We start from the raw sequence: 72,089 nt of genomic DNA, 5'->3' as shown, positions 1-72,089 counted from the left end.
TGTCCTCATTAACCTCCCTCAGGGGATACCTCTTTGTACACCAGCAAGGTTGAACAAAGCCTCAAGAACCATCCGTGTGCTACAGATTGACTGTACTCTTTGCTCCTGTCCTGATAACAGTTTTAAAGGTCGTTAGTTCCCAGAGAGGATAGAAGTTGATTAACAAACATACATAAAGCATGTGGGATCCTCAGAAGGATGTAGGTAGTAGTATCCTGACAGTAGATCAAATTTTGTAGTTTTCTCCATCTGAGGATCCATCCTTTGATATACAAATCTGTGAGTAGTTGTTTGGCAAGTACCTGAAGTTGTACTGATGATCTGATGCTTTTACTATGCGAGGTTCTTGTATGCAGATACAGACCTGGCTAACTCATATATGACCTGCATTACCAGTATCTTATCTGAGGAACCCTCTGGCAATTCACATGTGAATGAAGGTTAAAAAAAACATCTCTACACAATGGATTAATGGGTGGAGAGCTATGACAGAGGATATATTTATATATTGCATTTTTATTACTATTTACAAAGATGTGATGCTTATTTGCATTTTCATTTTACAATGAAAAGGGCTTACTTGGTTTGTGTGAGAAACCTACCAGCCCACTTAATGAACTTTTAATTGCTTCATACTTCATCCTCAGAGCTCCACCGTTTCCCTGTATGTATCACATTGTCCTTTATTGCGACATCTGAAACGTAGACAGCAAGTGAAATTTCCGAGAACCTAAATGACATAAGTCATACAGAAACCCCAGAAAATTTTAGCTCCCAAGGACTTCTGAAAATTGTATCTAGGAAGCTCTGTGGCACAAATACAAATCTTTCCCCATCTAATGTAATTTTGCTGTTGTAATTGCAAATTGTATCTATTTTTGAAAATGTAGCTGTTGCAGGCATATACAAAATCACAGAATCACAGAATCACAGAATGACAGGGGTTGGAAGGGACCTCTGGAGATCATCTAGTCCAACCCCCCTGTCAGAGCAGGGTCACCCAGAGCAGGTTGCACAGGAACGCATCCAGGTGGGTTTTGAATGTCTCCAGAGCTGGAGACTCCACCACCTCTCTGTGGAGCTCTGCCACCCTCAGAGTAAAGAATTACCTTCTCGTGTTCAGGTGGAACTTCCTATGCTCAAGTTTGTGCCCATTACCTCTTGTCCTGTCCCCGGGCACCACTGAAAAGAGCCTGGCCCCATCCGCCTGACACCCACCCTTTAAGTATTTATAAGTGTTGATAAGGTCCCCCCTCAGCCGTCTTTTTTCCAGACTGAAGAGACCCAAATCCCTCAGCCTTTCTTCGTAAGAGAGGTGTTCCAGTCCCCTAATCATCTTGGTAGCCCTTTGCTGCACCCTCTCCAGCAGTTCCCTGTCCTTCTTGAACCGGGGAGCCCAGAGCTGGACACAGCCCAGAACTGGACACGAGCTGGAGGAGGGTGTCTCTGCTTTCCCTCTTCGGCTGCTCTCAGGCGGGCGCAGGAAAACCCCAACACACAGAGCTGAGCTCTGGGTCTGGCCAAGGAGGAGAACGTCCCTTCCAAAGCTGCCACAGAATTACTGCCAGGAACACCTAAGCTGTTGTTCAGCACCAACCAGGATCTTGTCCATTAAGAAAATGGTGTTTTATTACATTATCACATTTTCCCTGCGATAAACACTAGACTACAATGCCCTCATTGATCACAAGCCGGAATTCTGAAAGCTGACCTTTTAATTTATTGAGAAGAAACAAGGAAAACTGTTTCCTGCTTCGCCCAATTACTTCTATAGGCAGTTGTATCAGTCAAGCAAGTAACAACTGCCACCTAGGAGTGTTATTTCCAGTGGTAATTCCAGGTGCTTCTGACAGTCAGGAACTGACGTAAAAGTATTTGAAGAAGATGGGGAGAAATTATGCTGATTGGGCCTTTTTTAATTCTGGGTAAGATACATCTTGTTCCAGACTGCATGTGGGGCTGGACCACAGCATAGAAAACTCTCAAAGAGGCTGAAAGTGTCAAAATAAGCCTAGTGATGGTGAAAAGTGAGAAGCCTTGCTGTTCTTTAAAGGTGTGCAATATGTTTTTCCCTGGATCACATGGGAAGTGACTCTTCCTCTAGAATCTCTTACCTCTGCAGAGGGACTTCTGGACTGTGTTTCACTACTTAGTTACACTTCAGGTTTGTTCGTATGTGGTCAGACAGCAGGGGAGTGCTTTCCTTACGTTTTCCAAAACATGCAAAAAGACTAGAGAAAATGCAGTTTGCAAATTGCTAAACCTGAAAAATAGCCACTCAGTTTGAAACCATTACCAAAAATGCATTTCTTAAACAAAAGATCTGTTTCATCCAAAGGCCTGCAGTGTAAGACTGTTACCGTGGGGATACAGTTTATACTGGTTAAGAAAAATAAAGAGAAACTCAAGGCACAGAAATAACCTAGCAGAGAGAGTGACAGATCTCTGCCAGGAGGGAGGACTCCAGAACATGAAACACACTGGCTAGTTAAATCCTTCCCTCTTGAATAACACTTTGTTCAGACAGATATGGCTGCTTCTGCTTCAGTCTAAAGTTGACAATTTCTGGAAAGGCAAAAACCACAGACTTCTCTACCGGACCAGAAAAAGGGATGTGGTCAGTATTTTACTACCAGTAATCTAAGCCTTATGGGAAACGGCACCTTTCCAGTTTACTGTAGACTTCTGCAAAACTCTCGTGCCAGCCTTCAGAGATTACTAAACATCAATTTACTTAGATCAATGGCCTCGGTAAGGGTCAATAAGAATAATGGTAATAATGCCATTGTAAAAGTATACTGATTTACTCAAGCTGAGAATACAGCATGTCAAAAAAAAACAGCGTTGTGCATGGTCAGCTGTAAGTCAGGTCGCTTCTTAATATGAGAATGGGAAAAAAATTGGGTCCATAAAGTAGAAGGAAAATTGAAGTGCGTTGTGGTAACCTTCTACCGTTTGTTACTATGAAAACTCTAGGTTAATCTTGCCACAATTTCAGATCAAATGTTTTCAGATAAGCACTTGGGTATGTAAGATCTTATTGAAGTCATATGTGAAACATTATCTGGATTAAGAAGGCATTCCTTTGTGAATAGCCCTGAGACTACTTTTGAGACTAGTCCTTTTGAGAAACCTCTCCCTCATTCTATGAGCTATTGATACTTTAGGAAAATGTGGGCTTATTTTTATTCTAGCTCTATTTATAGTTGTATTCATATATTTATGACATATATTTATATTTAATTTTTTATGTGTATTTTTATATACTTAAATATATATTTATACTTATCTTCTACCTATTCAGCATTCTTATGTTATACATTTATTGTATATTCCGAGCAGCTGAAACAACATTACTGCCTGGAAAATGCCACTAAATGTCACTAAATAATAACTAAGATTTTATTCCTGTTCCACTCTCAAAACATCTTGTGTCTGGAGTAAAGAACTATACAGATTCCTCATCTAGTGTCAGAAATGGTCTCCTTTTACAAAAGTGAAATCCTGTGCCTAAAAATAATCAAAGAGACTAATAAAAACTTTTCTGGAGGCAAGGTAATGGAAACTATATCACAGCCCTATGGGGAAATAAGGTATGTATATACAACAACTTTATCATAAATAAATAAATGTAGGCAGATTAACACTATTTTTCTATATTACAGTTTCATGCACTGAACAACTGTGCTTTTAAGCAGTTGAGAGTATGAACAGGCCTTTTACTGGAGCTTGGGGTTGATCTCGGTAACTCCAAGGGTTTGAAGGCAAAGTCAGAAAACAGCAGAAAAATGACAGCGTGTCCGACCTTGCCATTCAACCAGCTAAGCCTTCTCCTCAATAAGCTTAATTTTTCTAGAACTGCATGACATTTTATTTGTAGACTAGATCAACATCACCCACTCTCTGCTATCACATAAAAAATGCCTAACAGGATGCAATATTTTCATGCGCTGCTCCTGAAGTAATTTTTTGGGGGGGTTCTGAATAAATTAAAGCACTTAACATCCTGGACCAAAACATATCCACATTTACTGTCCCATAATAACGTAATTGCAGATTAAAACTGTACAGGTGACCAGTACATGTTTTGCATCATTTTTGCAACATAAAATCTTGTATCCTCGTACAAATTACCGTACTGTTTGTATCAGCTAATATTTGGAATGGAATTCCAGCTCCATGCTGCACAGAAACGTAAGAGCTTACATCACAAGCACATTACATTGTATGCGTGACATTAATGTAAGAGGAATGGTGTGTTCACCATTACTGTAAGGAAAAAGAACAACATATTTTTTGAGAAAGGCCAGAGAAGAAGATTTCTAAGGCATGCCAGGGTCAAATTAAAGAGGCCGGGAATCAGCAGTGTTGCTTATTTCTGCTCTATAGCAGTTTTCAGAGTTGATGCAGCAAGGCATCAACTATCAACTTGTTTTGAGCACTTGTGCAATGATAAAAGTTATAAATATATTTACAGCTATAGATTATACAAAAACTGATCTTCTGTTCTCCTCAAGTGACCCAGAGATCTTTAGCATTACTTATAGGCCACTAATGCACATCTTAATGCTGAAGTAGGAGGGAATAATATGCTGCTTCTGCAACATAATCCCTATTAAGAATCTCAGTGTGCTTTACAAACATTAACTAATTAATCCTCCCCATTGTTCAGCAAGCAGTTACTATTAATGTAATCACAAGTAAACTGAGACACAGCAAGATGAAGGCCAAAATTTTGCAACAGGCTAAGAGAAAGGAGAGAAATTTCCATCTGTCCCTTTAAAAGATGAGTCAAAGAGCTTGCAAAAACTCTTCTAACCATGTGACATAGAACACTCACATGTAAGAGGTGATGCTGCATGACACGTAATCCATCAAGCTAGCCTTGCCTGTTGGCAGAAGAAATATAAAAACGGTAACAAATTACTTACCACCCTCAAAATTTTGCATAATTTTGTGGGCATTTTGAAAGACTTTCCCAAACATGATAATCTCTTGACTGCATAATATTGAACCCCACAAAAAGAACTTTGGCCCTTCTACAAATAAAATGTACTCACTTCTTTGTGCTTTTAGTTAAATTGAATATATTTCCCCGCAACATAATAAGTAAATGGAGTTATTCAGCAAAGCATATGTATAATTTTTTATTGAAACAGGTGGCAATAGTGCAGAATTGAGCTGCAAAAATTATAGGATTTGGGGTTTGGTTAATTAGTCTTTTTTAAATCAGAAATGGTTTAATTTATCCATTTACTAGTACATTTTTCAGAACTTTATCCACTTAGTGCTTTTATTCTGGTAGTTTCCACTAGAAAAACTCACACAGGCCACGTTCAGAAATCTTGGAAAGTTCACTGCCATTCCTCTGCTGGTCTCCAGACGAAAACCAAGACATAACGCTGCTGTGAAACATGCTAGCCTCTGCCAGTACATCTATTATCAGCATAGGAACTAACATATTGAATCTCTTCATCACCAAAGTGAGAAAACATATTATTTGGAGTGAGATCACTGTGTCACAATTCCTTTCTGCATATGATTTCCTTGGTGTGTTTACAGGAGACCAGAGTGCAGATTCAGCAACAGTTCTAATCCAAATTCCTTTCTAATAATGAAAATTTTACAAAATGTACCACTTCCTACTGTATCACCTCTTTTAGCTTTTTATGATAGAAAAAAAAATATTAACCTTAGGATCCCGTATTACGGAGTAAATGGACTACAAAAGACATTAGTACTTTATTCCATATCTCCTTCTCTCAATACCCCAATTTCACAACAGAATTATGGTTGTGGAATTTGAGGGAGAAGGAGAAGTTAAGAGTTGGGTAAGGAAGAGACAATAGAGCACAGATCTTTTGCTTCTAACTTAAGCTATTTAGAAGGAAGGAAAGAGTTGGCTTTTATCTTAACACAGATCAGTCAGCTTGAAAGAGCAGCCCTGTGATCTCACAACAAAAAGAAATCAACATGTTTAAGCACTTAATTTTTCCTGAACCAGAGCTATTTCCCGTCATATCCCCGTGTTGATGTCTCTCTCAGTGTATGACCGCTTGTTCTCCCTCTGGAGCATTGCCAGATTCATCCTTGCCTTGATCCTGCCTACCACGACACATTATTCGTTCCTTAATAGTTTTAACTATTTCCTTCTTCCTACTATACCTCTACTCTCTGAAATGAACCATGAGGGAAAAATATTTTTTTCTTTTCAGAAAAACAAACAAACAAACAAAAAGCTAAATGAGTAAGAGGGTGTTTGTTTCTGTTTTGTTTTGTTTTTCTCAAAATTCCCTTAACAGAGCTGCAGAGTGTCTATGTAACCAAAAAAAGTAGCCATAGGTTCCCCATATTCATCCTTCTTTTCTTATTCTCTTTTCAAGTACCCAGCCTGGGCTGCTGCAGAATTAGCAACTTTCCAATTCCATTTTTCTACATGAAAATAAGGAACGTTAAGGGACTTCTCCATTGCCTGTCAAGTTAAGTGCAAACACCTACATTGTTATGCTTTTAAAGGCTTCCGTGACTGATGATGAACAGATGGCAAGATTTGGTTAAGTCTTAGGGAACCAGAATGTTGATTAATAATAGAGTAAATCTGGCACAGATCTAGCCTCCAATTTCTCTTTGCTTGTTTCCTCCGCTGATCTATTTTATTTTAAATCTATCTTCTGAACCTCTTTTTAGCTTGCCCTTTTCTGATTCTGAGCAATCCATTCTGTTGATCATTTCCCTGTCTTGTGTTTTACTTGCTGTAATATAGCAAGAAAACCGGAAGAAAAAAGAAAACAGAAAACAAAACACATTCTCTCCCACCCCTCCCCAAAGAAACCCCAAACCAACAAAACAAAACCCAAACCCCTCTGTTAATAGCTTTCAAACCAAATTGGACATGTACACATATACCTGCTTGCAAAGACCTTAGAAGATGAAACTCTGGTGATCTTCCTGTATCATGCAAATCTTGTATTAATGACACCAGCCGACAGCTACTGAAAGAACGCTCGGTTCCGTATGTGCTGCTTTCACATGTTGGGTATCCTCATTTACTTCCCTGCTCAACTCCTGCTGCCCCCCTCCTATTTAATCTACCTGTCTCTTTGGCATTGTCAAGTGTTGCATGAGACTGAGCACAAAAATGTGCTGTATGAAAATAATTAAAAAAAAAAAAAAAGTAGTTTAAGAATGCTAATATTTAAGAGCAACAAATAGGAACTGATTTCCATACTTTTGTTCCTTGCATACCACTTTAATATTTCTGGTCTTTCAAAATCACAGGATAGAAACTGTAATTGCTAATTTTTACTGGTTGTGTTCTTTTTGGAAGAGGAAGGGGGTGGAGGGAAGTAAGAGGGAGGACTCGAAACATGTGCCAACTTCCTTTTAATTTAAAACACCTAACAGAATGGCACCCATTTAAGTTATCTTTTAGATTTCATAGCCCTGTCCTCCTTTCCCCATGTGCAAAGAATTCCCACAGTGATATACCAGGAAACATAAAGTGAATTGATAGATAGATAAATAAATGTTAGAACGAAAAATATTTGCGGGTTCAATTTCTCACATACATTATTAAAAAGTAAATATGTATTAATTACAAAAAAAATTAATATTATGTATATGTATGGCCAAGTATGGTTATAAATCTGAGTGACATCAAATCTGAAATGCTTGCTTCCATCTGCTTCCCAGTAGTGGTGGTAGGTTAGCTACTCAAACACTGCAATTAACTGTACAAATCCACATCAAAATGGTTGGAGCCCGAAATAATTACCTGAACATGACTCACAGAAATTAGAACAAGTATTGTCTCTCTAACATTTAGTACAGCTGCCGGAAAATAAAGTAGTAAATTAAGGAAACATCAGAAGGAAAGGAATTAAAAAGAAAGATGTGGGAAGGGGAAAGGTACTTAATGGTGTTACGTACTTTCTTCTTCATAATTGCCCTCTCTCCTACTCTCAGTCCTCTCCAAAATACAGGTATGAAGCAAGTTTTATAAACAGACCTGAAAAAATAGTACTGTTCAACATACCTACTTTTCAAGAAGCCACTCCATGGTACTTTGAATTACCTAGCTCTTTAGAAAAAAAACCACATGTTTTCAGGAGAGGTTACAACTTCATAAAAATTTTTTTTAAAATAATAAAAACTGTGGTTTCATAACCGCTTTTTCATCACTATTCAGGTTTCACAATGCTCCTGGATATAAATTACAGAATGAAACGCATATTGAATGTACTATACATGTTCCCATCTTTCTAGATTTAGATGTAAAAGATTTAAAAGGCGGGCCTCCTGACTTTAAACCAGACATATATCATCAACCAGCTGAGATTGGTTTTGTTACCGACTTTGATTCAAATTATGATGCCAACCCAGAAGCCCAATATAGAGACTAGTTTCACTGATGCTTCCTGTCATGGAACAAAATTTTGCTACAGCTGGAATTTTTCCAATTTGTATTCAAGTTGTATTCCAACATGTATTCATATCTAATTCATAATACAGAGTGAACACAAACATCATTCTAAGAACTCACAAATTTTGCGTCCTTTTCCTATTTTTATGACTTTTGTCAGTGAAAGATGAAAAGCAGTGACAACTCAACCTGAAAAGTGTTGGCGGCATGAAGACTTTTTGAAAACTTTTGGTATGCTGGATCAGATTACTGGAAAAGTCTCACTGAAAAGGTCTGGATAATTTAAAGAATTTTTTGCTACTATTTCAACTTACTATAAAACAATGTCAGAGAGCTGTTAATCAAGATATTTCTACCAAAGCATTTAATGAGGGCTGTGATGTGTCTGTGCATAGGTGTCCTCCTCACCATGTAACCACGAACTTCACGGATAAATTTCTAAACTTGGGTAGACTTCCCGGAGACCTGTGTGCTTATCTCCACAGACTCAATCTGAGCTCTTGATTTTCCAGGTCTCTTTGCCAAACTGAACTTCTAAAATACCACAGAGGATTCTGTGCACGTATAATTCTCTCCTCTTTGATGTTACTTGCACTATTACACGTTTTTTTTTTCCCTCAGAATAAAATTATCATCATTATATTAAAAGCATATACGTTACAGACACTGTCTTTATCACATCTAAAAGTAACTCTACTTCAGGAATTATTGTATTCTATTTATTGCCATTATATCATGCTTGATTTGAGGGTAGAGGGGCTCCCAAGAAAAACAGGCTAATATGAGCAAAATGTATTAACTGGTGGCAACATATCTACGGAGTTATCAGATCCTCACTCCAGATTATTTTAATTTTTCTTGCTTTCTCCATTTGGTTACACACACAGACTCATTTTGATTCCCCATATTCTGTCTTTTTCCTCTTATTTATCTTATTTCAGTGTTAGCGTTTCCTTTTTCATTCCAGTTCATTCCAGATGGTTTCTTGTTCTCTACATTTGTACTCAGGTATTGGAACATGCCTACCCACAGCTCCATGGAATAATTTTGTTTTCTCACATCACATCAAACTGGCTGAACAAAATGGTGGGACCCTTAGTGAGGACTAGCTGCTTGGTTGTCATTTTTCTTTCCTTTACTTTGGGCTCTAAACCAAGATTTGGTGGTTCTGTAGCCAGCGTGTGCCAGTGGAGCTGTCTGAGTGAGGCACTTAAAGAGAAACCTGAGTGTGACTTGGAAAACCTAGTAATCCCCATTATATTTACTGTACAATAGTGTTTGTAAAGAGAAGTATTTGAGATAGCACAGGATAGCCATTTAAGATAAGAATTACTGTAAACTGAGAGAGAATGGTTATCCACCGGCTCAACAAAATATGTCAAACATTAAACAGAATTACTGAGAGGAAGACAGCTGGGTTTTTTTTCTTAATGAACAGACAATTTCATAAGGACCAGCAGAAATGATGGTCTTCCTTTAAAATAAAAAGTGTGAGGACCTGTCTCTGTCTCTGCTTGGTAAAGATACAATTTCAGAATTTATGTTGCAGATAGAGGTCCATGCAATAGCCCAAACCATCATCATTCATTGAGCCTGGGAAGACAAATTTTAGAAAAACAGCTCCATCAAGTCAAGATTTATAGCCTCTTTTCCACTTTATCCTTACAATGTTTTTTCTTGAATGATTTTTTTTTCTTTGTGGCTCTTTAGATGATAAACCCTGTTTACTGGACAGCATCTCATAAATTATTTCAGATAATTTCAATATAAACCTAGGCTGAATGCCAGTTTTCTTCTGCTATGGAAGGCCTTCCACTTTTATTCAAACTCCATTTCCTACTCTTGCAGAATATCCTATCACCCTTTCATAAGCAAATGCCTCAAAGGCATCCCAAAACCCAAAGTCTGCAACTGAATCCAATGCAAATTCTGCACCACATGTCGAACCCTATGCATGTCAAGATGAGTTTTGAGTTAGACATTGTCCCAGTTTCCACCACAGAGATCTACTGGAACACAAGCAGTTAAATAAAATGTAAAAATATTCATCATGACTATTAAATGGTTTTCTGATTATTATTTTTCTTCACGATTGTTGGCCTGGTTTTGAAATAGAGGTATAATTAAAAGCCATTTTATCAGAGATGTGAAGAAAAATAAATTCTTCCCAGCTGTAAGCAACGACTCTAACCAGTGAAACACACCTGACTACCAAGATACAATCTAGTAACATCCAAGAAGAGGACATACAGCCAGCCCCTTTTCTCCTCCCTTTCCCAGAAGCAGTTGTTCATTAGAATTATGTGCAAAACACTTGATTGACCTGAGGTTCCACCTTTCAACACAATTTCTAAACATGCAGTGTTCATTTCTGGAAAAAAATCAGAGCAGTTTAATTGCCCTTGATGTTCTTCTCTTGGCAGCCTGAATTCAATTCCATCTTTCTAATTTGAGACTTATGCAAAGGCATAGGATACTGAAGAGATCATCTTTGGCACAAGGAGTACTGAGAGACTTATTACATTACTAATGTTTATGCAGAGCAACTGAGTGGATAAACCTGTAATGCAATGCTTCCTAGAAGGTATAAAGAAGAATATGTTTTCACTCCTCTTCACATTGTCTTAGAAGTTCACAGACGATTCTAACAGTGTGTTTTTCTTAAGCGTACGTACCATAGAATGTACAATGTGGAGAACCATTTTCCAAATTTTAGCCATGCTCTACATTACAAATGCTGGGCTACGCTGTTAGCAGAAACTCTCGAAGGGATTCCAGCACACTTTCCCAGAAATGTTTCTGCCAGTCTGAGTATCAACGTTGTCACTCTTTGACGTGGCAGAGAATGTACTTTTCCAAGAAGCCAGATATTTTGGCCAATGGAGAACTGTGAAGCAAAGGGCTTGGATTTTATTTCATCAGTCCCTCTGCAGAAGCTTTTCACAGGCTGATATTGTCAGCTGTGCTAGCCAAGAGTGCTCTCGGCATACTCAGGTGGACTGTTGCCAGGCCTCCAAAGAGGAAAACAAGGTAGGATTTCTCTTCAGTTCTCACACATCTCCACAAAATTAGAAATTTCTATCTCAGAGACCGGGCTTGATACTACTCCAGTTGGATACAAGAAAACTATGTGGTTTAGCTGAACTGTCCATCCAGCTTTAACCGACAAAGTTATTTAAATTATTAGTACAGTTGAAAATATGCATTAAACTTCAAATAAATTCAAAACAAAGATGGAGATGCAAAAGAAAAACACTGGGTTTTTTGTGGGTATTGGCTGTGACGGAGCAACTTTGAGGTTCATGCCCCCAAGTACTGCATATATAGGATTGTCTTACATGTGCATGCCAGGAAAAAACTCTGGAAATGTTTCCATTTTGCACAAAGTAGTGTTTATGAGAATCCTTAGGGAATCCATGGGTGATTCTGTTCAAGAGAGAACTCTATACCAGAATTTTGACAGTGCAATAGTGAGCATTATAGTAGCTCACAGTGTTTCCTGTCATATAACAGAATCCTGAAATAGATTTTTCAGGTTCTTCCTGACGACACAGCATTCACAACAGCCACTAACCTGGCATGGAGCCACAGAAGCTAACCAGCTGTGTGGCAATGCCACAGTCCTTAATTTGTACAGAAGGACTAGGGACCAACTCCATTAAGTCTCAGCTGGAGGGAAGTAGCTGCCTTCCCTCCCACCCACAGGTGGTGGATCTTCTCTGTGATTCCCAACTTTGGGAAAAAATCAAGGTGGAGGTGGCAGCACAGTGGTTCTACATCCTCTAAAGCACTTTACTGAACGATTGAAAAAAACAACCCAGCTTCAAATCCCTCACCTGCTGATTTGAGGATATGAACCGACATTGCACACATACCAGATAAAAATGTACCATTTCACAGTAGGACACGCTCTGTAACAAGCCCTTGAATCAGGCCTTGCAGGCGTGTACCTGAGAATCCCCTTGAAATGCTGACAAGCACAAAGATCACCAGCAATGAAACTGAATGAGTTATTAGGCAGCTTTGACAGTTTTCAGGTCCTTTAGTGGCCAAAGAGCTGAGACAGCTGAGGATCTCCGTCATTCCTGGATGGTGGACTCAATGCTCAAGTTACCCTCCTGCAGTTTAGAGATGAAATTATTATCTGTATGAATTACAAAATATTAATAGTAAAGTCATAGCTTAGATGTGTAATGATCTTGTAATTATTTGGGGCAGACAGCAGTCTCAATGTTTTAAAAATTACCATATGATGTTAAACCAACATGTTAATCAATATGTTGTAGCTTTATGCAGTCATGTCAATTTACTTCAACCAGGATCTGGCCCAGACAATCTTACACTGGTAGTTTGGATTTCTCCAGCACACACTTCAGACTTGCTTTTAGATGTATAAATATATGTGTATAAAAGCAATATTTTGACAGAGAGTTGACTCGGATGTTTTCCAGGATTGTAATCTTCCAAGTCATCATTTATGAAAAGCGTATTTAGAGAACAGAAAACTTGTGTGAAATGTCTCAGAAAGTAGCTTTGGCTCCTTTCTGCCTGTGTACTTTTTCATTCAGTCATATGACCATTTGTTTAAAATATTGCTGATTATATTCAATTTCTTTTTTAAAAATTTAATCTTATGTTTTATTGAAGCAATAACTCCAGTCTGAAGTTAAACAGGGAGCCTAGATGAGCTCTGATAAAAATAATAAGATTGAACATCCTTCTCTGCCAAAAAAAAGGAGTTTCTGATCTTTTGCATTGAATGAATTTAGTCTCACAGAGCTGCAGTAAGAGAAGGCCACCCACCTTTTGTAAAATAATTCTGATTCAGATCTCTATGCCCAATTAGAGATTGGATGCTCTTTATTTTACACCAGGTATTGACCAAATTGGGTTAACTTTCCCTTCTGAATCTACTGACTTTAAAAAAAATTGTAGAGCAGTAACACTTCTTGACCACTTTTGCCCTATCAGCTGTGGAGTGCACAACAAGCAGTAGCTGGGCAGTATTATTTTCTACCCATCACAGTGCAAAAAGCTCTGATAAATTGCAACAATAAAGGCTTCAAGCATTACAATCAATACTTAATGGAATAATGTAAATCCAGCTTGTGTATGACTTGGGGATTGTGTTCTCTGGCAAAGAGCAAAAGATTGATGCACCGCAGCAGAAGTGCATCTTTTTTTCCACACAGTCAGAGCTATAAGAGAGACACAATAATGTGCTAAAGTTGCTTTGCTTGTACTGTGCAGTTATTACTATTTTTTTTTTCAGCCTGCTTTAAAAGGAGCCAGAGAGACATTGTGTCTCCCAGGGCTCTGTAAAAACCAAGTTAATGGTATTCTCAGTCTTTAGACACATTTACACATCCTCCATCTGCTTGGGAACGAAAAAAAAAAACAGATTTCAATAACAAAAATTGTACAGATCTGCCTTCAGGCAACAGAAAATGCATGTGATAAGGGAATAGCCATGAAGTGCAAAGGACTATTTAGGTCTTAGCGCTTATTGACTGGAGACTGTAAAGGAGATGTGAAGGATGTGTGAAAAATCCTAAATAAAAGAGCTAGAATAACATATAATGTGGATAGGAAAATGTGCTTGAAAGGAATGCAACTGTCACTAAAGAACATGGTAAGAGGAGGAGGTGGGATGGAGAAATGAATGACAAGAATGAAGATAAGCAGTATTCTGCATCCAGAGTTTGGTTCAGGAAACATACTGTACTCCGCAATTCAGTCTCTTGGGTACATTACATCAATTCAAACAACACTCAAAATGCACAAATTCTACTTTCCCCTCTCCTTCTCTTTGTCTCTATTGAATTGTATTCTTAATTCAGATAAGGTCAGGCCCACAATCAATGTGAACAGATAAAGAGAAGGAACATTCAAATTCAAGGGGCAGTGGAAATGTCAGAAATGGCAAATAGAAATCATATTTTTAATATTCACTCCACTCATTGAAAGAACATTACTAATTAGAAAACCAATTTGACAAATATTGCATCTGCAGAGCGTATAGTATTTGTTTTCAAAGTTAAACAATATAGCAGGAAGGAGAAACACTTTAACAAAGATTCAGTCATAGCCTGTACTTTTTTGGATGCACATAGATTTACTGGAAATATTATATTCAGTCATGTATGTTCCACTATCGGGCCCAAAGCCTCTTGGAAGTTTTGGGCAAAGTTGTTTCTTCTTTTTTCTTCTCCTTTTGCTGTTCAGATGATGAGAAATGTCATTTTCCCACCTGTTGGCATAGAAGACAAGGATGGAGATTCCTATTTACAGTCTAGTTTCGTACTTCTACAGGAGACAGAATAATATCTTTCTTCAACTTCTAAAGTATGTAGTGAAAATGGAGGGGGTTTTTCTGTTTTGTTTTGTTTTGTCCTCACTATTGCCACTGCCAACATTATAGCATTAAAGTTAGCAGCCACGTAATTCCTAGCTTAAAATTTATTCATGGACTTCTTACACTAATTTGTTTTTATGCCAGTGTTGACCATTAGCTGACCTTTAGCTTGGTGGGAGTTCCCTCCTAGGTGTTTACCCTCAAAGTGTTTTTAAGGATAGTGATCATGCCCCTTTTAGGCTAAACAAGTCAGAGTATTCTAGTTTCCTCTCTAAGAGGCACTATCTTTATTCTAGAAGTTGTTCTACTTACCCATTTCTGTACTAGTCATCTCTCTGGAACAGAAGAAGCTAAAACTGTCACTCCCATATTCCAGACAATATGGTCAGAAATTCTGCACTGGGATATTAAAAGAGAAAAAAAAAAAAGAAAAGTCAGAACAGCCTGCAAACTTCTGTTCATTGATGATTTATAGATCCAAATCTTAGCTGAGCATCAAAGACTAAATTAAATTTTGTAACTTAAACCCAAAAAGCCCTAAACTCTGAATTTGATTTTAGTCCAATTCTCAATAGTGGGGAAAAAAAGTAAATAAAATGTTAGGAATTATTTAAAAAGTGGTAAAGAAGTAACAAAACAAACAAAAAAAACCCCAGAAGATAATTAAACCACTGTATAAATCCATGGCACATCTGCCTCTTGAAAACCATGGGGTACTAAACTTTCCATCTCACGAAGTGAATAGAAGAACTGGAAAAGGTTCGAAGGCAGCAAAAAAGCTAATCAAAGCCTGCAGCACTGAAGAACAATTAAGTAGGCTTATACTTGTCAGCCTGAATAAGACATAAATGAGAGTGGCTGTGGTGAAGTTTTATGAAATCGTGGGTGGCAGAAAGACAGTGGAAATGGAACCACTGGTAAAGTAACAGCAGTAAAATTTCCTTCTCTCTGGAAGGCTGGAGCAAGATCACGTCCTGCAGATGATATACCATACATATACCACTCCATGCTATGCTAACATTTCTCCCCTTCCCCTGTACGTGTGACTACGTGTAAAATGAAATAGGATAGAGTAAAGAAATCCAGAGCCAGCAGAGACATATTTGTGCAAAAGCATTGTTTTACTACCAACACCATAAGAAGTGAAGGCATTAGCTGCAAGGTCAGCCCCTTCTTCCTGATCATACATACACGCCACTTCAGGGGCTTCACAGAGATGAAGTTAATTCTGCCCACAGACATCTGTCTAGTATGCTTCTAATGTCTGAAAACATCAGTGTAGTTAACACAGTCATAGAAAATAAATTTTGAAATAATCTCATAAATATCTGATGAGAAGTATCTCAGAAACTTCTATCTGAACTGACTGAGATCTCTTGTCAGATTTCTCCTTTCTTCCCAGAAAAGGTTGAAGAAAATATCATTTTCAAGTGTTAACTCTGCCATATTATTCAGCAATGAAGCTGACACATGGCCTCCCCCTGTCGCTGACCTAATTTAACAAAGAGTCGTCTCACGGGACAGCCTTTTAGTGACTCTGAGGACAGAGCATAAGAAAGAGATGAGGGATGAAATTCTGCCATATGCTATAACATATGTACGATAACATTCAGTGCTTGCACTGCAATGAATTTATGTCAACATCCGGCTCTCCAATTTAAACATACTATGATAAATCCCAAACCAAGTTTTACTCAAAGAACAGACACATTTAAACAAAATAAAAACAGGAGAGTTTTCCGATACTATTATTCTTCATAAAGCCTAACACCACAGCTAAGTATCTTATTTTAAATTTAAACTCTGACTGTTTTCTGTTACAAATGACATTAACAATGTTACAGCATCTGATGGAAGAAACTACACCAGCTAACATGCCCGGTATCTCTTTTGGACAGGATAAAGGGCCTAGATGATTATTATTTACCACTTCTACCCAAAAACTCCTTCTTGCCTGGAGATACATTGCTTTCTTTATGTTATAAATAGTAGGCAAATACTGTTCCTACCCAAAAGAATTTATAATCTTTGACAATTTCAAAGACTTTACATGTGCTTAAACTAAAGTTCAAGAGGTTCAACTGACTTTACTAAAACTGCAGATGTTCTCAGTGTTGAGTTTATAAAAAGATCTTTTTGGTAGAAGGGCCTAAGATCTCAGTCCTGCACAGATCTTCTGGGTTTGTAACTTTAGATGATTAATCACTCTACAAAACGATGCTACAAATGTGTACAGCATGAAGTGGGAATATATTTCAACCTATCTGGAAATGAAAAGGAATGACATCTTATATATGTTTTATGGAAATACTCTAAAAGGAAATTTCTGAAACTGCTCCTTGGAACTGAGTTTTTGTCAGGATTTTGAGAACTCCTAGAAGTTAACATTCTTGCTTTGTAACAAAACAAAATAAAAGAAAAAGCCCAGTATATCCAACTTTTAAAAAACATTCTCAATTTGATGTGTTTGATGATCAGGGTAGAAAAAAGGTAAACACAGCAGCCAAGAGTTCAATGGAAAACAGTTCCAGAAGGCTGGGTTTTATTTATATAACCATGACTATTAGTACCATATGAAGTCATACTGAAACCATAGTAGGCTAGCCATTTAGAATAGATTATATCTCTGTAAGCAGGTGTTGCTCAGAGAGGATTTAAAATAATGTAACTGTCGAGATTAGGGAACTGGATTGAGGCATGTGTACAATCGCAATATTGGAGAGGAAGGTGTGGGATGCAGAGTGATAAGACAAGCAAGAAGCTGATTGCTTCTTTATGCCCCTGTTACTGATTATTTTTCCTGCCATGTGCTTCATTTCTTTCCTCAAATACAGAACCAGCGCAGTTATACCAATATAAATGTGATTTCACCAATGCTACCTCAGGTAGCAACCTGCAGAAATAAGAGCAAAAACTGTCCTTCAACATCTAACTTACAGCAACTCACACTTATTTACCCAGCTATAACATATGCTTTCTTGCCACTGAATTTGTACCGCTGTGAGTCGTATTTCATAATATAAAATACATATTTCTCTATATTTCTATGTATTTGAGAAACTGCTGACAGTTCTATTTCTTTGTCACTACAAATGTGCAGCAAAGATCATTTTGTGCATAATGTACAGAGATGCGTACACATTTCAAAGCCTGCTGCATATATAGCAAATTGAAAAGTAGTGGCATGTGTTCCAAAATAGAGAAAAGACCGGGGCCCCAATGTCTTAATTACCAAGACTAACATAGCTCTATGCTTATTCTGTGCCTCATTGTCCTTAGTTGTAGGCTGTATTTTCTTTATTAATATTTACAAAACTTCTCATTTGGTGAGGATTAGTTAATTCTTTTGCAGTGTTATGAAAGTGCTAAGTACTCTTACTAAGGGTTCAAGATAGGATACTGCAACACATTTGTCCATCAGGGTCCTCTCCTTTACATGGGTGTAACATAGTGTAAACTACCCATATGTTATAGCATATGGCAGAATTCCAGTATCTCTTTATATACCTTATACTTCATTCTCAGTGTAAACCACTGGCTCTTTCACAGGGGGATACTGAGTTAAATTGGGCCACAGACTGCGTCATTTTGGTTTTTGCTAGAGCAGATTAATGAGACAACTGAAAAACCAAGATGGACTGTAACTTCTTTTTAATCCCTAAAGGCAAAAATAGACAACAATTTAAAATACAGACATGCTATATAGGGCATAATGCATTTAGGCCTTTTTTAGTGGATTTTTAGAGATTTTCTCCATCCCCTTCCTACCAAACAAATAACCATAACTGAGCAGTAGATTGCAAATTCTTTCTTATTCTAGCTTTTTTTTCGAGTCTTTTCAGGAACTGTGCTTTATGGCATATTCTAGAATGCTCAGTTCCAAAATTACCTTAGACTTACCAAATGAACCTCTGTGCCTAGCATTTGAAATGCAATCAAACTTTTCAGTTCAGTTTCATCCCATTTTAAAGGATAACCAGAAAAGCTTCATTCTTGGTAGCTTGTGCCTCTATATACTACTACACCATAAAATCACAGAAATATACCAAAAACTCTATTACTATTTCATAACGAGAAATACTGGAAACTGGAAAAACTATGAGAGCAAATGAAAGTTAAATCTTGATTTGTGGTAGGGAATTACCTGGCTGCTGTCACAATGGCATCTAATATTTTCATACTCGTCATAAAAAGTGGGCAGTAAAATCTTGATTGTATTTTTATATGAAGTGAAAATGGCACACAGGTCAGATAGAGAACTGATTTAAATAATTGCAAGCCTTGATTTATACACAGTGCATAGTTTTGAAAACCCAAAAATACAATCCTATGGAAACTACAAATTCAGTAGGCTGCTCTCCTGGACAGTGTTTGTTCTACAATCAACCGTGCATCTTTTACAACAGCAAATAATAGAGTTCTGGTTCAAGAAAAAATGTGGAGACAAATTCTTCAATGTGAGAAAAACCTGTACAGAGAGAAATCAAAAGCCCTGAAAAATGAGCTGGAAAAAAATGAGTTTATACTCCCCTGCTCATTTTGCTGACCTGCTTAGGTCAGCTCTCGGTGCTAAAGTTAGTGTAGTTAAAGAACAGCTAAAACATTTACACCAGGATGCAGGTCCTCCAGGGAGACAAAATTTAAAAAAAAATAAATGGAAATGTCATCACAGAAAAAGCATTTTTTTATAGTTTGCAATTTATTTTTGCTTCAGCTGTATACCAACGAATTTGGTGACACAACTCCGGTTGATGAAATCAAATTTCTGGATGTGATAGGACAGAGCAGGGCAAAAGCACTCCAGTTAACAAATAAAGATACTAGAAATTTCAAAAGAATAAATAGTTGAATTTACTCAAGTAAGCTTAATTGACATGCATATATATTTAAAAATATTTTTTAAGCCATGTGAGACCATTTTATAACCAGTAATACCTTCTTCAAGCCAAATAATTTGTGATTGAATTGTAATATTTCTTTCTGAAAGCTATGTTGTCTTAATTTCAGACCAGAAAGAATACACTTGAAGAACGCTGGTTTTCTATTCCAAAGATCATTTCATTTATGGAAAATTCACACCTCTGATCTGGTGTGGTTCTATTTAGTTTTTTCTTCAGTTTATTATACTCATTATGGCCACTTTCTGAAAGAAGGGAGGGAAGTTGCACTACCTTATACCTCTCCTCATGTAAGCAATTAGAAACTAATATTAAGTTACCTCTCAGTTGTCACTCTGATGAATTAAAACATAGAACTCTTTTTTTTTTTATTAATTACTGTGGAGTATTTTTTCTCTTCCTTGAATCTCTCTTGTGACTCTGTGTTGAATCACCTCCAAAGCTTCCATACCCTTCCCTGAGTATGATAAAATGGATTAGAAAAATAAAATAAAATTCCAGTTTCTTCAGCCTCTGAAAAACACAGTACCAGACACCAAGCGTATCACATTAGTTGTATATTCTTATAGAAAATAAGCTCATGATAACCTCACCATGTGCCTCCTCATTTTGCTGTAGATTTTACTTTATTGCATGCATATAGTAGGAGTGTAACCAATATACTGCTCATGGAATTGAGCCATTACCGAGTGCCTGGTACCAAGGTGTACCAAGAATCCATCATTCACATTTTGCTTCGTGTTACTCTGGACTAAATACTAGATGTATTTACTTTTTTAAAAGCAGACCTGTTATAACACCTTCAGATCTCCTTAAGCTGTCACTGACAAAGGTTTTCCACTGCTGAAAGCAAGCTAATCACAGTTCATATCCAGGTCTGAAAAAGGGTCCCAGAAATTAAGTATTTAATGAGTTTGAAGACCTAAAGCAATGCAAACCTAACTGATATACAAACATTTTCAACAGTGACTTGCTCTGATTGACAGGCACTGTCAAAAACAGCAGCATAATCATAGCCTAAATCTTCAGGAGTCATACTTGGAGAGCACTTCGATGGAATGAAAAACAGCGGCATGTTTGTAATAGGTTTATATATAGCTAGATGTGCCTGTGATTTACTCAGCCACTGACATATTTGATTTGAGTTAGGCAGATGAATTAGGATGAAACAAATAGAGGCTTTCCCCCATACTTCAGTCAGGTTGAAGCAAAGTTAAATCTTCCTCAAATGCAAAATAGTCCATTAACTCTTTTGTTCAGCTTGCATTACAGCTTCCCACATAAACTACTACTGAAATACGATGACAGCCAACAACAGGCTAATTCTTATTAGAATGAAAAGTTCCGCCCAAAACAATTAAGTTGGAAATCTTCACAAAACTTTACTCTTAGATTTCCACATCTACAGCCAAGCAGAAAAAAACCCACAGTACCAGCCACCACAGCGTATCACATTAGTTGTATATTCTTATAGAAAATAAGCTCATGATAACCTCGTCATGTGCCTCCTCATTTTGCTGTAGATTTTACTTTATTGTATGCATATAGTAGGAGTGTAACCAATATACTGCTCATGGAATTGAGATGTTACCAAGTGCAAGTACATTTTAAGTTGGAAATCTTGAGAAAAACTTTACTCGTAGATTCCCACATCTACAGCCAAGCAGAAAAAAAAAAAAAACAAACCAAAAAAAACCAAACACCAAACAAAAAAACAGCCAAAACTGAAAGAAACCAACAGCTCAACAGTATTTTTCAAAGCTGATGGTTTTAGATTCATTGTGTGAAGATCTGAGCTCCTCTCACTACTAGTGGAGGGTACATTTGACACCAGTAGTTTTCCACATAAAATCCGAGTCAAAACGGGATACTTCATGCACAAACAAAGATGATACTTTGTGGCTTCACTTCACAGCAAGTGCAATTTTTCTGCACAGTTGATGTACAGCCCAGGTTCATGACGCAAGCCGCATGGAGTCTTATTAGCACGTCCACCTAACCTGAGGTCTTTGCACAAGCAACTTATGTTCTGTATCTACACAGCAAGCCCATCTTGATGGTTTTGGTACCTGTGCATCCCAGTGTCCTGAGGTGACCTTGTCTTTTAGACAGAACAGCACCAGTTTCAGAATCAAGATGCAAAGAAGGTCATAAACATCCCTTCCTAAAGCACCATTTTCTACTATCACATCTACATTTCTGTCTATGAATAATATAAAAGCTGCATCCAGGGAAGCTGCAAAGACTGCAGAGAAATTCAAAAGCTCTTATGGCATCACGAAAAATACATCCTAAGAAGAGTAGTGGGGACAAAAAAGTCATAAGGAAAATATAACTACATTCCAGAAGTAATATGATGAGCATATAAAAGACATTACATGAAGTGACTGCTCACAATAGCAGGAGATTAATATTCTAGAAGCTCCCTTTAGTCCCTATTTAAATGAATTTTACCTTAATTTAGTCAAGTAAGCGGAAGAAGTGCAAGTACAACTTCTGTTGGGTGGCCTCTTCCTGAGTTTTAAGAGCACCAGTTTTTCTACCTGAGATGCATGCAGTGATCTAGTAGCAGATAACTGTCCTGTTTTGTGCTCCATTTCACAGAGAGATCTCTGGAAGCAGAGCAACTGCTGTAGACTTTGACAAATGTGCTAAAACAAGCTTATCTTTCTCCCTGTTTGGGGCATGGTGGGTGAGAGTGTGGGTTTGTTTCAGGGGGAATCTTTTGGGTTCTTTTTTTCCAGTAAAAAGGAATAGACTTTAATTACATTATTGAATAGCGCGATATTTATTCTATCGCAAATAATTTCTTCATATAAGTGAGAAACGGCAGGCAAACACTAAGACTTAAAGCCACCATAGGGAGTCTCTCTGTATGTCTTTCTGATGTGATAGAAGCAGCAGGGAATATCCTCTCTGATTTAGTGTTTGACAGACTAGTGTCTCTGTCAGTAGTCTGAAGGCACTAAATGCCTGTTTGGAAAATGCACAATGACTTAAACATTCTATTTACCAATGAGCTGAAAGCTACTTCCGAGAAATATAACAGTTACCAAAAAAAGGCAACAGTGAGATAATAGTCACCAGTCTAATTCAACAACTTCAGAAAATAACACAGCAACTATCATGAAATTTTGATAATATAACAATAGGGCACTCTTTTTTTTGTGTACCAACAAACTAAATGTCGTGAACCAAGATTCTTTCTGCGTAATCTGAAGCATAAGGAAAGCCTTCAGCTCTTTCATGAAATCATGTGGAAGCATCTTCTGCTCAGATTCAGTGGACAGCATTGCCAAGTAAGGAATCAAGTGAAATTTTTAATGTCCTTCTTTTACATGTTAATTTATGGAAAGGTCAGGATTACCTTGCAACACAAAACTGGCTGGACCAGGTTTGACTGTAGATTGAGTTCTGGACTGTGCAACGGATGTGCAATATCAAGAAAAGTATTTAAGCAGAGGATCAAGGGTAGCTCAGGTTTCAGCAGTTACACGTCTCAGTTTCAAGCTTCTGAACTGTTTGTCACCCACAAAATATTTTTATGACAGATCCATGGAAAAAGTGCCTGGAACTTATTATTAATCAGAATTACTTTGGTGATGTAATGACAGCAGGGCCTGCTTCTGCTCCTACTTCATGCCAGTGGTGGAGAATCAGACTTTTCATTTATACTTTTTAACAATAGCTTTTTTATGCTTTGTTACACTTTTCTAATTTTTTATTGTATTTGAAAGTCCTTTGGTGTTGCTGAATCTGCCCAAGACAGACTACTGATAGGCATTCGGGCTGCTGTACTTCACTGCCTACAAACCCAAACCACCCTCTGTAACTTAATAGCTTAAATATTTTTCCTTAAATACCTCTGTCTCATCTACCACCAAGCACCTCCTTACTGGTTAAAATGTCAAGACCGGAAAATTCATTAGTCATTTCTAAAATGGGCTGCAAAATACAAACTGCAATTTATGACATTCAGTCTGCTAGTAGAGGCTTTATATTTTATTTTCTGCCTTTTTATCCCTGCAAATTCTGGATGTTCCCTGCCTCTGTACTGACTGAATCTTTTTCCTCTTCCATTCACACTGCCAGAATCTCTGTTTTGACCATTCATCATTTTATATGACTGACAAACCTTTACTGATCTACCACTAAGCAAAACTCTGGAAATTTTTATCAACTTTTGAGGAAAAAATTAGGCTGATTATGCATATGTATATGTAACTCAAGAAGAAAAGACTACGCCCCTTTTACAATGAATAAGCTTTCCATTTTTTAGTTTTAAACTAGCAATAAGCTTCTATGGCTAAAGGCTAGCTTAGTCGTTTGACGCTGGTTAGTGAGGATTCTTGGAACATAAATATATGCAATAAGCCAATAATTCTGACTGCCTTTCTGCTGCTCTTGAGGGTATCTCAGTTCTGGCAAACAGACGGGTAATGGGAATTAGAAGGAGGGGAAAAAAACAGCAATAAAAATATAAATCACAAAAGGAAGGAAATCCATTTGGTCCTTGGCAGCAAAGACACCGCTCAGCTAATCCATGTTGAGTGCAATCCAATACTCCTTTATATAATCCTGTTCTTGTGGAAGAAAATTAAAGTTTAATGCAATAACGGCTGACACAAATCACTTTTGTTGCCCAGAAGCAGATTAAAGAATAGTTAAAATCATACAAACCTAATTTCTTTTCTGTTGTTGTTGTTTTATTTTATCCAGTGACATCTTCATTCTTTAATCCACAGCATCAGTTTTTGATTATTAAGCATATATTCCCAATGTAAGAGAGATTTTGTGATAGAGAGAAGGGGAAAGACAATAGTGACAGCCAAGAAATGATTAGTTCTTAAATGGTACATGTTAAAGCTCTTTCAAAAATCCATAAATTTTTCATAAGTTCATATGGGCCCTTGCCTTTAATCAATCTGTGTCAAGGGGACTTTAAAATAAGCATAAAGGCAGTAGAATGCTATCAGTCATAATTGGAGCTGTACAGGTCACTCCCATTAGCTATCACTCTTGTGTACATATTCATTTGTTGTTCTGCAATACATTTGAGATCTGCCAACAATGGAACAATCTGAGAATTTCTGCAAGAGAGACAACAATGTAAGAGAGAGGACAGTGATCCTAATCTTCCATTTTATGACTCCAGCCATCAGCCTCAACCTCCTCTTCATCAGCAAATTGGACCGAAAAAAACCAAAACAAAATAAGATGAAAGCTGATCCTGGGCACATTATGATCCATACAGTAAGTTCCTTCATGACAGAAAAGGTTACAATTTATCTGAAATTTTGATCAGATTTATAACCATGCTGAAATAGGATCGGGTTTTTCATTTTCTTTACTTTTGTTCCCAACTCCAACATATCCTCTCACAAATTCAGTTGGGAAATTTCCCTGCTTACACTTAATACTGGTGATACAACATAACTGCAGACGTATGTGGAGAGAATACAGGAGTCAGTGTATGGTTATCATTTTTCCCAATAGAGCTATCAAAGAATTACCCAAGACACTGGAGAAGTTTGTGAAATACAATATGGAAGTGGAAAGGTTGCATAATTTCTCCAGTATTTCTGTTGTCCACGTGTATTTCTGCAGCAGTATCTATGCAGGTGTATGACCCATGCTTAGAGAAGGGAAGAGCTACTGCTCAAAAAGCATATCTTAAAAATATGAAAAGATCTCTCTCATTTTTCTTACATTATACTCCCCTCTTTCAGACTGTAAGTATGGAGAAGCAAACATCTTGTGGGAGTTTAAGGCCTCTTTACAGTTAGATTTAAGGGATTCTCCAGAACGGTTTTCCAAGCAAGTTCTTTGTCCCAGAAATACCACTTTGCCAGGAACAACAGAAAGGAAATAAATCATGAAAAACTACAAAATCTAACCCCCTAGGAGGGTCTATGGGAAGAAAATAAAATTAGTAGGGTTTTGCTGTTCCTCAGTAACACACAGATAACTTCTTGGTGGAAGGTATTTCATATCATCTCAACATCTGTTCTTACCTACGGTAAGAGATTACCCCATGGTGAGTTGCACCAGCAAGGCCAAAGTGAAAAGGCAATTTAAGAACCATCTCCTTCCTGAATTTCAACATGCAGGCCTGTTTGAAACTGGGGGCTTCTCCCACTGCTTTATTAGTACTTGGGTTTTTTCACTCCTTTTTTGAAAGGACATCACTTGCAATTGGGCACGTAAAGCACTGATTCTCCTTACTAGCACATGAAAGCAAGTCTATGGAGAGTATATGGCAGGATTTGTATAGATTTATGAGGAAATGGTCCTAATAATCAAGTTCTAGTTAGAGAAAATATATTTAAAAAGACCAGAATATTTCCAGTAGAGAAAATTTAAGGGTCTCATTTTCCCTCTTTACCACTTCTGTATTTATGTGAAGAACACCACAACAGCATATTTTCTTACCACTCTATATTGAGATCTACTCTAATTATATGAGATCAGTCAGCAGTGGCAAAACCCAATCACTGGTCCCTGGAGTGCCGTCAGATCTGTAGGTCAAGTCCTACTTTGCCAGACCACTTTTGTTGGCTTGCTGTGCAGGCTGGAAAATGTATTAAAGGCAGTGCAGAAGCGGGGGATACGTGTGTGGGGGTGTGTGAGTGTGTGCACGCGCGTGTGTGTGTTTTCTAGTCCCTTTGCAGCCTGCCAGGCTTAAACTGCAAATGTCATCACCGTAAAGACAGTAGTTGAATCCAACAGGTGGGGTAATAAACCATGACATTTCTAGCAGGTTTAATTGTACTGGGTGTGCTGGGATACCTTTCAGTACAAACATGGTTTCACTTGGTATCAGCAACAAGACCACAGACCTGGTTTTTACTCCGTGTCCACATGAACTAGGGTGTAAAGTTCCCACCTCCAATACACTTTATGACCTTTCAGGTGGGGAAACCTCTGACCTATATCATTCCCATCTTTGCTGGTTCAGCTGCTGGGTGGTGACAACCTGCTAGACTCTGTGTCTGCTCTAACGGTGATTTACTGCATAACAGAATTAAAGCATTAGCATGGTATTCCTGTCCACCCAACCCTAAAGGGCTTTTTGGTGGTTGTAGGAGAGGCTCTCTGGAGGAAATTGCAACATACAGGGATTTGTTGTGAGCCTATTGCCAAGACAGTTCATAAATTTAAGTGAAACATGACATGTATGCTCCAGGTTTGTTTTTTTTTTCATTACAACTTATGACAATTTAGCAGCTACATTCCTGAATAAAAAGCTAGCCTGCTACCACAAGAGCAAGACATAGCCTTCATTCTACTTACAGTTTTTCATGATTTTAAACTGTAAATATTATAGTTGGGAAAACAGATCTAATTAAAAGACAAAGTATATTTTTAAAGCTCCAAATTAGCATCTCATTTACATCACAATTACTCTATTGATGTCAATTAATCTATTTTCCATCCACACCAAATTAAGAAAAAAGAGATTAAAATGTGCCTGATTTTTTCAAATTAATAATAATAGTAGTAATAAATCTTTATCCTATAAAATAGAAAGTTTATAAAAGCTTATTCTGATAAATAATCAAATACTAAGGGTTAGCTTCTTTGAAAACAACCTTACCTCATTCTAAGATATGATCATTAATATTGCTTTAATATAGGATGACTATTATAATGACATTAGTATTTGCACATAAGGCAGCAAAAGACAAACTGATAAGCTCTATTTCAAGACAGCTTTTTCTCAACACTGCAAACGTCAAAATGGTGCTTTTGGAGAAACAAGGAAGTAAAAAAGGGGGTTAAACAGATTCAGAAAGAAGAATAAAATTAACATGCAAATCTGTCAGAATAAATTTCTAGTGACTTACATTGGGTGAAATATTTTTCTCTTCTAATTAGATATGAACAGCAGTAATTTCAGTGTATGCTAAGGATTCTAACTTCTTTTCTTTTTGCTGCTACAAACATGTTTTTTTCCTGGAATCTTACTTGGAATGTCTCTTTCAATACATATGCTATTTAAAACAAAGCTTTACAAATGTGTTTGCTATGAAGCTAGAAGCCAGTTCTTAATTATGAAATTAGTTAATTTCCTTTCAACTTATTGCATTTTGCAAGCCTCCTAGCATAGAAAAGCATCCTTTTAAGTAAATCAGGTATCCTCACCTGGCAAAATTAATGCCTTTTTTCCTTTGTCCCAGTTATTTCTGTCTTTAGATCTTCTGTCCTGCCAAGATATTACAGTGGGTTCCTCTGGAACAAATGAAACACTACCTTGCCAAAAATCATACTAAATTAAAAATAAAACCCATGTTCAGGCAAGTTTAACTATCATTTCCACTGATGTCAGTGGCAAAGTTTTTGCTGAAATTGAAAAAAAAAAATTAAAAGGACATGCCCACAGAGTGAAAACACTCTCAGTACTGCCAATCTTTCCCTTTGGTAAGGAAAAATCCTTACAAAATCAGAATCGGCAGAAAAATAACAGAAAATTCCCCATGAAACTTAATAAATCAACTCAAGCACTTACTTTATGGCAGGATACCTGCAGAACCCTCGCTCACTTTCAGTTAATCAGCTTCAAAATAGGCCTAAGTTTCTGTCTGTGTGGTATTTGACTGCAAGGGCACATTTACTTCAATGGTATCAGTGTTGTTTAACTGTGCTTGGCATAGAAAAACTCTGGAAATTATATGTCAAACTTAAACGGCAGGGGGTGTCTTGTCCAGGCTGCAGGCAGCAGGCAGCCTGGGAGATGGTTATAAGTGATCTGAAAGGTTTCAGATGTGAGAACCAAAAGGCATTTACTACTCCAGCCATTATGGTCCTGAATTCACTTCCTCAGTCTTTTGCACGATTCAAGCACAAAGTCCTAACCAAGTATCTGGCTTCCTGCTGACAAACCTAAAATGGATTTGCATGCTACAGGTCTTCTGCAGGTCAACGAAAAGCTGAAAATGTAGGGACATTACAAATATAGTGAATGTTTTGTAAAATTCAATAATAACTAATACAGTAACAATATTAATTTATTTAATTCCATGCATTTTTTAAATAACGGAGGACAGGCTGGCAGGAGGTCACTAAGAATACGTGTCCAGAGTACTGGATCCTAGTCTTGGTTCTGAGTGACTATGCAACCTTCTTCTCATCTCTTTGTGCCTCTGGTCTCATCATATACCTCAGCCCTGAGCAGCTCATCTCACACCAGATCAGAGCTGTCCCAAATTCAGTGCTCCTTTGGTAGTGAGCGTGCAGGGTCATCCACTCATCCACGTGATGAACCCACTAGAATGTGGCTCATGCAGTAGTGACTTCCCCTCTCCTGAGTATTTTAAGGGAGCTGTCTCTTACACCCACACATTCATAATCCATACCAGCAGAAACCCTGTATAATAAAGCTAAATTTTAAGATTTACCCAGTGACAGCTTAAAATTCCATCCACGCTCTCACAGGACCTTACAGTACTCAGAAATAAAAGCTCCAAACAGCCCCTCCAATCTCAGACACACAGTGGAGCATGGCTTGTCGATAGAGGCCATGGGAGCACGGCAGCACCTGCTGTTTAGGTCTACTCAAGCGTGTTACAAAATTGGATGTTTCTCACAGCCAGTTTTGCCGACTAATCTCATGCCAAAAATGTATTTTAACTAAGAGGTAAAATACCAACGGTAAGGGACACGGGGGAGAAAGCAGAGAAAGAACATTGTTTTATGTCTGTTGTACTGTGTGATTTCTACTCTAGTTGCACTGTGTCCCTATTTTACAGCATGAACATCTATTATACACTCACCGAATTCTGTTCAGTCATTTCTTGGGGATATCCTGAAATCTGTATTGTTTTTAATAGTTCAGCCCCCACTAAGTAGAATGGAGTTGGTACATTTATGGTATAAATCTAAACCAAAAACCGTAGCAGGCCTTTTCATTTTTAATTAAGACATCACACAGTCCTTTTCCCTTGGCTATTTTAACTATGCCACTAGCACCAGTTCAGGTATATCGTTACAGTCAGGTAATAATGATACCTCCCTATATTGCAGAAACAAAACCAGAGAAAAATAATCTCTGAGTGTTTTCTTTGAAATGATAGAGACATCATCAACAGTAATGTAAGGAGTGGACTCCACCAGTTCCACTAGGTGAACAAGAGGCATTTTTAAGGTAAAGATTAGCTGCCATTGCTTTGTCTTCAAATTTTAGTTTTTCCCAAAATCCCGTAGGTTTTCTGGTCTGCTTTTCTGAAAACTTGTTTGTTCAGTTACAATACAGTTATATAGATGTACAACAGACGCAATTCTCCATCAGTCACACTATATTCCTTAACCACAGCCTTAAACTAAAGAAACAGTCTCTGAAAACTTGAGCGTTAATAGGAACAATCTTTGTTTGGCTGCTTAGCTACAGTGATACGAGCAAGTTCTCAGGTGGATGAAACTAACATGAGCAACACTGCACACTTTGTTGGTGGCCCCAGAAAACAGCACTGGTCACTGATACTGCTAATATAATTTTATTTTCTGGGCTTTTGTTTGTACAGCAGCTCTAGTTATAAATAGCACCTAGTTGCACCCCTGATCAACATAGCTATATTGACACAGTTTATGGTATAGAAATAGACCTTAGTTCCTGGTCCATATCAGCAGCTCTTTGCTCTCCTGAGACCACCAACTTGACTCCCAAACAAGATGACGCAGATTAGCCAGTTTCCAGGAGCACACCAGAAATAAACCAAGAGAAAACCTTTAGAAGATTAATCCAATCTACCAGCAAAATGTGGTTTGTATAATTACAGCGGTGTTGGAGACCTGAAATGCTTTTAAAATTTGCACTGTGATATTTGTTAGTTTTCTTTACTGCGTGTTTACCTTGACCCAATGTTGATAAACAGACTCTTGTGTGGTAAAAAAAGTGAAAATAAAACAAAAAGATTTTTTAACAACTAAAATGCTTTAATATGCATTTGAGAAAGCAACAGCACATAATATACCGAGTTATGAATATCTAGCCTGATTCAAACAGGCTATTAACCAAAAAAATTACCAAGGAAGAAAAGAGAGGGAAAAAAACCCCAACTCTCAAACAAAAAATGTTCTGCAATTGAAAAAATTAGATGATACATGGACTGCCAGGTATAAGGGTGCTATGATCCATTTTAAACAAAGACCTTAATTTCAGCTCCCAGTGGAACTCCTCAGGAATTTCTTATTGGGCTCCAAGTTATTGTGATAATAAACATTCTTGTCCATTGGTTTCTGTGTGCACAATGCACATTGCTTTGAACAGCTCTTTTAAAGTGAGATTGATAGGTTAGGACATGTCTCCCTTGTTATTACATAAATGGGCCAAAAGGCCACTTCAAACAATCTCTTTTTAAAGTCTGTGTAGCAGGGAACTCTTTAGCACAGTTCAGCCGAGCGAACCCCTGTTCACAGAAGGGAGGACAAGACAATAGGCATTACAAATCCATATAACACAAGCAAAAGCTGTCATTGGCCCAACTTGTAGATAGGATTTGTCCAGGAAACAATTAAGCATAAGAGGGCAATCTTTTTAACAGCATAGTATGCAGCGAGCAGGAAAACAGTAGCTTAGTGTGCTCAGATTACTTAAAATGCATTATTATACAGTTATCATGTGAGCTGCTCTGCCTCTGGACTACAGAACTTCGGGAAATGGCTTTTCTACTCCATGGGCACAAATACAAGCATATTCTTTGGGTCAAATATATTCAGACTACATCTGTAGAAAGACATATACTTTATTAGGTACTGAACACTCTTTCTCATGGCAGAATTTCAGCCAAGAGCCTCACTCGTTACCTGACATGATAAGGCAAAGGAACAATAAAATTACAGACAACAGCTAAGACAATTTTGTAAAGTGCTCGTGAAACCCTACGGTAAACAAATGAACATATTACAGCAAAAGGGGACAATGATAATATGCTGCTGATTCATTACAGCAAGCTTTGCTACATTTCTAAGAATGTGTCACCTGTGACATGTCATTGTTGAATTTTAATTTGCAATGATAATCTAAACTGTAATAACAATCCTTGTTCATTTTAGTCCATAAAGTGTTCTACAAAACCACCCTATTCCACTGAACTGCATAAATATAATTAATCCCTAATTTATAAACAGAGGTGTGTAAATAGGAAAGTTAAGAAATCTGATGAAGCCTGTAGAAAAATCTGCTGCCAGAGCTAGTGTTAAGAATGTAACCACTTGGCATGGGTTTAACTCTGTGGCTGCTGCTCAAGCCAGTGGAAAAGCTAATTTTTAAAAATCCCACCCCAGAGTTCATGGCTCACAAGCCCTTATAGTCAGCCTTCTATAAAACACTTCAGAAATTAAACAAATATCCAAAGTTAAAACAAAAAAGGGGGGGAGGGAAGGAGAAGAAAATCGTGTGCCAGATAACACTAAAACACTATAGGGCTCTGGAACTGTACACTTCTTCCAAGCCAACAGTATACGATCAAACTACAAGGTATTAAGGACTCTGTTAGCTTATCTGCTCGACCATCTTTCTAGCACAGGAATAGCTATGAATAACAGCTATATGCAAACAAGTATCCAGGGCCTCCTTTTAAATGACTGAACCTTTACACTCCTAATTCAGAGTCCAATAAACATCTGTCACAGGAAAATTTACTCAAAGTAATCTAGAATGAGGAGGCAAGCCAGATTGCAACGAGCAAATACATTTCAGGCACGAGGAACCCGCACTTCCCTTCTTAGCCTTGTTAAAACATTGAAGTCATAAAGCTAGGAAGGAAGGCTGTTCTGTTTTTCTAGGCTATGAAATTTCCACGTGTTAGTTCTTTCAAAGGGTAATGATTTCTGATTGTGACACAAGCTTAACCTGCCATCTATTGTGCAATGGTGTATGAAGCATGAACCTGGATTTCAGATTCTGTAAATGCTAACACATGTTATGCCAACAAATCCGTACTAACTCTGGGGCAAATTTTGTAGTTCTCACCCAGACAAAACACAATCAAATCTGAAGTGAACAACACCTAAGTAAAGCCTACAGGATTTGGCAATTTTAGCCTTACTTTCTTTTCCCCTCAAACAGCCAAAGCAAACAGGCTTTATTTCATTTTCTGCATGCCATGGGGAGGTGTGGAGCAAAAGGGAGTGGGACAAGGAAAGAACTGGGAAGGAAGTTTTAGAGAAGAATTATTCTTATCTTTCCTCCATAGGCCCGGGGGATCAGTGGTGAGGGTGTGGGTGCAGATCCTGGGAGACTTCAGGAGACTCAAGGGGTCAGAATGTTTCTTATGAAATTCATTCCTTACCCACTACAGTGATGAAACTGGAGTGCCACAGGTCTGTGCTCAACAGCACAGTAAGGCACAAACCCTCGGTGCACACTTCCCAAGGCACAGCCAAGCTTCCCTGCACCCGTTGGGCAGAAGTATGAGCTTAAGACTACACGTTATTGCTAAACAAAGTAAAAGTCATGCTATTAGTCTGCCACTGCCACTCTATTGATCTTCAATATTAAAATAAAATTAAGGTCTTTCCTTCAAATGAGTTTCAAGGAAGAGGATTTTATTGTAGGTTTTCTGGAAATAGCTAATCAAGCAGAAAATGGTTGTAGTAGTTTATAAAATCGCAAGTTTCACTGTAAGACATATAAGAGCAGTGATTTATTAAGTAATATTATTCTCATGATTGTACTGCTATATTATTCTTACATTGTCAGGCAATCTGTAGAAATTTGCTCTGCTTCAGGCAATCCTTACCCTTGCTATACAACTGTTGTTACGTACGTTTTTCTCATTATCATAAGTACTTTGATCTCTCAGCAAATGTTCAGCATTTTATAAACTGTAACATAAAACATACATATAGCAAAGTGATGACTAAAAAGATCATAACAATCACAACTGTGGTTCTCAGATAACCCTAAAATACACAATGGAAAAATAGGGGGGGAGGGGGAAACAAGTGCTTTCATTGCCAGTAGACATTTAAACTCTTTTAAGCATCAGATTATTTTCTCTTTCAGTCATGTCCCTTGGAGATCTGATTTTTACAGTCATCAGAAGCCAGGTTCAAGTTAAATACCTCCCCTGTGATAAAAAGCAGCCTTTACAATTCAGGACTCCTCTTCCAAAGAGCACTAACCACAGCCCACATTACTGAGAATATACGCAGCCAAGCACAGGTATGAATGCATAAAGCCTTTACTTCAGTGCCTTTAATGTTACATTCTGCAGACAGTTATCAATTTGAAATGCATAGTTTAGTGAGATTTATTGTTAGCTGTAGGTCAGCCTTTTCTATTAATACAGTTTAATACAGTAGATGTGTCTTGTCATAGAGAAGAGGCTCACAGTGTGGACAAGACGTGGATGTGTGAGGTCCTTTAAATAATTAGAAAGCAGCCCAGTAATTCAGCCGTTCTTCCATTATTTCATTCATTCATTTTCTTTCTGAGAAAAGAAAAAAAGCATTATTCCCCATGGCAACGTATGAAAATTAGATTGGCCCAGTTTGAGCAGGAATCTCAGAATTAAAGTAGTTTTCAAAAAAAGTAAAACTTGTAGTAAGGTGGCAATCAGCTCCATAGTCATGCAAAAATCTTTGACTATGGAAAAGACAGGATTTCTCCGGGCTAGTAGACTAGCACAGTATGGGCTTGCCTATTGTCTTCTTTTTCCTTTGGAGGGATATTCCTTTCCTTCCCCTCCTCCAGCTTCCTGACTTTTCCTTCCCTTTTTATGTCTCTCATCATTTCACCCTCAGCAGGTAAATCAGAGACCTGTACTTCACACAAAGCCTTTCTATGCAAAGATGCTCAAGGAAGGCCTATAAGCATTGTTAAAAGAAACTTAACAAACACAGTGAAGGAGAAACCTCTGAAAGATAAAGAGGGAGCTAGCAAAAATCTGTATCTTAAAAGGGAAGGATAAATAACCATTCAAAAGAGAAGAGTGCATGAGTTTTATCATTTCACCTATAATGCTCTGCAGCTGGAGACAGACTGCTGACAGAGAGTGGCAAAGGCAGAAAATAATCCAAACACTGGCACAGGTTGCCCAGAGAGGTGGTGGAGGCCCCATCCCTGGAGATATTCAAGGCCAGGCTGGATGAGGCTCTGAGCAACCTGATCTAGTTGTAGATGTCCCTGCTTACTGCAGGGGGTTGGACTAGATGACCTTTAAAGGTCCCTTCCAACCCAACACATTCTATGTTTGATATGTTTGATATCAATTCTATGATTGATTCTATGATTCTATGAGCATAAAAACAAGAAAGAAAATAACTTTCATTAGAAGTTATAATGCTCAAGAGCAACCCCTCTAGCTTTATAAATTGCTGTTTGCAGGAGCATTATGGTGAATCACTTTTGTTTCTAGCAATAGTTGCTACTGTCACTGCCTCTCTCAAAGGCACCCATGAAAACAAACTGCAAATCCAACATTTACCACCAAGTGGCCCACGCTGAACAACTCAGGCCTGAACTATCACTTCCGAGGTGTTTGGGAATGCCATTTTGGCTGAGCACCAGCTCTTTGACTGTGTTTGGAAGATCAGTGGCTTTAAATATTTTTTTATGCTTTTGCTGGCATAATTACAGAGGATAAAACAGTGCTCATCACACCAGACTTGACTGCTAAATACCGGACACTTAAAACAAGATTGGCACGTTACTTGGGTTAGCACAGAAACCTACGTTGATGACAAACATGTTTTGGTTGTTGTTCTACACTGACTGCAGCACAATATTCAGCATCTGTATCTGAAAACAAACTACAGCTATTTAATTATTTTGGACAAAAATAAAATTTGACTTATGAAAGTGCTGTATTAGCCTGCTGTATTCTTAACTGTGCTGATTTTCTTATAGAAAGGCCAAGAGTTTGTCAGTTCAGTATTTTTGTTTTGAAATTAGTGGATTTATGGACCATGCTAGGAATAAGGCTATTACTGAGGATCTTATACATTTAACTAAGGATGAACAGACTAGTTTCAAGGGCAAGCACTGAGCAAAAGAAGATATGTCAACATTTGCAGAATATTACCCAGGCACCTATTCTTCAATGCGACTGGAAAATGCTCAATATTTAATGGCATTGTAACATATTCACTTATTAAATATTTTGTTTTTCAAATCAGAATCAGTGTAATTCCATTCCATAAATGGAATGCAAATCTATTCTTTCATAAGCTGGAGGACAACTTATAGGGAGAGGCATGAAAAGAATTTTTAGCAGGTTGTCAAATGGCTTTGCATACAGCGGTGCATATACTTACTGCAAGGTCTTCCCTAAGTCCAGAATCTATTTCATTACCATAATCCTCTTAATGTATATGTCATTAGTGTTATCTTCATTCTCTAATCTCTCAGAAGAACTGCAGTGACCCTCTGTGATCTCTGGGTTTGGGTTGCTTTGTTTGCTAAACTGCACCAAAAATACTGCTAGTTACTACTATTAAAAGTCAACTTTTTCCAGCAGACACGGCAACCTCCACATTTCTAAGAACAGGAAAAGACAAAAATAATTCAAATAACTACTATCTGGCTGTAAACTAGTGAGCTCATATTGACAACCACTCCCAAATACCTCACAGGGGAAAAGGGATACTTTTCTTTAATATTTGGGGAATGCTTTGAAGGCCTTAATAATGGGCATTACACACACACGCAGAGTAGTTATGAAGGATTTTCATCTATTATAACTACTTTGTCATATAGATCTGTATTCGGTTACATTTAATTTCTAGCCTTCATGTAAAAAAACTGATTAAAGAAGGAAGACCTGAACCCAATTCTGGAAACTTTGGGGTTTTTTTGAAAATGGAATTATAAGCTTCCTGCAAGCATAGCAAGTGGATGTAAAGAACATTTTATAGAATTAAATTTAACACAAAAAGAGAAAAGAAACACGCTTCATGCAGCAAAGGAAAGAAAACTTTCTACTTATCCAGTGGACCAAGGCAAAAAACAATTGACAGTACAAGTTCCTCACCCAGCCTATACATCTCCATTAGGGACATATCTATGCAGCAATTTACAGGAAGACAAGAACTTGCTCTGCCTATATCCCAGTGAGCTCAAAGCTGCAAGACAGACTACCGCAGAACCCAACCTAAAATATCAACTTCACCAGAGTGCTTACTAGGGCCAGCCTGGGCCTATACTAACATGGTTTCTAGCTGGTTTGGAGCACAAGCAAAACAAGCTCCTGTCTGCCTGAGAATGACCAGCTGAGCGTAACCCAAGATTCAGGAAAGGTACCTCTCCTGCTGGAGAACTGCTTATGCCTCTTTGACATGGCACAGTAAACTAAGATGGTGAATTGTCTATGAACTGACCATCTTATTTGAAAAAGGCAATCAAGGAGCTGAAAGCAGCAGTCTGCATCACAATGATTATCACATTATTTGTATTAAAGTAAGGGAGCTACACATCCTTCAACAAATTAAACCACCCCCGTTTCCTCAGGTGTCATTCTGCCCCATCAGCATGCTCGAGTGCAGGATTATAGTTAATCACAGAGTGATCATCTATCCCTGCCATCACCTTGCTGAACCTCTCAGCTCTTGGAGGAGAAACTATAGACAATAAAGGTGATATTAGTCAGGGTTCTTGCCAGTAAACACTAGATTTGGGAATATATATGTGATGTGCTTGAAAAAAAGGACAAAATGCGCCTTAGGAATGTTTTTCCTTAGAAATAAAAATTGTATGAAACACAAAGCATAAGTTCTAATAATAATAAATGTGACTGCTGCCACCTACACACAAACGTGTACATGATACTTAGTACCGTCTGAATTAACCAGACCTTATCCCTGATCACCTGTCCATCTGTGTCACCCAGATGGCAGAAAGCCAGTCCAGTCATCTCTATGTCACCCCTTCCCAGCACACCTGGTGAGCACAGAGGACATGCTGCAGACAGAGCAGAAGTGGCGGGCTCGCCAGGTCTTGTGAACTGCAGACCTTGATCAACAAGTCCACCACTGGGACTTGCAGTGGGGGCTGCCTATTTAGCTGAGAGCCCTACTGTTTCCACAGTGCGCTACCGTGTTAAAAGCAATTTGATCTGGCCAGTTGATTTGATCTGTGATTTTTAAGCCCCTTTGTGATGCTCTGGAATGACCTCTGGGACAGGAAGAGTTAACCTGTAAAATAGCACTTTGTGAATTAAACCTGGCATAAGTTCACCGTGCTTTCCTTCTAGGGGATTAGATCTTTACTATGCAAATTCTGACTGTAGACAGGCAAATGGATATATTGGTATAAATCACACTTCAGCACTTACATTGCTAAGAACAGTAAGAGAATATAATACACCAAGCAGATTTATATTCTGTTGGGTAATCCTCTAGGCTTGCCCTTGCTGAAAACTCAGACCCAGTTTATGTCAGAAGCAGTCAATAATACAGAAAACTAATACATGGAATTGACTGAGTGTCAACTGCTTAATTCATGCAGGGAGATGGTAACTTTTCTTTAGTAACCCCTCCTTCCTGAGAAGGTGCAATATTTTTGCAACAGGGGAGTAATAGAAATTTTGTGGTTTAGAGATACACATTATCTAGCTAAGCAAGCATTATAAAAGCAAAACAAAAACAATGGCAACAATTATCTGACAAGGCTGGCTTACGTATGAAACAAGGTGAGGTCCCTCTCTGAACCTTGAATAGAAACATTATTTTTTCCTCCACACGAAGCCATCATCACTCCTTCACCAAAAGGAAGGTCACACCATCTTTCACAAAAGATTTGCCTGCTCGTAATTACTGCCTGCAGTGTACAGACAAATGCAATCTTTTAAAATGCTAACTGTGTTATACTTGTACCCGAGGGATCCAATGGTACAAATGTAATGTGGCCTAACCAGTTTGTCTTAGCAAGACCTTACAGTGCTGATTTGAAACAGCTGAACTAAATCAACAGTTACCTTGAGCCAGAGGCCTTTGGAGAGCAATTAGAGTCAAAGCTTGGGTTTTGAACCCAATATGCCCTGTCAGTCTCAATGATTTGTGTTTGTTGTACTCAGCCTCATTTCCTGCGTGAAATACGAGGCTGTATAAAGAGGAAAAATTCCCAAGATTAAAAAATATTTGACCTCAGTGCATTTGTGAGCATGAAAGTACACATGTCTAAATGACCATTTTGGTTTGTAGTACAAAGTTCTATTGATGTTGGCAGGCTGAGCTTCCCTGTCTCAAAGCCACATGAATGGTTTCAAGTTTCAGCCAAAAAATGTTTTCCACATGCTTTAGTGTGGGCCAATTTACACAGCAGATTTTGCGGAGACTGTGGCCAAGTGCTTCATAAAGGGCTGCCTTCTTTGGGATCAGGGAAACCACAACAGACACATTGCTAATGCAATCTAATTATCTGCTTGAATATTTTTCCAGATGTATCCAATGTCTAAAAATACTGCAATAAAAAAGGTATTATTTGGCTCCTTGGACTGAAACAGTGGCATAAAGAACCTGCTTGTCTACAGGGAAAGTTATAACAATGTAATTCTGCAACTGCCTTTAAATCAGTCAGACAAAATCAAACACCCCAAAGGTAGGGTATTTGATGCCTCATGTTTGGAATTAGCCTCCCAAAGGAAAACATGAATAAAGGGGTGCTTTTTTGTCAAAAAGTGCATCTGGTTCTTACAAGCTAATTTCCTTCATTTGCAGATCACAATTTGATATTGGGTAGGTTGATCTAATACATAACAAAGCATCTTTTCACTGAAATGAAATGAAAGACCACTCCGGACAGTGGTATGAGGATAGTTGTGTCATGAGTTATTTTTTGTTTTATTATTAAAGTTCACTACTTTAGTAGATCACTCAGTTCGAGACAAACGTAAAAAAACAAAGGTGATTTGTCCCCCACCAGGTCTTCCTAGGTTGCCTACTTGCTGTCAGTGAGGACTGGTTTCTTTTCTTCCTGCTAGTGTGCCTAAAAATCACAAATTGGCATAGGTTATTCAAACAGGAACTGACAATTCAATAGATTTTTCTGTAATTCTATGTCTTGACCAAGGAATATAAATAAAAATACAGATGTCAGATTTTCTATAAGTATTAATAGCAGCTTGCATAACCTGCAATTCCAGAAGCACAGACCTATTTGTTCAAATGCTTTTACTTTTGTATTTCACAAAGGATTTAAATTAATGACTTTCATAAATGAGATCTGCCAATAACAAGATTTCTTAATCCCTAAAAGAGTATTTTATTTTAGGATATAATGAAAAGCCATGTTTAATTTTTTGTTTTAATATTTAACTTTTCCTCAATCTACCACCTATTGGGATGATGGCAAAGATGAAGCAGCAACTTGACATTTCCTTTCTGAATATTCTCAATCACAACCGCAAAAAAACCATAAGAACTACACCCCTAATTTCCACCAAGAACCGCTAGGATGAGCACTGGTGCCAAGGTAATGTGGCCTGTAACAGGCTGGAGCTAAAGCTGTGGCTGCTGAATCTGAACATAATATGAGAAGAATGCTGAAAACCACATGGGAGATAATGACCAAGCAGAATCTGCTTTGGTATTTTTGGCATTTCAATGCGGGTCTTGAATTATCTGAGCTATTTCCATGCAATGATCTTTGTCAGATGTGATTTACACGAGGCTGCGGTTATGTGTGTACCCTTAAATACATGCATCAGAGACAGCATTTGCCAGTCTTATGACTTGGCTTATCGGATAAGGAGTGGCACTGTGGGATAGAGAGATCAGTCCAAAAACGTAGCTGCCTAGAGACGTTCCTAGTGGTTTAAATCACTGTTTGTATATTTAAAAAGGAAAACAAACTTCATCCCGCTGCCTGCCTTCTCTCACCACATTGACTTGCCACAGCTCAGCATGCTTACTTTTATTTTTATAGAGCAAATTTATGGCTTTGCAAAATAATTCCAAGAAGCTGAGAAACAAAGAATACAGAATCTACACTTCGCACAAATATTTGCAGTACAATGGCATATTAAATAATATAGAAGAAATTTTACTGGTTGTGTATAAGCATGTTTGAATCCATCACCCCAACCCAAAGCAATTCAGCATTGTCAAGTTATTAGTCAGTATTCAAAATATGAATGTTTTAAACAGATTACATGGGTTGCAAACATCTTCAGTAGAAGTGATGATGAAGAATAACTGATTGAGAAAAAAGAATATCTCTAACCCCCCCTAACTAAAATGAGGTTTCAAAAGTTCTGCTATGGATGCACTGTCTGGACAGCATATTTTAGAATTAAGTCAGCCATATTGTACACCCTAGCACTTTTTTTGTCCTGTTTTTCCCACACTAGGACCAACCTACCAAGGCAAACAGACAGTTCTGCAAGTAATATATACATTTCTATAACAAAGCTATACATGAGGCTTAAATCACACAGATTCAAGTCCCATGTGCATAAAAAGTTGAGAAAGATTCGTGTATTTCTTGTTTCTTTCTCTCCTGTGTATGAATATTATACCCATGTAAGAGTGTTACCATCTAAGAAACTTCTTAGGGGGCATCTCACCATGATATGTTTACGTAGTAAGGACAGACTACAAGATGTATTTAAGTGATGAGTATTCCTCGGTAGATAAGAAAACAGGAGCAATGCACAGGTTTTTGTGAAAAGACGTAACTATCAAGAAAGTAGCAACTATGATATAAGGTGTCCCAGTGACCCAGGCCACTGAGGTCAGTTGAGTCTTCAAAAACATCAGAAAGCCTTGATTATAGACAGTATGAGATGAGCTCCCATCCTTCCAACATTTAGCAGACTATCCAAAAAGAACAAGTGACCTTGACATAGGCCCACTAAAGAATGTCGTCTTACTATCACTTTCTAAAGTGATAAATCAACAAGGAGCTCAATATTGATACCTGCATTTTAAGTAACACGACATTATGCTGTATGTACCACATTGGTCTAAAGCGCTAGTTTTCAGCAATTTTCAAAAGTATGCAGGAGTACATTTTGCAATTATTCTACACTAGGCTTGCAACTTTCCAGCAAAATACTAAAAATGCTGAAAGTTAAGCTATCTAAAAAATGTTGTTTTCATTGCAGCTAAGCTTGGTTAGAGGTCACTGCCCATAACCACATGTGAAGGGTGCTGTTTCCTGAGATCTGTTGAATAACCACGGACAAAAATTTCTCTCTAGACTGCCTCTGTCAAAATGACCCAGATTTTAAAAACACAATTATTTTAAATGTTTAAACTAACCTAGACCATACTGATACAATAAGGAGGAGGAGTGACCTCACAGATAGTTATGCCGGCGGGTCCAGTAGTAAGGTTCATGGGGAGTAACCTCTTAACCTTTCAGTCTGCATCTTCTTCTTTGTTACATGGCCTCATATCCTTTTCTTTTTCTTTCATGACTTGTTCTCCTCTTTGCAAAAAACATACCTGCCAGCCTTTCAAAGACAATACAGCTTTGCTGCTGCAAGCCATGGGTGAAATGAGAAATTCTCTCCGACAGTTTCATGAGAGAAGAAGGGGATGGAAAGAGGAAAGGACAACTGGGAGGTCTGAGGAGGCAACAAGGGCAAGTGGGAGATCAGTCTGCTGAAACAATGGGGTAGCATCTCTATGGAAATTGCATGGCACAACCAAGACCTCTGACTATTGCCATAATGTAAACATTACCCTCTTGTTAATACTGTTGGCAATGATGAAATATCAGCTGTTTTTTAGTATCCTCTTTTTTACTCTCATCTTTTTATAGATATTTCTTTCTTGCTTGGTTTTTTTTTTGTTTTTGTTTTTGGTTGGTTTTTTGTTTTGTTGGGGGTTTTTTGGTTTGGTTTTTTTTTTTTTTTTTTTAGGGGAGGAAGTTATCTCTCAGCTTCTCGTTATCTTTTCCTCCTTTGACCTTTCCCTTTACCATCTCCTTTCTCTCCGACTCTCTCTGCTCTTTTGCTTTCTCCCATTTCCAGAAGTTACACTCTTACTAAAGGCCAGTGAATTTTTACACAACCGCAAGGAGCCAGCAAGCAAGAGCCACAAGGAAGGGTGCAGAATGCACAGTTCTGCCCTTATGTGCTATTACCAGATGAGGAAATACATTTTCCATGCAATTGATGAAAAATCACTATTGCTTCTTTTGGAGAAAGGAAGATAGGCTGTTAAATATAGGTTTTGCTTTTCTCTCTAGACAAATAATATTTCTGCAAATCAAGATACAAGCTCTGGGCTGTCTGGTTAATTGCAAATTTTAATGAAACTGAGAAGTTCCGATATAGCACAATACCAGGAAGTTATGTCAGTACCACTGGGCATTAGCTAGTTCTGTGGGAAACCATTCGCCTTTGTTCCTTTCTACAGAGAGTAACCCGTAAACAACAACTACCATACTCAAGTATGAGTTTGGTTTTTAAAATGAAAAGAAAAAAGAACAAAATTTGCTTTGGGAGATCAAGAAAAATAGAGAATAATTCTGAACAAAGTTGCAAAAAATTACATAGGATATAAAGTCAGTGAGTCTGTTAAATTTTCACGCTAATTTTCCTGGAACTGCAAATGTTTCACCTTATGCTGCTATTTTTGTAGGTGCCACTGAACATAATATCTCAACCCACAAAAGTGCTTGCAAACAAATAGAGAAAATCTAAGAGCAAACATCATGTTAAATATCCCCGTGCTGGTATCTTGTAGAATTTCCTCTCAGACAACAGGCTGACAGCCTCTTATTAGAAGAAGATTTGACATGATTCACACAGTTCTGGAAAACCTGTCAAAGAGGAAATGAACACTTTAAAGCACAACAGAGAAAGGCAGAAAGATCTTCAGACTCTTCAAACTCTTTCTGAGGTAGCTCTTGCTGACACAGGCACTCATTTTCCATCTATACACAGACACTCACAACAAGCATCATAGAGGGGTTTGACCTTTGTCAGGCTGGGTTTTTTCTCCCCTCCCCCCATTTGAAGAAACCTAATCAAAGACAGTAATATATTTTGTGTCACAAGTAATTCATAGTAATAGTACATAACGATATTTGGAGAATATCTCTTACTCTGGAGAAAGTTACCAAGTTCACAGCATTTACTTGCATCTTAGCAGAGTACATTTGTCATTTCATTCAAGAGCAGGCCTATGGGTAATCATTTAATCAAAACCACTGCTGTGATTGCTACTAGTACAGAAAATTACAAAGCAGCAGCAGCTTCAAAGCCAGGATTACAAAGATTAAATAGGAGCTGCTTTTTGCTAAGTGTTGGGTAAGAATAAATTACAGTGTCCTTAAATTTGAAGGAAATTAGAGAGGGAGAATTATTCATTTGGCTTTACCAGTATTTCCTAATTTTCATTTCCTCTCTTCATACTTACAGTAAATTACAAAATTGAGAATTCATGAAGGACTACTTAGTAAGAAAGAGAGAGAGAGAGAGAGAAAGTCTGATTTTGATACATTGTCATACAAGAAGACACTTTGGCCTAACTTTACAACTTTTGTTTAAGTAATGAAGATGTTTTATTTTAGTGCTGATTTTTTTTCTTAATACTAAAAAGACGCTCCCCCATCATCCTTACAGTGCACTATAAGGACTGAAGTTGGAAAAACTACAACTTTATGTATGTTCTTTTTAAAAGATACAGCACTGTACATAGTACATATATACATATTGGCAGCTCCAGGTGTAGCGGGGCAGCAGGATAAGAAACTGGGCAGGCTGTACTCCTGGCTCATCAACATGCTTACAGGGAAGTAAAGAAAACCTCAAAATAACTGCAAACAGTCTGTTTCATTTCAACAGACTAAGAACTTGATCTAATATCACATTCTTTTTGAAACAGAACACTTCAATACAATTAATACAACTATTTACCAAAATAACAGGCCTCATATCGATAAAGACACTTTAATTTACATTATCTCTTGACATCATGTGTATTACCAAGTGATCTTAATACAGTCATCTCATTTCAGTGACCTTCCAATTACAGTGCCCAAAGTTTAGGAATGTAAAGGCAGGGACGTGATGGGACACTGAGGTAACAGGAAAGCGTCATACTTGAGGGCAGCAACACAGGGATGGAAGAGGAGGGTACTGCTGCACTACAGACATATTTTTTCAGCCATACTTTTCATGTTTAGGCTCCTTCTCCCAAAAGTCTGCTATCTGGCTACACGTAGCTCCTATGCTAGGGCTGGCTGAAACAGCTGTGATTGCAAAATGTGTCTTATTACTCTTAGGTTTTTATGTTAAAGCTAACACAAGTATGTAGCAGAACATCCAGGCTGGGTCTAAACGTATGTTGAAATTTTACCTTTTATGATCACTGCTTCCTTTCCCTACACCTCATTTTTATCATCTTATTGAAATGTTTAGAGAGACAGATTTAAGAAAAGGAAAAAGCTATCTAGAAGCAGTGCTAAAGACAAAATGTGCAACGGAGAATCTTCCTAAGGCTTATTTTACACAAGAGACATACCTAGGTGTACTTTGTTACTAAACCCACCATAATGTAAATAAGCAGTAAAGAGCCTATGGCAGCTTTGGGAACTAGAAAAAACTAAACTAGTAACAGCACTTTCAGGCCTCAATAAGTATTTCAATACTTGAACTTCTATTGATAGTAAAATATTGAGAAAAAAACCCGACCAAACAACAGCTCTGTAGTCTTAATTCCCCGTAGTCTATCATCTACAATTCCTTAAGGGCAAAACAGTTACTGTGGCGAAAAAAAATCTTGAACCTTGTTTCATATAAAGACTATAAAGCCAGACTGCTCTATGCATTTCAGTAAATCCTAGTTTTCTTACAGCTTGTCCTACGTACCTAATTCTCAGGAACGAATTTCTGGTCTAAGTGGAATGTGACTTGCCTGACGACAATGAAATATTCATTCAGTGTACTTTACTTCAATACCCGCTAATTTCAGAGTAAGGCTCTTGCTTTAAATTCATTATTACATTTTCTTGTAACACACAAGTTCAAGTATGACTAGCTCAGGATTACACTAAAGAAGGAAGCCAGTGAATTTGCCTTTATCCTAAAACCCCATAAGGAGGCTTCAACATCAAAAGAAATGCCTAAGTTGATTTGATGCTTGTCATCAACATTTCTCCACAGGATCAAACTAATTTTAAGTGGGTTAAATAATACTGACCTCTAATACTCCTTAATCTTTTTGATTTTCCTCCTACACATTAAGGAGTTTACATATAAAGTAACATAAAATATGCCTGTATATAAGTCCATTTGTATTCTTAATTTTTAATAGCCAAGGGGAAAAGGAAATGCCATACAATAAGCCACTGGCGATAGGGTTTTTTTACTGTGGCTGTTTTCAACACACAAATAATGGAGTTAAAAATAATTTACATCTAGAATTCTCATTTTAAAATGCTTATGAATTTACAGCTACAAAATCTCCACAAACTTGCTTAATATTCAGGTTGTAAGCAATGCTGCTTTATTGTTCCCTTACCCTAGCATAAAAGCATCAATTTAGATGATGCTATGTTGACACAATATGAAAAAATGCAATGGTGACCATGGTGCAACACATTTATCAATATTAAGTATCCAATCAAGTATATCAAGAGGTGTTCTTTCTATATACATTACCTATTTTGTGTGCTTAACATATTTTGTAATATGTTAAGTATACAAAGATATGCCAAGGTACTATTTACATATCAATTTGATTAACCTTTAATACCTGTGGCATTCAACATTTCCCTTATTTAAAACAGCATGTCTGGCCTAGCTGGCTAGGGAAGACTTGAAAGCTTTGGGCATGTGAAATACTAGCCCCACTTTTAAACATCTGGAAATAGGTCCACTAACAACAGTGCTTCAAGAGTTGTAAACAGGTTCCTTTGCACTCTCTAAACCTTGCAGGAGCAATCTACTCAACTCAGTGCTGCAATATCAACAGCCTCTTAATTTCCAAAATCCCTGAATGGACAACCACCAGTGCAGCCTGAAAGCTGCCATCCTCTCTTCAATCAAATGGGTTTCTACCATTACGTGAGCCACCAAAGGTCGTGCCATAATTTAAGTAGACACCCTCTATTTGTCCCTCCTCCTAACAGCAACAGTTCTGCCCTGGGCTAAAGCCGCTGCTGTGAAAAGATGACAGGAGGTGCCACCACTCACTACCTCTTAGCACTGACTAAACACCTGGGAGGAGGCAGAAAGTTATATCGCACAATATAGATCCTCTCCATTCACTACAACATGCCCCCAAGAGTTTTATCTTCTCTAATATCTGACTTGTAAGGATACTGCACTTCCAGAAGGCTGAAGATTCACAAAAGTAGGTGCTGTTGGCTACAGCTTAGGTAACACTCATGAAGGGTTTTTTTCAGTTTCTGTATATATAGAAAGGAGAAAACTTTCTTGCTTCTCCAAAGAGTGATTTACCCTGTACCAATGAGAAAAAATCTCTAGAGAAGCAGAGTCCTGATCCAAAGTTCAGATGCTCAATTCTTGGTGCAAAAATTAAGTTGCCAACACACCATGAATAAATCAGATGGAGACCATCCTTCTGCAAGCTCACTAACAAATTCAGCTGTACCACTCTTTCACCTTTCCTTGGCAGATACCATGACTTCACTGTCCAGAAGAGTAACTTGTTGTTTACACCTAGGGATAACAATAGACTGCAAAAGCATTTTTGGGGCCAAGCTCTAAAGCTAGTCCGTGTCTTTGTCCTGTTTTACTGTTCATACTGCCAAAAAGATAGGGAAAATATTAGTAAGTTTGAAGAAGAGTTAAAGGAAGACAAGTGTTATGATGGGAGGCTAAGAAGATCTCTCAGAATACGGACTGAGAAGTGTCTTGATCGCTGTGTGTAGGAGCTCACAAAAGGGGAAAATAATTGATGCTGGGAAGATTTTTAACCTTGCTGTCTATGGTGTAATAAGAATCAATGTCTGGATAGTGAAGTTAGATAAATCCAATTTTGAAATAATGCATAATTTTCTGACTGTGAGGGGAATTGAACAGAGAAACAGCTAACTATGAAAAGTCAACATGACTTGTAATGTTTTGAGATAAAAATTAAATAACTTACCTAAAATGCCTTAATTTAGTTCTGGAAGAATTTTTACATTTAGAAAGTATAAATGAGACGACATATAACTGTTGGATTCTTTGGCTATCCAACTGCTTTCCTAACCCAGGAACCACTGAGTCAAAGAATAAATCCTTCACACTCTTGTGAATAACAGTTTTTCTTACACTTTCCTAATCATATCATCATCTTTTTCAATTGTTTAAAGTCTTGGATCTCTAATATTTTCCCAGGGAAAGAGCAAACCACATTGGTAGGTTGTTGCACACCATATATGACTTAGAAGAATTTTCCTCACCCTATTCAGTGTCTTTAGGAATAATCCACAGTGAAAGACACTGCCACAACACTCACTTATCAATACTAAACAATACTAAACAATCGTTATTGTCAAACTTTAAGTGGTCATCTGCAGCACCACAGGCTTACAATATTCCGGGTTGGGGTGGTTTTCTCTTCATTTTCCTCAGTCAGGGTAAAGGGAGCAAGCAGCATCTGCGAGACGGTACAAAAGATCCTTTTCAGAGATACTTGAATATCAGTGCTGCTTGTACCAGAGAGTCAGCTTTGGGGTCAAAGGGGAATGTGTCCCATGTTACAAGAAACTTGTATGTCTCTCCCTTCCTTCGCAGCTGGGAGGATGGTCTGTCTCCTGGTATCTTCTGCGCCTACCTCACTTCCTTTTGCAGGGATCTCAGGCACTGACAACATGAAGGTGTCTCCCGCTCACTGTCAGTGACATGCAGGAAATGTGAGAAAAAACATGCACAGTGGCCCTTCCACTATTATGTAACCTGACAGAGATGGTGAGTCCGAAGCTGGGGCATTGCCTTCTGGAAGGGTTTTTTGTGTACAGGCACTGACCGACACCTTACTTCAGAAAAAACCCCAACATTGTGCTCTTTCGTAGTCTTTTGTGACCCTACAAGCTACTTCAGAAAGTCACAGATCAAGCCAGCAAAATGGATCTAGTATAAAGCAGAACCTGCCACAGAGATGCCACCATACATGTTGTATGAAGATGCTCAGCCCCAGTGTCGAGCTGAAGAGAGAAAGCAAAGGCTGAGCTATAAAGAAACACGAAGCCATGGAGGAATCCTGCACCTGATAAGCTCTGTATCATAACTATTTGTTTTGGCAAATGCCACGGCTATCACCAATATAATTTCATTTCCAAAGCAGTTAGACAAAAACTGTTAGGTCTACTTGCTGATGTAGCTTTTACATAATTAGTATTAGTTAAGTTTAAAAATACCATAACTGAAATCTGGTCTCCATGGAAACAAAAGTTCAAATCCCAAATCCACTTGATGCTTCTGGCCAAAAAGAACTTAATCTCACTGAGTTTCCATTCTGCTTATTGTCTTTTGAGAAAGAAATTACAACATGAGGTCTCTCTACAGAGGAATTAAATACCCAAAGCAGCTTTCCCAAATGCAAATGCTTATGCCCATGTCCTCATTAAACTACTACTAAATTAATTACTCTTCCATTGAGCAGAACTGGTCTCTAGTCAGACTTTGAAAAGAGTTTACAATGAGCTGTAAAATGCTGCTTGTTTCTTCTAATCATTGATAAACTGATATCGATAAATACCACTTGTGCTCCTGTTGCATTTCAGTGACAGAAGGGTAATGGTTATATTAGTTTTCAAGGTTGTAATGAAGAACAAATACAAATATTAGCTTGTGGTAAAGTCAGCATGACTAATTTCAAGAAGTAAACCATTCCATTGCATATTATGTTTTCTAATACAGGAATGAATTTATCACCATTTTGGTACAAGCATGAAGAATCCATTCTGGTCCTTCATGTAACTCTTCTCCATTAAATAACTCATGTCTTTCATGTCTTTCATGGGCGATCATTTTTTTGCACAAAGCTCTGACAGGCTCAGGAAATTTCTTCACAAATGGCCAAACTGGTTTGGTGCCTTTGTGAGCAACCTGTAAGACTGTAAACCCTTAAGGCAATCCGTCTATCTGATACTTCAATGCTCAAATACTCCAATAAGGTTGCATTGTTACTATCTTATATTCACAGGAGAGAAGGAAAATACAAACAAGCTTTCTGGGCTAAACTAAGTGCATTACATTCGCTTTGTGAAATTTCTGTTTCCTTAATATGACCTGAACAAGAAACACTGAGTTCAGAACACTCCAGCCGTGATGTCCTAGTTTGCCCAGTGGTAATATCTATATATAATGGAAAATGAAAATAGTTTATAACCAAGTCTGGACCATACCCCACTTCCTTCCAACCTGAGGACTTCACAGCAGCATCAAAAGAAAAAGCCCAGGCCTTCTCCCTCCAAGGCCGCTAATTGTAACTTCCACTAAAACATATCACTAAAGTGCAATGACCCATCTTGGCCCATACCAACATTGCTGTTATGCAAAAGCATTTACAAGAACAAATATAGAGTGAACGAACTTATAATGTGAACAAAAAGTACTGCATAATTTTTTTCTTCAGTCTCTGCATTAAGCCCATTGCAACGCACTGTCTAATTTGTTCAGCTTTGAATGCAATCTTATTCTACCAAACTGAATACTGTTACCAGATAGTTTATTCAAAACAGTGAAAGTGCATATGTTCAGAGAAGGAACTGATTCACTTTGCATTCTTCCGAAGGAAATTTTCTGTGTAACAGATAAAAACTTTCAAAATAATTGGAATACAACACGTAAGGTAGATATCTGCTGATGTTATTATTTACTTTGTGAAAGGACGTAATCATCATGATGTATCCCGTATGTGTCAGGTAACACCCTCCAGCTTTTGGTGACTGTAAAAAGGGAAGAGTTTTATTCAGCAATGCTGGTTTAAAAAATTACATAGGCACAAATTCTACATTCATTTGGCACCCAACCAAATGTGGAATAAGCAGTTTACTGCAGGAAACACAGATCTTCACTACTGCTGATCAACCCACAAGTAATTATGTGATGCCTGCCGCAACACTCTTTTGCTCCAAACCACACTGACAGCTCTCCTCATGACAAAGCAATAAACCTACAATGCTTAACAGGAACATGAGGTGTAGGAAGGCTGTCATGTCTGTTTACTATTTCAACACGACACTTAGTTACAGACGCTTTTCTGAACCAGGTTGCATATCACATTCCCTGTCCTTAAACTTCTTTCCAATTCTGTCAGATGTTTGAGTAGTTTCAGAAAAACAGATTACATTTCTGCCTGTTCTTGCAGTGGGCATTGCTGGCTGGACTCTGAAAAAAAAAAAAAAAAAAAAAAGAAAAGTAGATACAGGGAGTATTTTACCTTCTTCCCTCATTCCTCAAGCTCAGAGGTGTAGAAGCCTAGACACAAACCCATAACAGCTTTCCCTTGATTATTAACCACCACAAGGTGCAGGATAAGAGCAGGAATATTAGCAATATGACCAAAAAGAGCAAAAAAAGGTACTCAAAAATGTCCTTGTGGTCAAGCAGAGACCTGAAACAGAGCTATTCAACAGGCTTCACAACGAGGCAAAGTCACTGATGTGAATAACCACATTAAGAAGGCTTCCAGTACCTGAGCTAGGTCCAGTATCGCAGGGCACGGTACTGCTCAACCACACAAGCTCTCCTGTTCATAACTTGCAGACAAGTGTGTTCATTGTTACACTCTGAATTCTCAGAGCTGCACAACACTTCCTTTCACAGCTCCTTCTGACTTCACAGCAAACATGTGGCTAAAGACATAACAACTTTTTGAAACTGAAGCAGTTAGCCAAACAAACAGGAAAAGAATCAGGAGATTTAGGTCTCACTGTGACAAGCTATAAACATGAAGTTCCTTTCAAAAGCACCTCCGATCAGTGCCATTCGGCATAAAGGATTTCCTATTAAGTAATCTGCCAAGTTTTTGTTTATGGCATGTTGATGCCAGCTGCCAATCATTACTGGACATATGCCTCCCTGCATCACCAGCAAGAACATAAGTCAAAAAAAAAAAAAAAAAAGTGAACAAGTGAACAATTAGTTTATATAAACAGCATATTTACAATTTTTTTTTCTGGAGAAGGGAAAGCCCATGCCATGTTTGTATATTCTCCAAAACCCCACATTAACCTCTTAAAGGGGCACATAACCATATCTTGAATCACAGGTTTCCAGTTTGAGATACGCAACTATAGCGGAAAGCAGGAAAGTATCATAGAACATCAAGGATTTCTTATAAATTCTATTGCTATATTTTCTTGCCATCTCTGGAGTAACAGAAAAAGAAATAGTTACCATTATGCCTCTTGCAAATTTCCAGTAGTCATTTTTATATGGTACAACTATGGTCATTACTGTTACCCATCCATCTTATAATTTCAACTAAATCGAGCAATGAAAATTTTATAGTGCATCCCTAATTGTGCACCAGACTGGAACTGTTCATACAAATTCCAAGCAATTATAAGGCTTTCTGGGAAACATTGGCAGCAAACACAGGATTAAATGCCTGTAACAGCAAGCCAGATGGGAAACACAGATAAAGAAAATCTCATGGAACTTGATTCTTTTTCCAAAACTCTGGTATTATTTAAATTAACCTGGGACTCAAACACACTCACAACAGATTCAAAACTAGGTCAGTTAGGTGTAATAACTAGATTGTAAGTATTCCAAATATTCCCTAAACACACATGCACCCCTCGAATTGGTGTTACGTGCTTTTTAAGAATGAACACAGATATAACAAGACAACCATGTATGCTATCTGTAAAGGTAAAAGATCATAATTCCATGTCTTAATGTCATAACACCAAAATATAATATTGTGTTTTTAAATGGATGATACTTTCTGCCTTCAGCATCACTAACGAAATGTAGTAGGAAGGGTTTTAATCCTTTGAACGTAACAGAAAAAGACCTTGCAACTCTTTCTGACTTCCTACAACACAGTATTGCTTCATCCTCAAATCACCGCATTCTGCAGCCTGCCAGACAGGGGAAGTCCTCTGGGTGGTGCTAGGGGGAGCCACAACTTGAACCTGGACTCAGGGAGGCAACTACCTGGCACAGGGGCTTCCATCATGTCATCTCTTCAGCCTATAGTGCTGGTGAGAAGAAAGGCTAGGGGTGGGTTGTCTGGGAAAGAGCCATTTTTTAAAGGCCTGAATGTAGCAAAACAGTTAATGTCACAGACTGCCACATCATGGTGAATGATTGTTTTTTAGTAATAAACTTTCAAAAGTATTTGAAGGCAAATACATGTTAGTGTACAGTTAAGAACAGATACCTCCCAGCACGTTAATCAGCCATCATTAATTTCCTGAACTAATTATGTGATACTCCTTATCATCCAGTTCTGGAATTAAACTAATCCCAAACCCCAGCATTATATAAATCTAAAAATAGAGGTAGATTTGGTGCCCTTCTACACTCACAGGCCTCCCTGGGAGTACAAAATGGCCACTAGGAGTGGGCTATTCCAGGCTGAATTCAGAAATAGCAATATGAATGTAATTTCAACTAATACTGCTTTTAGTATTAGAGTTCCTTTGCCCCTTTCTTTTATGTTGACACAGGACTGTGACAAAGGGCTACGAACAGCATGGTCTTGATAGTATCTTGCAGCAGCGGCCATTTCAATTACAAAAATCACCAACCAAAGAGATTCTCATGAATATGTTTTTTAAACTACTACCCATAGCAAATATCAGTAGGTTACCCACTATAAAATTGTCCAAATACCCTCAATTCTTTGTAAGCACAGCTCTTCTTCAACTTTCCCATAGTTATTATAGGGGAGGACCTTGATTGGTTTACTTGTGAAGAGAAACAGAAAGTTGACATTTCCTCCAATGATCTTCTTCATACTGAGTCTGGAGTAAGCAGAGAATGGCTATCATTTCAAAAGATATTATATTCACAGAATCACAGAATGACTGAGATTGGAAGAGACTTTTTGAGATCATACTCCAACCCTCTTGCTCAAGCAGCATCACTTAGGGCAGGATGATGTCCATTCAGGTTTTGAATATCTCCATGGAAAGAAACTCCACAACATCTCTGGCAACCCGTGCCAACTTTTGATCACCCTCAAAGTAAAACAGTGTTTTCTTGTGTTCAGATGGAACTTTGTGTGTTTCAGTTTCTGCCTGGTGCCTCTTGTTTTGTCCGTGGACACTACTGAGAAAAGTCTGGCTCCCTCTTCTTCATTTTCTACCATCATTTATGCACACTGAGAAGATCCTCCTGAGCCTTCTGTTCTCCTGGCTGAATAGTCCCAGTTCTCTCTTAGCCTATTCCCATATTAGAGATGCTCCAGCCCTTTAATCAACTTTGCTGAGTCCAGTCCTGCACCGGACTCACTCCAGTAAATCCATATGTTGTAATGGGGAGCCCAGAACTAGACCCAGTATTCCACATGTGGCCTAACTATTACTGAGTAGAGGGGAAGGATCACCTTCTTTGACCTGTTGGCAATGCTCTGCCTAATGCAGCCCAGGAGGCTGCTGGCCCTTTTTGTTGAGATGGTGCATTGCCAGCTCATGGTCAGCTTGTTGTTCACTAGGACCCCCAAGTCCTTCTCTACAGAACTGCTCTCCACAGCCCACCCCTCAGTGTGTACAGGTGCCTGGGTTGTTAATCCTCTGGGGCAGGACTTTATATTTTCTTTTGTTGAACCATATGAGATTCCTCTCTGCCCAGTTCTCAAGCCCATCAAAGTCCTTCTGGATGGCACCACATGCCTCTGGCATATCAGCCACTCCTCCCAGTTTTGTATTGTCTGCAAACTTGCTGAGCATGCACTCTGTCTCAGTGCAGAGTTCATTAATGAAGATGTTAAACAGTAATGGCTTTGGTATCATCCTCTGAGGCAAACCACTAATGACTGGCCTCCAACTGGACTTTGTGCCTCTGATCACAACCCTCTTGGACCACCAGCTTTCAATCTCGTTTGAAACGTTTTCAATCTACCTGCTTGTCCATTTATCTAACCTGTACCTTGTTAGCTTGTCCTCGAGAGTGCTATAGAAAACAGTGTCAAAGGCCTTACTAAAGTCAAGGGAAACAACATCAACTTTTCTCTCCTCATCCACCAAGCTAGTCACCTCATTATAGAAGCCTATCAGATTAGTTAAGTGCAACTTTGCCTTCATAAGTACATGCTGACTTCTCCCGATCACATTTTTGTCCTTCATATGTTTGCAAATGTTTTCCAACAGTACAGTCTCTACCACCTTCCTAGGTACTGAGGTGATGCCCAGTGGCCTGCGGTTTCCCAGATCTTCCTTTTTTTAAGATGGGAGTGACATTTTTTTCTCTTCCAGATTTCAGAAACCTCTCCCAATTGCCGTAACATTTCAAAGATAATCAAGAATGTCCTTGCAATGGCGTCAGCCAGCTACCTCAGTATTCACAGCTGCAACTCATCAAGCCCCACAGACTTATGTATGGCGATCTTGTTCAAGTGCTCTGTGCTGGTCCTCCTCCACTGATGGTAAGTCTGCCTTGCTCCAGACCTTCCCTTTGGTCTCAGGGGCCTGGGCTTCCTGAAGGCCTGTCTTAGCAGTGAGAAATGAGGTTAAAAAGGCATTGAATACCTCAGCAGCCTTTTCTGTGTCACTCTTCATCAGATTCCTTACACCATTCAGCAGTGGGCTTATGTTTTTCCCTAGTCTTCCTTTGGGAAGCTTGCTGTGAAAGCTACAGACACATCAACAACAACTGCAAAGAATTAGAATTTTGATTAAGGTCAGAGTTCCGCATACACAATTAAGAAAGTTAAAGTCATCCAAAAGTTAAAGACAAGATTACACAAAGCTTGGTACAAAGAGTTACAATGCTAATTGAAGGCTGTGTAAGAAATACAAATAGTGACTATTCAGAAACTTTTGAAAGAAATACACAGATTTGCATCTTTAGCAATTGTCTTCAAGGCATAATCTGGAAAAATAACTGTCCATTCATATAATACTAGTATTGTGGCTGTATTCTCCACTATTCTTAAAAAGAGAGCTAAATTCTGTCCCAGTTAGCACCAAACTGTTCTGGAATTCAATGAGGTTGCATCTGCTAGTTGAGATATGGGAAAATCTCATTACAATACACGTTTTATTTGGAGAAATTTCACCTATTTTCATAAAACTCAACAAACAACTTCTCTTCTTCCACTTAAGACTTGTGATTTTCCAGCTCTCAATTTCACATCCACCTTTTTTCCTCAGAACAGGCCATGTTTATGCTGCAGAGTGAGATCATTTCCTCAGTTCAATAATATCTTTACAAATCCAATTACGTGATCCAAAAGAACTGAAGTGACATCAGTTTTGTACTTAAAAAGTTCCCCTTTCATATTGTCCCAAACTAGTAGACTATTTATTTAATCTTGACAGTATCACAAGTTTTTTCAATACTGAGCAAAACAAGAAAACTAAGAACACTTGCAGTCTACTCTATCTGTTATCTTTTAATTCTTTGTGGTCCCAGTTAACAAACACCTCACCTTGACAGAATATTGCTGTAGCTTTCCTGAATTATCATCAGGGTGTGGAAAGGCATCCTTCAGACAGAGGACCCATTTCATTATCGTGTGCAGCTTGCTCATGTTAATAAGACAAATGAATCTGGCACTGCAAGATAAACACAAGTAAAAATCATAGAATCATTGAATGGTTTGGGTTGGAAGCGACATCCTCACCGAGGAGACCAGCTCCAGTGCAGATAAGTCTGTACTGGGGAAGGGAATCACGTCAAAAAAGGCCAGCAAAGGGGCTCATTTTTTGAGCATGTTTCATATGAAAATTCCTGCATTAAGTGATCCAAAGAAGATAAGAGCATAAGCAGTAGCTTAAGTCCTACCCAGGGAATCATGTTTCTGCCAACATTGCATAACCCTTAATTATAATTTCAAGAGATTTTTCTCCCTGAATTAGATTAGAGTCTATTCAACCATATCCATCATCGACAGGGTGTTGCATCCAACCCCAAAATGTCACAAGGCTTCAAGGTTAAGCTTCTTCTCCAAACGGGTTTCCTTTCCTGCAGATCCTGGAGAATATTTTCAATTGCTGAAGTGCTTTTCTGTTGGCAAGCCTGTCCTGAACATCTTTTTCTGCTATTACTGCTTCTGCCGGCTTTGAAATATAAGATGTTCTATATAACAGCCTGCAGCTATGCCAGAGACTGCTTCTCACTCTCTGATTTGCCATATGATTAGTACTCATTAGCAATGCTTAACTGTTCCAAAGGTGATGCTGTTCCCAACTTCATCTTTGAGATTTACTGCCATCCAGAATCATTCTGAGCTACATCCTGCACACATATAAGAGCTGATATAAAACGCCCCACTAATGTGAACACTGAGTTCCAAAGCACGTTCAGAAAACTGAGACGGGGTGTTTTCCTTATCTGCACCCTGTAAATTTGTTGAACAACAGAATTAAGGGGAGCAGGGTGTGTCATCCGTGTGGAGTCTTGTTTGTAAACTAAAGAAAGCAAAGTAGAAACAGATCATAGAGTGATAAGCTCTGGATATATATCCTCAATAAATTAAAAGTGTGGGACTAATATGGAAAATTTAAATTGATGCAGAAACATTGCATATCTCTTTAAAAGGATTAAAACACTAATAAAATGGTCCTTAACATTTTAGAGCTTTTACTGTGCCATGAACATGTCACTGATACAGTACTTTTCTAAAGGACACAGGGCAAAGGGCCACTTCATTTTAAGCTGCAAAATTACTTTCAAACAAGCTACAGATAAAGTTGCTGACTTACAAAAGCTTTTATCAGACTTATGATGGGTTTTACAGAAGTGGAACTCTATATGACCCATGTGATTTGTTTTCATTTACAAAGGTGGAGAGGCTTTGAATTTAAAAATGGAACTTTTTCTTCTTGTGCCAAATGTAAACAATTTAACATCCATTTCCCATCCAGAGATTTTAACAGTTCAAAAGACTTTATATGAATCTTATCTGTATTATATTTCCTGCTGATTGGCAGTGCTTCACGCTTCAAACTGAAAGCCAAAAATGTGTTGGCTCTGAACAGAGACAGGAAACAAATAACAAAGAAAACTGGGAAATAAACATAATGAGTAGTTATGAAGTGCTGAAAACTATACTTAGTGTTTGAGTTCTTGTTAGTTCTTGAGATTCAAATGCTGCCATATTGATTTATGTCTGGGAAGCCTTGTTTAGAAAAAAAGCATAAACAAAAGCCTTTGAGTATTTTGTCAACAAGAAAACATAGTTTATATTATCTTCAAAGCTCACATCTATTCCTGACTTGACTGATTCCATACTCCTTACTGTGGAGCACTTTGTTATTTCTGGGAGAGGTGCACATTGCACACAGTAATTACTGTTCCCAGGGGAAGTGCATGGATCTATTAGTCACAGTCAGTCAAACAATTCAACAAGACCAATACTCAGCTCAGTTGAAGAAACCTGTCCTAGGTGTCATCGTGTCTGGAAATAGAGCTGATGTTCTCTCCTACAGCAGACAATGCAGGTGTTGGAAAAAACTCAAAATTCATTGCCCCTAAAGAAATTTCTTTGGATTCTTCTTTGAAAGTCATACAATGCCAGGTAACTAAAAGAGGCAATTTCTTAACAACAACAAGAATTAAAAAAAAAAAAAGGGATCTAGCAACTAGCCGTACATTGCAATTGAGCTTTGTATAATTTGTATAACCTAATAATAACTATCACGACTCAAATATGAAACAACGAAGACAACACAGTACAGCAATACTTCAAGGAAAATCCACATCTTGCTTCTTTTTAACCAGGGCGTTAACCAACCATAAAGAATGATTAGACTTAAAAAGGAGCAAGCCCTGCCGTGACAAGCCAACATTGCAAAGTCCTAAACAGGTGGGCAGATACAAAATCCTTACCAGTCTTGTACCCGGTATGTTCTATAGTACAGTGAAAGTCAATTCATTCCAATGCCTTTTCTGTATTACTGAGAGGTGTCTTTTCTTTCCATCCAGTTATTTTTAAGATGTATGATCCAGGATTCTTACGTATCCTCTTTCAAAGTTCCAGACATTGGTATTTTCCCATCTTCTTATTCTTCATATGCGAATGAACTGGATCAGATCCATATTATATTACTGATACCTTTTCCTCTGTCACACAACAGAGATTCCAAACTTCCAAATAGTCTTTTTTAAGTATACAGTGAAAAAGTAACAAAAAAGCGCTATGAAGTACCACATTCTCTCAGTCTGAAGGGTCACTACACAAGCACAGTCCCGACCTCACCCATCTTTTGTAGAGCGTCAACTAACACTGGCCATGGACTCACAAAAATTTCTTTCAGTACTCATGAATACTACTGCTTCCCGCAACACAGAGGAAATAGACTTTTCTGTCCTCATGACATCCTCATTAGCTTCACTACAGCCAAAAATGGTGTGATTACAAGCCATGAGATGTTTCAGAAGCTACAGTAATTCTTTTTCTATTTTTTCAGTACTCTTTTGCCCCTATCAGTTCAAAAAGCTTCACTTTGCTTTTACAGTACCTGCACTTTTTCTCTCCCAGTCCTGTCAATCTAATCCAATAATTGCCTTCACAATTTCAAATTATCAGCCAACCTGAGTTTGCATCTGGCTAAGTAGAAGTCCAGTTGTCCCTTTTTGAAATAAATCTATCAGGCTTTGTACAAGGTGGAAAGGAGGAAGAGTTCTTCTTCAGCTGTACAAAGTCCCATACCATTGAGCAATGTTTTACTTTCACCAAATACTCTTGTTTCCTGGACTTGGTCTTTAACTGGAGCAAGGCTGAGGCTGGTAGAGCTTTCATTCTCCAGGCAGCTAGACAGACTATTTCTTTGAGAAATTATAAAAATCCATTTGCAAACACAAACAGCACGTAAAATGTTAAGGCATCAGTACAAACAGGGTCAAGGACTGTCATTGCCCCAGCACAAAAACTGCAGAACTAGTGCAAAGACAGCAACAATACACCCAGAAGGAGGTGATAAGCAGAAAGCCCACGGACGGGAAGGCATGTAGCAGAAGACAGGTCTCTCCCTTCAAATGGCCTCCTTTCTGCCATGTGCTTTGATGCAGGAAAATGTGGGAAGGTATCGGGTGTTTTCTGGTGGACAATGGTGCCAGTCCTTAATACAGTTGCTCTCCCAGTCACACAGAGTACCACTAAGGATCAGGAAGGATTAGAGTACCACCAAGGATTCAGTCATCCTTCCCAAAGCAAGCTTTCTCTTTATAATGTCCTTCAGCCTTCAGCAAGAAAGGAAAAATATACCAGCCCAAATGCTTACTGGCTGTTAAGTATTTACCATGTAAAGGTCTTGTCATAATGGTTACATTTAATTCTTTGCTGAACAGGTCTCAAGCAGCTTTCATATGTAAATTATAGTTAAATCCTACAATTCTAGCTATATCAATGGATATCTCATGACATAATAGAAAAGGATATGATTGGCGAGAACAGGGAGAGAAGTGCAGATAAGCATCTTCTGTAAGGGTCCTTTCCTTTTTTTCAGACGTACTTCTCAACTTGAATTTAGAGTGGTTTGTGTGCTTAAATATTTGTACAAGTTATATCACTGTACTTGTACCAGGGAACTTGAAATGGTCTCCCACCACAACCACTACCATCATACTCCTACCTCCAGCAGGGACACTGGTTTTATCACTAGAATAGGAATTCTACAAAGGCAGAACTGCACAGGTGTCACCCGCTTTCATGCCTATAGAATTGCTTCTACTGTAGGAATTTTTCACTTATAAATACACATATCTATTTATTCATTTCACGTTGAACCAAAACAGTTGTACTCATCTTAGCTTTAGACATATGGGGATATAGCACTCATTGAAGAGACAGAGTGTTTAATTACATTAGGGGATGCATAAGTTTAGAAATATACATTAAAAATATATTCAAGGTATCAGTAACTAATCAACAATAATTGCTGGAAAACAAAAAATCCAGTTCAGTCAATACAGAACTGTTCAACTCATTACAAATTTCCGCACTGTAACAGTTCATGAGGTTTTATATAGTGTCCTGTGCACCGAGAACAGTGTCCACGTAAATATCAGGCCTATTCACTACTTAAATTCAGCAACACGTTTTCCATAGAAACCTGCGCTGAATAAGCTCTGGAATTTCTGTTTGGTCTCAAGGTTTTCAACATTTTGTTAAATTACACCTGTTAAATTTCTCAATCACCACTTTCATCTCCAGGTTCTGCTGGAGAATTGTGAACTACAATTCACAACTGACATCTTCACAGACCAGTGCAGTCCTTAGCTCTCTAAGAGAAGAAAAAAGCTGTGTTTCTGCAACACAACACCGAAGGTCTACACATCTCTTACCTTGTCTCCTAGGATTCTCAGGCCAGGGTGAACTTTTTCCAAACAACACTGACTGCTACTTAAATTTAGGAGAGCTTGAACTCAGTTTAAAGATACAATAAACAGCAAATAACTGTTTTGTTCCACGTGTTCCTCTTGCAGAGGCCTTTTACTGTGGAATATGACACTGTCTGTAATTACATTATGTACTGGTAGTTGTTTGTTTTAGCTTAAGAAAACTCTCTCCTTTTTACTGCACACATTTCATTTCAGAAAGTCATGTCATTTTCAATTTTCCTATATTAGAAATTTTTACACTTTGGGGGGAAAAGTCATACCCTCAGTCTCTGCTTTTCAGAGAGAATCAGAAGTTTTCAACTCAATAAGCAGAAACCCAAAGGTAAAAAACAGTTGCTGTAATAATGTTTTTGAACAGACTAGCATGTTCATAGTAAGAAAGCTCTGAGTGACCTAACCTCTATCACTGAACTTTAGACAATTATGTACTCTCCTGATCTGTCCAGTAAACAGAGATTCAGCCAGATAAACTGTTGTAGTTACAAAGCAAAAACACTCATGCAATGATTCCGAAGAATTACTCGACTAGAGACCAGCAAATAATTTCTCATTTTGACCCCATAATTTGAAATGTGAATTTTAAAATGTCAGTGTTCAGTTCCCGTATTTCTAACAGAAATACAATCTTTGACATTTTAAAATCCTGCAATAAACAATAGAGTATATCCGATTCTCATAGTTAAAGTGCTTAGTTTAAAAACATGCTATTAGCTTACAACAAATAACAGGTTCACAACCCAAATAAACTAGCAGAGTTTCAAACAAACACTACATTTCACAACAGAGCTTCTCCTCCTCTTATGAGTCCAACTTCATCAAATGAAAAATGTCAAGTCACTGTGATCTTTTACATTGACAACATGTGTACACTGATTATAAAACTTCAACATGTGGTTCTTACAATCATTCCACAATTCTGAATTTTTTACAAGTTCTATTAAAAATCTAAGTTGGAATCATCTTAGAAACAAGGTTCAGATTATTTTTCTCTGAATTTCTCCACTCTAATTCTTTTATTGGCAAGATACCCACTTTAACCATCTTCAATGACAGGCAAGACTTAACTATCCACATTCATTCCAGTAGTTAAACTACTTCCTTTTGCGGTGTCCCAAAATTATGGGGGCAAGCATACGCCTCAGCACTGTGCTGCACACTGCCCATATCTTATAAATGAAAATACATAAATTCTGCTTCAATATCACACATCAACTTCATCACTGGAGAATACAAACTTAGCACATCACTCTACTTGCATTCTTTATTAGGATATAAGAAGAGCAAATACACTAAAAAAGAATGACCATCTTTCTGCAGCCAAATCTTTAATAAATGGGTTCTTCCTGGATTTTTCACTTTTTTGTGCCTAAGTATAATCCAGGCCGTTATATTAAAGAAATGCAAAGATCTTCTATGAAGAAACTAAATACTTTTTCTGACATTAATGTTCTCAGGTAGATCTGTCCATCTTTTTTAAGGCTACACTGGAAGAGATCTTGTTATGGTTAAAAGCTCAAGACAGCTCATGTGCCTCTTTTGTTCTTCATAGAACAGAATGTCAAGAGGATCTTGTTGCCTGTTAATTTAATATTCTGGGGACTGTCTTCTAGGAGGACATGGTAGTTCTCATGGGACTCAGTAACTTGAATACACTCATGGATTTTTATTTAGATATAATTTCTGTGATTATGACACATGCAACCTTTTGTTTTACTGAGCTATGCCCAGCAGAGAAACAACACAAAATCCTTCTCATTCTCTTGTTGCGACACAGGAGTTGTTGCGGACAGACCCTGTAATCCTTTGCATTCTGAAGACAACATGCATAAGCTTTAAGAGTCAATTTCCTGGCTACAAACAAGGGGTCATATAGGCCCATATTCTCTCTTGAACAGCATGCAAAATAGACACTCAGAGAAGAGTAAGAACAAAGCAAACATATGTAATATTTATCCCCTAGTGTCCAAGTACTGTCAGGTTGGGGGGAGTTCCTGAACTTGAGGTGAGCCATATGTTTTGTAAACCCCAACTTTTGTTCAAGTCCTTGCCCACTCTCCTTTAGAACGTATATAAACTCCTTCACTTGTATCTAAATGTTATCTTAGATATTCCAAAAAGATGAAATTTTAACCTCCACACAGAAGTAGGGAAAAGTTAGCAATACTAATAGAAGCCTGATATATGTCTTTAACCTATTTTCGTACAGTAATTTGCTATAGTTAAAAACAAACAAACAAACAAAACCCTCATTGAGGTAAATTATCTTATTTCAAGACCAGGAACTTACAGCCAAGACTGGCCAAAATTTTCTCAAAACATCGCATCTCTTCCATCCCCTGTCACGTTACCTCTGGGGTGACGTAACTGATAAATGAAACACTCAGCCAGTCATTTAGAAAAAGATATCCTTCAGCTAAAAAAACAAATATTGAGTGCTTATGATTTTGCTGTTGTACAAAAGGAGCAAAAAATGAAAAAATTCCCCAATAGTAAAAGCTCAGAAACTTTAGGAGGCTTTTCAGTATTTGCTTTGTTTCTCTCCCTCAGAGAAATGAATAAACCAGCAGAAAAGCCATTACTTCTGACCCCTGTTTAATTTTCTTCCATAGCTCAGGACTGTTTAGATTTGTGCTGAGTGGTACTATCAGATACAGCTCCAATTGAATACAAAACTGTCAATTACACCTCACCCCATTATACATTCCATTCTTCACAGGATTTTATTTCTAGAAAGTACATTACGGAGGAAAGAGTGCCTTTAGGGTACAGTACATTTCAAAACACAATTAAAATAAACTCTTCAAGTGGAAATGTGAAATGTATTTGTATTCTATTAAAGCCTTTGGCCTTATCAGCCACAGTGCACTATATAACAAGGTCATTAGTAACAAGCCACATACAATGGAGAACATACATCAGCAGCAGAAAAACAAACATGAGTCCAAAACATCACAATAACTTCCTGTACCTGTTCTTGTTTGCTTGCTGAGCTCTCAAACATTCTGAGTCTCTGAAATACATAAAAGCGTAACAGCTTGAGTCAATATTTGCCAACCAAAGTGAACGATTTTATTTAGCATGATGACTGGACCCCTTGAGCAAACACATCTTGTAGGCAGCACAACAACCGTAGGCCAGCCTGCAAAACGACCAGAAGTGTCCAACCATTCAGAACATACACTGCATCTGGGGAAAGATTAGCGGCTGCTCCAAGCTTCTCCTCACAAATAAAAGATAAGATGATACATTTAGTTTTCCATCAAAATCCATTACGGAATACAAACCAGAATGATTTTATAATAAACTTGTGGTTTCCTCATTCTTGCTTTGAGATGGTTTATTCTAGTTTTAATTTCAGGGAATGAAACATTTCTGATTCCTGCTCATATAAAACCTTTCCAAGAGTTTAGGTATCCTTTGGACTACAGGGTCTGCCTATTTAAACAAGTTCATCTGGGATGTGGGCTGAGAGGTACATAAAAAAATATTGATTTCATACCAATTACTACAGGAACCAAATTGTGGTGAACGGGGAACTGCATCTGAAAATCAATACAAGGAAATGTCCCTTTTGCCCATGGAAGTGCTGCCAATGAAGTAATGTCTTAATCCAATCTTTCTTTTGTTTCAATAAATACATTCTATAATTATGATATGGACCAGGTGATGATTAGTCCTTCTTTTTGTTCTGTGCTGACATTATATAGGATTATAAAAAAATAGGGGTTTTTTCTGTATTGAGAAAATTCTGCTTCCTTTCCTTTTTTAAAGAAAAATACCTGGGTCAAAAAACCTCAAACCATATCATAGAATCATAGAACCATAGGGCTGGAAGGGACCTCTGGAGATCATCTAGTCCAACCCCCCTGTCAGAGCAGGGTCACCCAGAGCAGGTTGCACAGGAGCGCATCCAGGTGGGTTTTGAATGCCTCCAGAGCTGGAGACTTCACCACCTCTCTGGGCAGCCTGTTCCAGTGCTCTGCCACCCTCAAAGGAAGGAAGTTCCTCCTCATGTTCACGTGGAATTTCCTACGCTCAAGTTTGTGCCCATTACCTCTTGTCCTGTCGCTGGGCACCACTGAAAAGAGCCTGGCCCCATCCTCCTGACACCCACCCTTTAAGTATTTATAAGTGTTGATAAGATCCCCCCTCAGCCATCTTTTGTCCAGACTGGAGAGACCCAAATCCCTCAGCCTTTCTTCATAAGAGAGGTGTTCCAGTCCCCTAATCGTCTTCACAGCCCTTTGCTGCACCCTCTCCAGCAGTTCCCTGTCCTTCTTGAACTGGGGAGCCCAGAACTGGACACAGTACTCCAGGTGCGGCCTCACCAAGGCAGAGTAGAGGGGGAGGATGACCTCCCTCGACCTGCTGGCCACACTCTTCTTGATGCACCCCAGGATGCCATTGGCCTTCTTGGCTGCAAGGGCACACTGCTGGCTCATGGTCATCCTGTTGTCCACCAGGACTCCCATGTCTTTTTCCATTGAACTGCTCTCGAGCAGGTCGCTCCCCAACCTGTACTGGTGCATGGGGTTATTCCTCCCCAGGTGCAGCACCCTACACTTCCCCTTGTTGAATTTCATAAGGTTCCTTTCTGCCCAACTCTCCAGCCTGTCCAGGTCTCTCTGTATGGTGGCACAGCCTTCCCGTGTGTCAGCCACCCCCCCAGCTTTGTGTCATCAGCAAACTTGCTGAGGGTGCACTCTATCCCCTCATCCAGGTCATTGACGAATATATTGAAGAGGACTGGACCCAGTACTGACCCCTGGGGAACACCACTCATCACTGACCTCCAACTAGACTCTGTGCCCCTAATCGTGACCCTCTGAGCTCTGTCTTTCAACCAGTTATCTATCCACCTTACTGTCCATTCATCTAACCCACTCTTCCTAAGCTTCCCTATGAGGATGCTGTGGGAGACCGTGTCGAACGCCTTGCTTAAGTCAAGGTAGACCACATCTACCGCCCTCCCCTCATCTATCCATCCAGTCATGCCATCATAGAAGACTATCAGATTAGTCAGACATGATTTCCCCTTCGTGAATCCATGTTGAGTACTTCTGATAGCTTTCTTTTCCTCCACATGCCTTGAGATGATGCCCAGAACGAGCTGTTCCATCATCTTTCCAGGGATGGAGGTGAGGCTGACCGGCCTGTAGTTCCCCAGCTCCTCCTTCTTGCCCTTTTTGAAGACTGGAGTGACATTGGCTTTCCTCCACTCCTCAGGCACCTCGCCTGTTCTCCAGGACCATATGAAAGTGCTGAGTACACAAAAATGCCTCTCAGTCTGGAGAAAGGTATTTTCCTCCTCCATCAACATACGTCACAGATGTGCAGCTTCCCAAATGCAGCAAAATCTAGAATCACGGAATCACGGAATCTTCAGAGTTGGAAGGGACCTCTAGAGATCATCTAGTCCAACTCCCCAAAGATAACTTGTCCCCAAACAAGTTAGAAAGATAACTTGTTGTTTGTGTGGGAGCAAGGTTTGAGGACCAAGCTTTTGTTTGGCTGCCGCACAAAGAGCTGTGTGCTGGGACTACTAAATTAACAGTTCATTCTCCCTTGCCTGCAGGAGGACAAGGTTTCTACTTCATCCATTAACCTGTGTCTGAGGCCACTCTTCATGCATGCAGACTAAAGGCCAGAATAAGAACATTCCCCTCCCAGCCCCCTTGAAAATCCAAATGTTCTTGTTCAGGACCAAACACGAACAAGGAATTTGAGGTCATATTTACTACCGATCTGGATTTTAATAAAAAGGGGGAGCTTCTAGCATTATGTGCCTATTACATATGCCACAAGGTATCTTTAAAACTGAGCAAGCCAATCTAAGAGTGCAGGTGGTTATCTTAAGGATAATGTGTTATTAGTAGACTTAGAACAAAAACCTTAAGTTTGTCAGAACTGATGCTTTTTATGGTGCCTAATGTATAGCACAGAAAAGAAAGTGTTTTTAAAATTGTATGATATTATCAACATATTTCACATATCAGCTGGATTGAAAAATCCAGGGTTTCGACTCCCCAGTTAGTACAGAACTACTACCTCAAAGTATTGTGTACAAATTCCAGCTTTCAGGCTTAATATATGGCTTCATGCCTCTCAAAGGAAGGTTGATCCTATACTAATATAAACAGTCATTCCCTGCATTTTCACTGAGGACAGATAACATGAATACCATGTTTCTTCTGATAAATAGTGGGTTGGTTCACTCAAACATTCCAGTGGCAAATTAAATAGACTATTCTTGTTTCAGAGCAATCTGTGACAGAAACCATAGCTTCATGTATTATACAAAATATGAGGAGGCTTTTGGTGTCTGATGACACAAGCACACTGCTGTGAAAAAAGAGGCCCACATGCTTTGTTGTCAAGTCAGACATTGTACCCAGGCTATAGCTTGCCCCAGCTGAAGAGTTAGCCTCAATTTCTTCATCCGTACAGGTGTATTTCCACCAGGTTCTTTACTGATTTGCAACTGTTTTATCCAATTAAATTAGTACTTTTAAATGAAAGAAATTAGGAGTCGAGAACTACTATTTTATAATGACTCGACCACATACAATTAGTTAAGTGTGAGAAACCAAGTAATGGAAAGGGTTAAATAAAGATGCCTAAGCCATTTCTACAAGTCCATGCATTCAAATGAGATAAAAACACAGATCAAGAGTGCTCATTAGTTAATTCCTAGATGGTAGATGTAATATGGGTGTTTCTATAAGGATTGTTGAAAGCTCCTCATGATCATATAATCATAGAATACCAGGTTGGAAGGAACCTCAAGGGTCATCTGGTCCAACCTTTCTTGGCAAAAGCATGATCTAGACAAGATGACCCAGCACCCTCTCCAGCCAAATCTTAAAAGTGTCCGGTGACGGGAAATCTACCACTTCCCTGGGGAGATTATTCCAATGGCTGATTGTTTTCATTGTGAAATATTTTCCTCCGTGTAGAACCAGAATGTCTCTAGGAGTAACTTGTACCCACTACTCCTTACCTTTTCCATGTGACTCCTTGTAAAAAGGGAGTCTCCATCTGCTTTGTAGCCACTCTTCAAATACTGGAACATGGTGATAAGGTCTCCACTAAGGCTTCTTTTCTCAAGGCTGAACAAACTCAGTTCTTTCAGCCTTTCCTCATGTGGAAAGCTTCCCAGTCTTTTTCCCTTCTGTGGACACTCTCCAGCCTGTCCACATCTTTTTTGTATAGCGGGGACCAAAACTGGGCACAGTATTCCAGGTGTGGCCTGGCAAGCACTGAGTAGAGTGGGATAATGACTTCTTTATCTCTGTTGGTGAAGACCTTGTAGATGCAACCCAGCACCCTGTTGGCTTTCTAGGCTGCAGCACACTGTTCACTCATCTTGAGCTTGTTGTTCACCAGGACCCCCAGGTCCCTTTCCGCTGAGATGCTCCCTTTAGTGCTTGTTAACACATATACAGTAAAGAGGCTAGGATTAAGCAAAAGTATCCTAACTCCCCACAGTAGGGGAAGCGAGAGGATTCGTAAGAAAAGCATGGCATAAGCCCTATGCATTTACTCATAGCTCCACTTCCTCAAAGAGCAACAGCCAAATCCTTCTGCTTAGCAGTTGACCACTGATTTATCAACAGCCAGACCAACACAGACAGCAACTGAAACAAATAATTCATAAGATCAGTTTATGCTTCTGCATATAGATACAACAAACTTTCAAAAAAGAGTTTTCTTAAGCACAAGCATCCAACCACAAAAGTGGAATTATTCTCTTTAAAAATTGTGACATGGTTACTTGTTCATAGGACTCACTGTAATCTGAGAAGCTGATGGTATTTTAAAAGTGCTGTACACGTTCCAATAATAAACCTGCAAATCACCGTATTGAAGGCTCCCTGTTTGATGGAATAAGCTATTTATTTTTCTTTGAAAAACTTCTGATTACAGTCAAATTCTTATTTTACAGTTATCTTTTACATTTTTCTTTTACATTTTAAAATTATGTGTGTATCCATTATCAGAACAGACACTGAGAAAAAGTTTCAGCGTAGCAAAGTATTTATGATCACTTTTTAAGCAGCATTTGACATATTAAACACAAGCGAAATACTTCAAAGTCTTGAGGTTTCAGTTAGGAAATATGACTGTCATGCTGAGAACGCAAGTCATTATTATCGTGCTATGTACTGGACAAGCATTGTTCTTCTACTATATCTGTCTCTAAAGCTATCAGCCTAGGTCAAATAACTTCACACGAATACTTATACATACAAGCTGTGTATATTTACATCATAGGAGACATAAATATTCCTCCTTTGACTATGTTAAAGTAAAATTGCATTTATTTCACTGGTGCAATAATGTCAACTCATCAAAAGTTTTACTCTCTTCAAAATGCATTACTCCCCTACTTCCCAAGAGCTCTTAATTTTTTGTGCCTGTCATCTCAAGCCATTCTAGTCCTGAAGAGTGGCATGCGGAAAAGAATACATACATTATATATTACATCTGATGAGTGAGCTGTGTTACAGCATTTATCTTCATATGTGAAGAGAAATGGAATAGCTCAGGAGTGGTATGGCAGCCAATGCTGTTCATGAGTTATCCACTCTTGTCCTGGTATGTGAAGACAAAGGGCATAAAAGAGATGAGCCATAACACAATATATTGTTTATATAAAATATTAAGGTTTTGGCTTTGGAAATGTGCAGGATCTAATTAGGTTAGTCTGTATAATACAGTAAAATAATGATTTGGCAAACAAGCTCTTCATAGAAAAGACAAGATAGGTACCTACATAAAACAGAATGTGAAATGATCAAAATTTGAATCAGGTCCAAATATACAGAAAAAAAAATTGTCTTTTGCATATGACACTGTGTTGTTTCAGCAAAATCTTCTTTCTAGGATTGAACAGAATTGTTTATTCTTTTGTCCTTTAAAAAATGTAGAAAAAACATTCAATAAGAGGAAAAGGTCTCTAATGCAGTAGACCTATAGAAATATTCATGGACTGAGACATAAAGTGAAAGAAGGCAGGAGTAATTAAACAGTGAAGTAACCATCACACGCATTTAAGGATCCTAAAATCAATTCCATGTTTCTTGTAAATTTATTATTAATTTCCTAAGAAGATTCTGACACTAGCAGGTACTTACGTCTACTGTGTGATGGATTATGAAACCCTCAGCATTTTTAATATGAAGATGTATTAGCTAAAAATTCATCTATATTAGATTTAGACATGAACACATGTGGTTAATCAAAGAGAAAAATATCTATTTTTTTTTTAAATTCTTAATTTGATTCCAATAGATCAACTGTCTGTTTATTACTATGGCTTATGACCTCCTGCATATGTTCGTACTGATGTCCCTATGCAAAATGTCCCTTTGCCTGCAATACAACTTCATATCTACCAGAACCTCACTACCCAGTGAAAGGAAAGATAAGCACCTGAACTTCCTCTTGCTAGTCTTGTCAGCATACCTGCAAGTGCCGACCTCAGGCACTCAGAAGGAGCCCCTATGGGGAGGCCAGTCCCACAAAAGGAGTCAGATGCCTGCGACAGCACCACCAGCAAGAGGAGGCAGAAGGGCAGGAGAAGCCCAAGCGCCAGCTCCCCCAGCATGGCGTAGCTCAGCAGCTGTGCCAGGTGGCACCAGGTGGAGGAAGAACAGGAGGAGGCACGCCAGCTGGCAGGGCTGCACAGTGGGCAGGAGGGGAGGCAGGCAGAGGAGGAGCAGCAGAGTCAGACAAGACAAGCCATTTCTAGCATGCCACTTCGGCGCACACCAGGCTGAAAGACAGAAGAATAATGTGAGGGAGGCAGGCTGTGAATTTTCAGGCCTGCTGGGGTGATTCAGCTGGGCTTGTTTGGCAGTATCGTCTAAAGAGACAGCTTTATCTATTTGCTTCACACATACCATTATCGCAAGCGTAAGCACATGAATTCCCTATTCTTAGAGCTCACACGCGTCATTCTGTCCATCTTCGGCCTCTCTCTACCTCCCACCTACTTTTTTTTTTTCTCTCTTCTTGATTTGCACTACAGGGAAATACTCATCAGTTGAAGTTCAATGTTTTGATTGCCTCAAACTGAAGGTTCAATTCCCTACAGGCCAGTACTGTATTTTGTCCTCACTGTGAGGATTAGCTCCCTGCCATTTACTGAGCAAGATCTTCTCACAAAAGCCTTAAAAAAAAATAATGAATTACAAACATATTTGTTATGCAGAAATCCTAAAGACTTGGGAGAGTGGGCCTGGGGAGAGTGGGAAGTAAAAGTAGATTTTCTTCAGTCTCCAATAGTCTGTATAATAGTCCAGGCTAGTATATATGTAGCCTTCATGATGCAGCTTAGGCAATACTCTCACTGAAATGGAGTGAGGTGCCTCCAAACTGCACATCCCCACACACGCCCAGTCTGGTAATCAAAACCATGGAAGCTTAATACCACAACTTCTTTGTATCAGACTCAAACTAATCACAACGTAAAAAAAAAATATTCTAAAATATGTCAAGTATTTATGTCAAGTATTTATACTATACCAGGTAGCTAAGTTTGTGAAGAATATTCCATTAATTCCCATGTGCCTTTCAACATTATTTGGATTCACAAGTTTTCCATGAGGTAGCAGCACTGCTGCTGCCATATGAAGTCATAATGCCTCTCCTTTTGGCAGGGCATTAGCTCTTATCCTGTTACTGCCAGAAACAGCCTCAGGCAAAGGTTGCCTGGATGCCTACTGACATGTGCTGCCTCCCGCCCAGGACCTGTGGAAACAATGCCTTCTTCTCCCCAGTATGCCTCCCTCGGGAACAGGTTCATGACACTACTGGACAGTCACTTGTGGCATCACTAATATGCATTGTCAGTCACTTCCACCACATTGTTTTCTCTGTATGTATGAATTTCTGGTTTATGAGTCCTCTCTAATACTTACATATATGTGCACATAACTAATTTTATTTAGTTAGTTTTAAACTAGAGGTTTATGTACTAGGCTGCGCTCAAGTTGTCAGCTTGATGTATATACGCACATCAAGTGTGAAGGATTTTT

At 38.4% G+C, this 72,089-nt stretch overlaps 1 long non-coding RNA gene across 1 annotated transcript; it reads right to left on the bottom strand.

The window, feature by feature from the left end:
- Positions 1-14,414: 14,414 nt before the first annotated feature.
- Positions 14,415-61,411, bottom strand: LOC128902946 (uncharacterized). Its single transcript, XR_008463916.1, has 3 exons — positions 60,991-61,411; positions 15,090-15,176; positions 14,415-14,672 (listed from the first exon to the last, which is right to left on the bottom strand). It is a non-coding gene; the product is annotated as an uncharacterized LOC128902946 (long non-coding RNA).
- Between the last annotated feature and the right edge of the window lie 10,678 nt (positions 61,412-72,089).

Source organism: Rissa tridactyla, chromosome Z (assembly GCF_028500815.1).
Source record: "Rissa tridactyla isolate bRisTri1 chromosome Z, bRisTri1.patW.cur.20221130, whole genome shotgun sequence".
Classification (NCBI taxonomy): domain Eukaryota; kingdom Metazoa; phylum Chordata; class Aves; order Charadriiformes; family Laridae; genus Rissa; species Rissa tridactyla.
The sequence above is the reverse complement of the archived record's forward strand: the minus strand, read 5'-3'. Positions and strand labels throughout refer to the sequence as shown.